This window comes from Sander vitreus, chromosome 10 (assembly GCF_031162955.1).
Source record: "Sander vitreus isolate 19-12246 chromosome 10, sanVit1, whole genome shotgun sequence".
Lineage (NCBI taxonomy): Eukaryota > Metazoa > Chordata > Actinopteri > Perciformes > Percidae > Sander > Sander vitreus.
In genome coordinates this window covers 8,386,209-8,458,297 of record NC_135864.1, presented here as the reverse complement: position 1 = coordinate 8,458,297, position 72,089 = coordinate 8,386,209, and the positions used below count along the sequence as shown (strand labels likewise).

At 38.9% G+C, this 72,089-nt stretch overlaps 2 protein-coding genes across 2 annotated transcripts; one reads left to right on the top strand and one right to left on the bottom strand.

Annotated features, from left to right (window-relative positions):
• The first annotated feature begins 33,797 nt into the window (after positions 1-33,797).
• Positions 33,798-51,271, top strand: aga (aspartylglucosaminidase). The gene is made up of 9 exons (XM_078260137.1): positions 33,798-34,121; positions 41,469-41,622; positions 42,923-43,035; positions 43,747-43,859; positions 45,587-45,695; positions 46,171-46,246; positions 47,614-47,721; positions 49,145-49,278; positions 49,906-51,271. The coding sequence occupies exons 1-9, from the start codon at positions 34,013-34,015 to the stop codon at positions 50,004-50,006; spliced, it is 1,017 nt and encodes a 338-aa protein (XP_078116263.1). The 5' UTR covers positions 33,798-34,012; the 3' UTR covers positions 50,007-51,271.
• neil3 (nei-like DNA glycosylase 3) lies at positions 50,590-59,911 on the bottom strand. Its single transcript, XM_078260136.1, has 10 exons — positions 59,668-59,911; positions 59,449-59,558; positions 58,085-58,219; positions 57,470-57,683; positions 56,408-56,482; positions 55,953-56,119; positions 54,297-54,460; positions 52,608-53,022; positions 52,116-52,296; positions 50,590-50,780 (listed from the first exon to the last, which is right to left on the bottom strand). Exons 1-10 carry the CDS (start codon positions 59,770-59,772, stop codon positions 50,598-50,600), a joined length of 1,749 nt encoding a protein of 582 aa, XP_078116262.1. The 5' UTR covers positions 59,773-59,911; the 3' UTR covers positions 50,590-50,597.
• Positions 59,912-72,089: the final 12,178 nt, after the last annotated feature.

The window sequence follows — 72,089 nt, the reverse complement described above, 5'->3', positions numbered from 1 at the left end:
TCAAGCCTTTGAAGGCAGATGAATAGAGAACATCCTGACCACACCGTTAACAGAATTTGACTGTTCAACGCCAGTGAACCATGTGATTGGCCAGCCAATGTATTTGTGCATTTCACTTGGCTACTGATAGCAATCAATTGAAAAAAAATAAATCCAAATCACACTGTATAAGCTTATCATACAGTATGTTTTGCATGCACTGCAATTTAAAAAACAGATAAATGTATTAAAAGCTCAATATTTTCCTCTCATGTGTTGTGGAGTTACAGCATGTTGTTGTAAAAAGAAATACCCAGTAGCTCAAAAAAGTACCAGCTTTATATATAAATAGTCCATTTACAGATGGACATAATAATGGCAAAAATAACAGTTGTGTTTTGATTTCATTTTCTAATGTGTTTTTTTGTGCAATCCAGGGAATATTATGATGTTGCTTTATTTATTTTAAGAATGCTTTCATCTGTTTCTGCAAAGTAACTCTTTAAATACTGTTCACTAAGGCTCACAAGGCATGTTTGGGATTTGAAAGTACACAGGCTGAAAACCACCATCTAAGTGCACTTCCTACGGCACAATCACATTAAACAGCAGAGGAGTCAAATGCTTTGTTTAGGGATACACTAATGCTCAGGAAATCTAAATTAATAAACGCTTAAAAAAAGACAAAAGTTGTACTTTGTTCGTCATGAAATGAATTGAGTAACGTAAAAGTATCATTGTTACATTTTACTGATACAGACTAGAGTCAGAATAATATAGGCACAGTTTCTTTTTATAGTCAAAGAAACGTCCTCATCAAAAGAAGTCATGACGGACTGAATCCTACTAATCCATCTTCACAAGAGATCCGAGGAGTTGTACAGCTATACGCAGGTCACTGTGTCCTCACCAGGGAATTAGAGAGCAGAGTGAATGCGTTGTGATTTGGATGTTAAGGACACCGTAGAGGTCTATCTCTATAGTTATAGGCTTTCTTCCAAGTCATTTTCAGAGTCAGCTTTGGTCTTTGAAACCAACGGTTGTTTCAGGCATAGAGTGAATAAACATAAGCTCCTCTGACATCAATTATACCAAGACGAGACTGGACCAAAAGTACGCAGTGTGGACTGCTAGCTAGAGAGGTGACAGTTCAACTCCTGGGCACTGCCAAGTGTCAAAGCACGGAAACCCCAACTACTTTGGAGCGCCGATTATGTGGCAGCCCATTTCGCTCTGAAACCTCTACGTTAATGCATGTCTATGGGTCACCTGTGTGTGCATGTGTGTGTATGTCGGGCCTCTATGTGTGATGTTACAACAACAGAGTGTAAAGAGATTAATTGAGGGATTAATAAAGTGCTTCTTTCTTTCTTTCTCCTTATCAAAGGAAGCCTTTAGGCTGAACAATGTTCATTAGTTTTAAATGATGAAAAAAAAGAATCAGAAGAAGAATTAGACATGACAAAATATCTCTAGATTAGATAACATGAGGTTTCATGTTCCATTAATCCTCCTCGGACCTCAAGAACCCAATCGCCCTCCCATCCCCTCGAGAGTCCCAACCCTAACCTTCACAACTACTTGCCTTAAATGCTAATGATGTTTGTTCAAGCAGCAATTACGACTCATATTTACATTTATAGTGTCAGCGACCCCGTAGTGGCCTCCTGTAATTATTCTCCTGCTAGAGATTCATCTTGGAGGTTGAAAAACATAATACGATCTTTTTTTTAAGGACAACGCCAGAAAAGAGTGGAAGGTAGATACTAGCTTAATAAACACGCGATTGTTCTGTAAAGTACTTGTAGAAACAATAAGTCGGGCAGAAAGACGCGCCGCTTCTGAGACGCTCCCGGTGTGTATTGGCACATGGCGGAGAATGGAACAAAACTGGAACGCAGCACAGACGTGCCCAGTGGAGAATCAGAGTAAGAGCGCCGAATTCCGTGTGAAGAGGCAGTTTGGGGAGGTGGATAAATCAAACAAACACAGGACTTTCACCCGAAAGAACGGGGTTAGTGTCCCGTTTGAAAATAAAAGTAAATGGTGAGTTGGTTCTGCGTCACATGCGTAACCAAAGCGTAGTAACGTAACAAATGATTTTAACCCAAACCACAATTGTGCTTAGTTGATAACTAAGTAATTGTTGTGCCTAAACCTAACCAAACTGCGACCATTTTGCAACATTAACGACGTGTTTAAAACCGCGACTGTTACGTTCTCTGGTTTAGATATGAGGACGGAAAACGCTCCTGTGGGTCGTATTTCCTGTCACCTCTAGGAATGTTAATTCATGAAACGCTCCTATAGGTCGTTTAAGAGGGTAGACATAAATAACTTATAACTTCGTACGATTTGGAAGACTTGTTGGCTGACAGTAGGATGCTGAAACAGATTAACCACCTGTACAATTTTTTTTGGCATTTGCAGAGAAAATACTTGACTCCCACTCAGTCTCATCCAAACAGCAGATATTTAGGTGGTTGTTAATCCAAATCCTGACATTTTATTTAGGAACAGTTTGGCCTTTTTAATATGTCAGCTCTGTTGGCACCTGCATATTTGTTTACCACCTTCGACAATGATGTAAAATGAAACAGAAAATATGCTAACACAACCATGTGTGTTAATAATAAGACATGGCAACTAGGTTAACACAGCAGCTGTGTCCCTGAAGTATCAGGATGGCTCATCTATTCGATCAATTATCTATCAAGCGAGATGATTCCCTGCTGCTGTACAGGTGAGGGGTTGTGTTGAGGTTATTAAATAGTTTTAATGAGTGAGATGAAGAGGAAAAAGAAGAGGGCAATTATGGAGACTCTCAGAACCAATGGAACTGGAATCAATATGCTGCTAGTTTTAACAGTGAACCTGCAACCAAACAGCATGTTCATTTTTGAATAAATGAATACCACCTTTTTTTCTGTGGTGCTCTAAATACATAAAAGGGAGGCTGTATTCCCAAAGCATTCAAATTCTGAGGCACACCTAACGTACCCAGAGCTCACATCCACTCTTTCAAGCCTATAATCGAGTTAGCACAGACATAATCACGTTATGATGTGTTCTCTTTACCTGGTAAGTTTACTTGCGAGGCTGTTGTTGCATAGGTATGTTCCATAAACAGTATGCCACTATTGTTTCTCATTGAACTGAAAAAAATAGATCAAACTGTTTCTAACCAGCGACTATAATACTCCTCTCATCATATGCAAAGACATTGATTATGATTATAGAGTGATTATGTACTCTGCATGCCAGCCACGCAGCTGAAGAGTGGAGGGGAGCATTAAGAGGCTTGGCGACTGTGGGACCCCCTGCTGAGATGAGAGGGGAGGTAAGAGCCAAGGAGAAAAGAGTGTGGAGAAGGCTAACCAATCGGCTGTGCGCTGGGAACGGGACCAATCATGGCTACTGCTTGGGGCTCTGTTGCTCCCTATTTCTCTGTATTTTTTTCTTACATCTGAGTCTTATTTACTTCTCTCTTCCTAATCGCTCTCTCTCCAAATCTTACCCCTCTTTTTTCACTGCTGTCTGCCTCATGCAACTTGCAATTAGGCCTCACACACACCTCCCTTAGTCTCACCACAAACTCTATACTCCTAGTACACCCCTCCAATTCCCCCTTCAACCCCACGTTGGGTTTTTTCCCTCCTCCACCAAACACTTTCCTCCCTGTATTTTTTTCTCTGACCACCCTGCTTTACACAGTCCACTCCCCTTTGTCAGATTATTATTCTGTTCTGCAGTCACTAAGGAGATGCACACACCATCCATCACAATGTAGAAATTCTCAGTGCACGGATTCGGTCGGGCCCTAATTAAACAGCCTTTCCACTCGTTTTCTTGAGCGATAATTAGACTTTCATCTCACCAGGATGCCACATCCATAGATCCATTCTCTTCTTCCAGGAAGCCTATAGAAGACAAAATAAATTCAAGGGTCTTTAACCACTCTTCTTCAGAACACTAGTCAATAATTAAAGATGTCTTTCGTTACAAAAAAGTCTGCCTCGAGTCGAAAAAAAAAAAAAAAAGAGAAAAAGACTAATATCTTCAATTCCTTGAGAAAATGAGTTAAACTGAATAGGGACGATATTAAACTTTATTTTAAATAAAAGGTTGAGGTTATGCTGTGCAGTGATGAGACTTCCTTAAGCAGACATTGATTTAAAGTAACAGCATTGGTTCAAGGGTCCACTCATAGATGGACCACTGCAGTGCCTGGGTAGAACTGTGATGTGAGCTTTGAGGCCGTGGAGCTTTGGGCCTGATAAGAGACAGCTGGAAGGGTTGAATTATTGAAGAGCACGGACCAGCTCTGAAACACGGGCCATGTCCTCCCAGCTGCTGCGAGTGCTGAAGCCGACACTTCAGCAGTCGTCAGACGTGTGCAGTTAACAGGGTCCATCTGTTATTGAGGCATAATGAACACAGTCAGAGCCACGGAGAAATGAATCACGGCCACTTTATTAACATGTGACAATAATGATGGTGCCATCAGTACAGTCACAATGGTAATAATGAGATCTCTGATTATAATGATGATTAGAATGCAGATGATGGCAGTGGATGTGATGTTAATGAAGGTGTGTCTACTATGATGATGACGGTGCACAACGGCACGGGTTGGGAAAAAAAATCTACGTGGTGACAACATTCACGTTTATGGTCATTATGCATGCATGAAACAAAAAACCTGCAGGACCGGAGAAAGATTAAAATCATCGTTGCTATAATTGTTGACAGTTTCATATAAACACCTGCCAAATTGAGAACTTATCATTCTAATGTAGAACAGGCCAGCGATGAAAAGCATGCAGTGTAACCTCCAAAATCAATAACCAGCCTGCCTTTCATTACATAAGTGAAATTTGTATTCATCTCAGAGATATATATTTATCCCACTTATACCCTTGGCTCAGGAGCAAATTCATTTAGTAATGATTACCTGACTCAGGTAAAACCAATTTCCATTCACTTGTTACCCCGAGTCGGCGACAAGGGCGCAGCCAGGGTCACTTTTCAGCAGTTTTTGGTTGCAGGCGCACCATCAGCACTTGATGTCATTGACTGTTTGTGTGTGAGGATGTGTTTGCATGTGTATGAGGGGGCATCTATTTGCCATAAGACTGTCAAAGTCTACGTGCATTGCAATGACACAAACTGAGGTAGTGCATCTTGGCTTCACAGTGCTGTTACTTAGTTTGAAGGCTGTCAGCGGGGCTGTGTGGGCGTTCAGCAGTCTCACTCCCCTCGAGAACTGCATTCAGATAAAAATACTCCACCTCTCTTAGATGCCGAAGGGGTTGTGGAATATGCACACAACTTGGGCTAACTGTAGAAAAGTATATTGAAAGGTGAAATAGTGCTTGATTTAAGGGTACACATTACTGCTCCAGTCAGGAAAAGTTATTTCTGTTAACATAAAATACTTTAGCCCAAAGGTAGACACCATCGCTTTATGTCATTTTGAAGGTACCTTCCTTTCTCCAGGATACCTGACTAAGGAACCCCCCTATGTGACCACAGGTACAAGCGAAATAAACAATTTGAGATATGCTGCCTTCCAAAGCCAAGTCATGTGATTGTAGTTTGTGCTACACTCTGCCAAAAATCAGTATGATTAACCAGTAACCAAAAAAGATATTAGAGTAGGTGATAAATGTGTTGTGTGAATTACGTAAATTCCAAAATAGGGTGAATACTGCCCAGCCAATTTTATTTTGCGCTTTTTAGACTTCAATGATTCCTAGTAAGAATGTTTACATGAGATGAACTGAAAATATTGGATTTATGTTTTGGCTTTGACATTTTTCATCAATTTGCTGTTGGATAAGTTTTATTCTTTTTTGATGACAGGTATGTCACCTTAAAAAAACCTCTTGGTGTTTGAGCGTATGTGAGAAGTAGATCACGACTCACTGGAGACATTATCCTTAGCCTCACCTCTTAACATGTAAACCCACTCCTTAGCTGACTATTTGACGGGATGGTTAACTAGTATAGTATGTTTATTATCCTTTGTCCCGTTTGTATCAGAGGTAGCGTACAAGCTGCTCTAAGGTAACAGTCGGAGATTATTGGTATTCACACCATTCTTGAGTTTTAACTTGTGAAACCTAGCCTGAAGACAAGAAAATGTTTGAACCTTGCTGCTAAATGATCTGTTAAGATCACCTACACTAGGGCTGGGTGATATGCCAAAAAATGTGATCACAATATATTTTCCCATGTTGATCGATAACAATATATATCATGATATAATGTTTTTGCTGATACTGCCTGTTCGAGGTCATCCTGACTGAAGACTGAAGAAACCAGATGTTTAATTACACTTTAGAATATAGTTTATTATTAACATATGAAATAAAATAAAAACATGCCTTTAGCACAACACTTAAAGTCATCTTACAAAAACGTTTTCCTTTTTTGTGTCTGCAAAATAAGTGCAAACTGAGTAGTCCGTTTTGGCTACATTTCTTTTGATTTTGTAGACTAAATCTACTTAAAAGCAACAAATTAAATGTAAATACAACTGTAAATACAACTCTACAAACAAATGTTTGTAGAGGTAGCACAAAAACCAAACAAAGTAAACATGTGCATGTGAAGTGTATTTTTTGCCAAACAATAAGAAATAGCACTCGTTACATTTTTGCTCTTATTTGAATGTATTTCATATGGGGCAATGGCAACACAATTGATTGTTGTTTTGGTACAGCAGGTACAGCACAGCTAATGCTAACGCTGTTAACAGCAGACAAACTGGCTTTACTACATTCAACTTTTTTTTTTTAAAGATAATTTTTTGGGGCTTTTCCACATTTATTTGATAGGACAGCTAGGTGAGAAAGGGGGAAGACATGCAGGAAATCGTCAGAAGTCGGATTTGAATCCTGGACCTCTGCGTTGAGGCATAAACCTCCAAGTATATGTGTGCCTGTTCTACCCACAGAGCCAACGCGACCACACAGGTGATAGAAAAGATTTGTTGTTTTTCCCATCCTGGTTGGCACCAACCGCCAACATATTTTTGCAGACCGTCTTAATCGGCTCCTCGTCGCTTTAGTGAAATCCGAACCATTTCCACACAATTGACGTCCTGCAACACTTTTTTATTAATAATGTCTCGAGCTTGAGAGGATAACGCCAGTTCACGTTCATGTCCTCCATAGTCTATATCCACGACGTTCCCTTCTGGGATTGCTCCGGTGCCGCAGGAAATTACACCGGATGAATGTCTTTTCGCTGATTTCCGTTTCCTTCTGCTTTCTTTGTGTTGGAATTTTAAACTAGGGTGGATTTATGAGGACAATGGTTAACTGCTCCTCAGATATCTGCAGGGTAAATCAAGACAGCTAGCTAGACCATCTGTCCAATCTCAGTATTCTCTCGCACAACTAAAACAACTTTTGAACATACGCATTCCACCAAAACAAGTTCCTTCCTGAGGCTATTTTGCAGCGGCTCCGTGCGGAGTTTGGCGCCGCCCATGACGATTGTGATTGGTGTAAAGAAATGCCAATAAACCAGAACATGCTTTTCTCCCATCCCGGAATGCTATGTGGACTAGCCAGACCCTGCTCCGCAGCGTGTGGAGGAGGGGGACTCAAGACTATGTCCACCGTGACTTTTGTTGCCCTCTGCTCCACATTCACTCATTTCTTCTCCTTTTTCCAACTTCACCTTCTTCCTGTGTGTTGTGTCTAAGACTTTTCCCCGTCGATATGCGTTTCCCCCTACCTGAAACAAACCTTAACTAACACATAACACTAATCAACATTTTAACATGAGGGAAACACAAACTTTGTCACAACACCGGCAACTCAGACAAACGCTCAATAGGAAGTGGGGGTGTCCAAGCCGAAATGACAGACTCTCTCAGTTGTGTTATCGGGTAAATATGTCCAAAGATTTCATTGCGATCCCGTTTCGAGATCTTTTTTATCACCCAGCCCTACATTACACTCAAATTATTATCTCACAAATGTGACATAGAATATAAATCTAGAATTTTCAGTGAATAATTTTGAGGACCTTAATGGCACCATTGCCAGTCATGTTCTATCAACAACCAATAGCAGTGAGTGTTCAGAATTCACCACACTCCATTAGAAATGTAATGTACAGTAACAAATGACATCATTGGATTTGCATTAGGGACCGTTCGGTATTTATGGAATGGACCACCGGAGGAAAATAGGGGAGGGTCGTGTCTTTTTATTCTTTGCTGAGGGGAGGGTCATCCAACATTTTTCATTCCAGGGGGGAGGGTCACCCAACTTTTGTATTCATGAAACAGCAAAATTTCAAAGTGGCTTGTTTGGTGCATATTTTTCCATGTAGCTCCATGTAGCTCTCTCAGTCTCTGCCCTCCTTCGCTACCAGATGGGTCTGACCCATGAGTTTTCTGTGGGGCAGGGCATAGACACATGGGGCAGGGGGAGCTGCCCCCCTGGTGGCTGAAACGGATAATTGCATTGTTTAAAAAATTTGTGGAATAATTCTGGTATGATCAGATATTTTATAAATATCTTAAATAACACAAAACAACTAAATGGTGGTAGGTAATACATCAGATTTCATGTACTGGTTTAGTAAAAAAAATAATATTGCCTGGCTGACGATGGCAGCAACAGGACACTGCGAAAATGACTGTTGTACGTCTGGACATCTTACCGTGCCAAGGTTGCAGTAAAGGTTTCCTAAATGCCACATTTGATGTCAGCTTACTAATTGATTGCGGGTTTTGTGTAGATTTGGACTTTTATACGTTTATTCCACTTTGTTTAAACGGCGAAGTGGAGAAAGCCTAGTGACGAGTCCATAGCAACCAGTTTGTGTGTTGAATATTACCCAGAGTGCCTTGCTGAATGGTCTCAATATTTTATTGTTTTATTTCATGTGAATACTAGTTTACTAGAGGAGTAACTTAGTATTTGAAGTAATGCAGTAATGCAGGAATTGTGCATTTAGTTTCCATGCTTATTTTGTTTCCACAACAATGTTAGTGAGTAAATCTACCTGAGTATGATGCGTCAGATCAGAATGCAGAGGTTTAGTCTTGTATGTCATAGCTGAAAAAAAAAACAATGGAAATCTGTATATATTTGCCATCATGCAAACTGGTACAGAATGTATTGATAAATTGTTGGGTGAGGGTCATTTCTTTTTTCCAAATTGTTTTGGAGGGTCATAGAATTTTTTTTACTGGCAAGGAGAGGGTTGTGTCTTTTTTGGCTGAAGGTCCCAAAACTCCTCTGGTGGCCCCTTAAATAAATAACGAACAGTCCCTTTATACATGTGTTTTCATTTCCCTAAAACAATATAAATCTAAACAAAGGGCACTGAGGAATGGGACTGCCAGGCACAGCGTCAACCCCAAAAAATTGGAGAAAGGTTTTTTATTGTCATTTTATCCAAACATATTCTCAAGCCATCCAAACAAAATTGAAATGGGCCAAAGGAGGAAAAAACACATTTTCATACAGATTATGGGGTGTTCAAATAAAGCACATATTTTATTTTAAGTGTGGATGAAGTAACTTTCTCCTGTATTCAGCACTTGTAGAAGTTAAAAAGGCTTAATGAAGTTTATTTAATTCCTCAGGCTCATCCAGATAAAAAACGGTTACCAGCTGCACCCCACAAGGCTACATTTGAAATTTCACAGATCATAAAGTTTGCTCGCAGTTTCATTTACACAGCTATTCAATTTGTTTCTCTCCATTACAAACCGTGGAGATAGTTGTAGTCATTTTGTCCATCGAGAGGATGCATCTCAGTATCGTGCGATAGTATAACACAAGTTTGGCCTCAAGTTCATGTAATTACAATCTGAATTAATGGTTCCTGAGCCTGCGTTCAGCCGTTGCCACCATTAATAACAGTCATTGAACTCCCTGCGGTGTCAAAATTAAACATTTTGCAGTCTAGCAGTGAGGGCAGATGTATGTATGTATAACATGATGTCTTGTTCCCATGCAATTACTGGAGATCTAGCCCCTGATCGTGCACTTGTTTAGTGTTTACATGTGTAAACCAAACTTTCATCCTCTGAGATGTTGCTCCAACGCTGGGAGTTATCATTAGCGTTGATATCAGGCAGAAGTAGCTCAGCATCACATGCTTGATCTCTATCAATTTATTTTACCTTTCCTGAGGAATTCTGTCACACGCTTTGAATCACACATCGTTTCCTTTGGTTTGTATTTGTGGAAATTCTTTGAAGTACATATTGTTTAGAACTCTACTGAAAGCGGACATGATTTTCCTCCCCATTTAACTACCTATGGCAATGGTACTGGTTCTCTCGATTCTTAGTCTGTCTCTAATTAGCTGCTGTGAGCATCTGACGAGAACAACAACATCTTTGTAGCTCTGCGGGGGGTAGCAGAGGGTCAGACAGCACCGAGCTGGAAAAAGCACAACAGGAACACATTTCAGCTTTACCGCTAAATTTAGTTTCACTGCTAAATTCATGCAAATCTGGAGGACTACCGTTGTATAGTGACATATGTGTGTGTAATAATCTAACAGTGAACATGTATCTCTCAGTAAGGAGATATACATGGAACTGCCTGTTGCCATGTCAGACATGCACCTACCCTAACAAGGATTTGTTATGAATAATGAACAGTTCGAGACAATTTTGGATATGGAACACTGTGGTGTGTAAGACGCATTAGCCTTTGCTTTTGATTCCTGTGCTGCTATGGGGAGGGCGGGGGGGTGGGGGTGTTCAAAGCTCTTCCACGCCAAAATGCCGCCCGCTTTCAAAGACCCCCTGCTGCTTGTGTCAGAGTACCAGTTCTCTCTGTACTCAATGAATTAAAGTTATCCCAAATGTCTTGTGGCATAAATGGAAGCTTCAATCCTCCACGCACATTAATTAGAACTATAACACAACCTTGTTTTATCCTCACATATCCTCACAAACAGCAAGTGGTTCAGTATTCTTTACATAAAACGTGTTAACTTTAGTTGATCCATATTATAATGTGTGAAATTAGAGCAAGTCTGCTGGTTAGGAGCCATTTGCTAAAGCTATTAGACTAAATATTGCCATCTCATATTGTTTATCTCACAATTAACAGTAATCAGGTGTAAATAAATTGTTGTGAGACGGTTATAAGAAAATTTCAGATTTGGTGATCTATACAATTGCTAAAACTTGGCCAAAGATATCTGCGATTACAAAAAAAGGCTTTGTTAAATAGAATATTGATGAAAATACTGTCCTGCGGGAATATACATTATTGCATATTCCCACTACACAAACCCCAGAGGTGAGAGGATTGATTACATTTCCCTGCCTTCTCTTGCCCTAATTAAAGATCTAAGGGATAGCCCCTCATGGGAGGACTAACTCAACTGTTTCATCTGTATGCCACACCACCCTTGTTCATGAAACAACAGCACACCTCTTCTTTCACCTTTGGAGATATATGTAAGCTTATTTGTGCAACTGAGTTCGTTGTGATTTGACTGCTTAGAGATTCTATATTTGGCAGATTTATGGGAGAGTCCTCCCGCTGTATCTAAGTGAGAATAAAGCACACGCCGATTCACACGTCAACATGATTTTATGCGCTCTTTCCAACATGACATTACGCATTGTTTCATCTGTGTGGAGAACTGGAGATGACATAGCCCTACACTGCAAAATATGCTCATTTAGGCACCTGAAACTGTCAGGAAAAAATGACAGAGGAAGGGAATTATCATAGCTTCTTCCCACTCATTCAAAAACCCATACTGTACGACAACAACACAGATGGCGAGGCATGCATAATAGCCAATTCCATTGATTTGGCGACAGGTGCCAATCAAACTGCTGTCGCTGACGACTTTGATGAGGACGCAACGTAGAGTTAACATGCTTCATTAAGCTTCCTCATAATCTGGAGTGACGCACGCTCTCGCCTTCACAACAGCTTCAACTGAATCCAAATCAATAATTCTCTCTCCTGAAAGAAAACAATTATCAAAATAGGGACTCTCAGCACTCCAGAGGACCTTTTCTTTAGCTTGGCAAGTAAGTGGCCTTAAATTGAATTTGGAAATAAGCATGGCTAAAAAAAAAATCATTACTAAGCCAATGAGTGTACATTGTCTTTTGGTATCTGAAGTCAGCAGGGAGAGGAGAGGTGTCCAACCCTGATTGGAAGCTCTATTGCCGACAAAACAATTCAATTGCAGTGCACAGATTGGTTATTTGTCTCAATCGTCCAAACAATTCCTGCTACATTCATTCTAATTAACTTCAATTAAACTGGTTGTGTTCTAGGAACCAGTTGTAACAGCGGTCAGTGCTCAAAAGATACTGAGGCTGATTTGATTACTTTGCCGTAATTTATATTCAATTTTCAGTGTTTTTAAATACTCCGTGGAGTGAAAGATGACTTTGAAAACATTGAGCCACTATGTTATCTAGGATGATCAGACAGATATTTCATAAAGGAGGCATTCAATAGGCTTAAGCAAAAATACATGACATTTTTCCTTCTCTTTCACCTCAAAAGTGTGGCATGGTCCAATCAGATTGACACCGACAAACACAAATGAAACATTCAAACATTCACAGCTCTGCCGCTGTAGACCACGGGCAGAGCTCATCCAGTTAATACAGCAATAGCTTCACTCAATTGAGCCAATTAAATATATTGTTTACTGTACATTAAGAGTTTGCTAGGGAGAACAACAGCGTAAAGGAGATGTGAGAGAGATGAAAGCATGGCTTGCTCCAAAATAAGGAAAATAGATGCAGAAAAACTGCGCTTTTAAAGATGAATGGACATATATGTGCATTCTTATGGCAGCCAGTTCTAACCCTGTCTCATACATTCCCAATGTGGGGCATTTATCAAAAGCGGCAATGTGAATGAAGCACCACTACGAGACAAAGCACATATTTTGAGCAAATGTATCCACAGAAGTATTGAAGTGAGGTTATGCAAAATAACCAAACTGACCTTTGCTGGGAGGATATTATGGAAGAGAATAGAATAGATCTTTACTTTAATTGTTTTCAACAACGAAACACAGTTAAGCAGCTCTCAGTTTTACAGTTTAAATATATATTATATGTTATAGTAACTGGACTTTTACATTTTTATGAAATTGCCCTGATGCAACAATTTCTGAAAAAAGGACCCCCCCTCAAAAAAATTCAAGTTCCCAGAGCCTAAAGTGACATCTTTAAAAGGAAACATTTTGGGAAATACACTTCTTTGCATTATTGCTGACAGTTAGATGAAAATACTGTCATATCTGTAGTCTGCTACCACGAGCAGCCAACTAACTTAACCTGACAGAAAGACTGGGACTATTTCTTTGTCGGGACCAATCATTTCCTGGAGTCACCACCACTGGTTCCCAGGCAAGAAATAAATCAGCACATAACTCACCATAAAATGGAATTTTTTACATTTTGATTTTTGTTCAGATCAAACAAAAATGTTGATATAACGTTAATTAGTGAGCTCTAGAGGTGGATTTTGTTAGCTTTGGCCAGAGCCAGGTTAGCCGTTTACAGTCTCTGTGCTTTGCCAAGTAAGCCGGCAGCATGCCATAGCTTAATATTTCATATTTACCTCACAGACAGGAGAACTGTAATATTCTTCTCATGTAACTCTTGGCAAGAAAGCCAATAAGCGTATATTTTAAAATGTCAAAATTGTCCTTTAAATCGCTGTTTTTCTCTAACAGTACAAAAAGTGAAAATATTTTATTGATGATTAACTTTTTTTGTTAAATAAAACAATATTGGTTTTAAAAAAACTGAGAAAAACAGCTAGTTTTTTGTTTTGTTTTGTTTGCCTTTTAAACAACTTAAACAAGTTAACTGAGTATAGAACCAGTTGTACTTTCAGCACTATATACGTACACATACTTTATCTATACCTGCCATCAGGCTTTTTCTCCTGAAAGAGAAATCTTAATACATGTCCATCACTCGTGTGTTTTATCCACAGGATCAGTCCTTCAGGAATGGGCCCGATATTCATTCAGTCTTTAGCACCACATCTTGACTCATTGCTGCCTGTCTACTTTACAAAGCCTGGACTGACACTTACATCACTCTATTGCAGAATGCTTAGTCTAGGTTGTCAGGATTCTTGACAAATTACCTCATAACCAGCCAGTCAAAAAGCAGCTGTTGTCATATCGGTTAGGCATCCGCATGAATAGCAGCAAAAGAGCATTTTCTAATGTCCACGGACACACTGTAGCTAGTCAACAGCCTTCCCGTTGAATTATTATCACTACCTCTACACTGTCATATGTTCACAGGGTTCAGAATACATTTCCTGTGTATATGTGTATGTATGTATAATGCTTGGTCACATCGTAACATGATACCAGGGCTCATAGAAAAAAAATAGGTTGGGCATTCTGTCAGAAATCAATAACTTTGACCTCACCCCATTCGATTTGAATTTTTTTTTCCTACATGTTAACTTATATGAGAGAGTGTTAGAACGTGATTCGCCAAAATGCAACCTAGGGTCCTTTTGTGAATGTACCCGTTTAAAAGCATAAAAGCATAATTAATTAAAAAGCGTTTAAAAGCATAATTAGGACGTAAGCGCCACTTTTAAGATTTCCCATATTTTCGTTTTCGATCAAATGGCCTTTTCAATGGGAGAGCTAGGGGCACTACTGTGATCACATCAAAATCGCTATTTATTAAACACCAAGAAGGCTCGACACAACATGAAACTATGCTCGAAGTATCACCAGGGGCTCTGCACATGAACACGAGCATTGAGAACATTGTTTGTGTACACAGAGTTTACTAAAAAGAAAGGTTTTGAACAACTCACTTTAGCAGTTTGTTTTTCTGCTCGCCGCCATCTTGTCAGTCAACAAGTGTCGATCTCCGAATGCGAATGAACGGACTCCAAAGGAGGAAATGTCATTCTTATATGAGGCTCCTTTTTCAACTACAAGGTCAATATTGTTTTTCACTAACGACAAAACAACAAATTATCCGTGCATTTATATGGAACTAAGCTTTAGGAGCTTTCCTTCTTTACTCTCCTCCCTGTTACGTTGCATTCAGAGATCGACTCTTTCACACCTGCAATTTTGGTTCGGATCAAACTGAAAAGTCAAGTACTGACCTTAATGTTGCCTATGATTTGTTTCACCTTATTGCTTCAGTTTTCCCATTTGTTTATCATTCCATGACTGAAAAACATTTTAATGAAATTACATAATAAGGAAGCCCAAGTCAGCATAAATGTGTAGTGCAAAGTAATGTGAAGATCTTTCAAGGGCTGATCATGCTTCACTCCTCTCATTTGGAGTTTGTTCAGAGTTTGTTCTGCACATTTTTGCTGAGGTGGGCTTGTGTCCTTATGTCATTTCATTTTAATTTTCTGTGTTGCAGTCATGTGATAAACAAATGGGAAAGCAACTCATGTAAAAAGGACAATGACATGACTACATATAGTAACGTGTAATAGGTGGTAATGTTTCTTCTCAGTTTTTCAGATATTTGGTCCATTTATGGAACCCAAAGACATTGTAATTAATGTTTCATACGTTTGAAACGATTCCTCAACTTGCAGGGAGCATGGTTTCCCTTCTCTCATATTTTAAACATCTGAATAACATCCTGAAGGAAAGAAGGTGAGCAGATGCACTTGCTGTAACACTTTCTGGTGATGGGGTACATAAACAGCAGCATGCCTTTCTTTCAATATTGGACACATTTATCTAAAGGGCCTTCCAGCATTAACATAGGCTTATACACTTTTTGGCATCACAGTCAGGCACAAACACCAAATAAATGATTCATTTACCCTTATAATGTTAGAAAATGGATCCTGACATACTAAAGACAAACATTAAGCTTTAGAGGACAAGGATTAGATGCTTTTACACTGCCAGTGCAAGCATTGTTCTTGCTAATTAGCAAATCTTCCAGCATAATGTCCTCTAAGTAGCTTATTTACAAACCCATTGACGGTCATTACTTTAGCAGCTAAATTAAGTGCAGATTTTATAAGGTGAGAAGGTGATTTAAACAGATTTACTAACTTTCAGGGCTTTTATACATTTTCTATTTAGAGAAAGGAGGTCATGTAATCCGAGCTGTAGAAACTTAATAAAATCAGTAAATTAGGCATGTTTTTTTTTACTTAACAAGAGCAACTTGAACTGCTGACAGTATGCATCATTACACTGTGTTACACAGTTGCCTCCAATATCTTACTGAATTGACAATAGGCTACTCTGACCAATGTAATATGAATACTGTGTGTTAAGTCTTATGTTATGCCAATAAATTGAAAAAAAAAAAATTAGGCTGATGTAAGAAACATAATTTAGCTTTCCAAAAAAAGTCCAGCTTTCCCCACTGCACCTTCCCTGTATATAGACGGACACCCAAACAGCCCCAGATTGCCAGGGTTCTTAGACTCAGTTAGCAACAAAACGAAACATTTACTTTAAAAGACAAAATTGCACATCCATTTCATGACATGATTCACTGCTGAGGAACACCATTCAACACTGACACAATGAATGGATGACATCACATCAGTGCAGTGTAACAAAGATATCAACTTCATAAAAACCCTTATTGATTTCACAAGTCGGCTATAGACCAAGAAAGACAAGTTATTGATTTGCAGTGGAAAGAGGGATGGCTATTCCTCGCTTAGCAAAGAGTCACTAAGGCCATAGAGAATTGCTCAAAGTTAAGTTAACATGTAAAATGATACGAGTTACTAGAATTACCCGTTTCTCTCTGCTGCCTCTTTGACCCTGGGGATGGTAAAGCATCTATTTATCACTGTGCATGTGACTTTGTGTACTTTGTATGGTCATTATTATTCGTACTTTGTAAAAGTAAGTTTGAAAGTGAAAACAAAGTAAGGTAAAAGGAATAACCGTGAACAACTGAAAGAGGACAACTGAAATGGAGCCAATATTATTTATTTTATATTTTTGTACAAATTGTACAAAGATATTTAAATTGGATGTACTTTTCCAATTATTTGATAACAATCCCTTGTCAAAAAGTATTTCGACAAGTCTGAAAATCCTTAAGGAATCAAATCGGAATTTATTTCATTTTGGAACCAATCCTCCAAGATTTATAGCCCAAAGAACGATCTTTGGGCCAAACTCCCCTCTGCTCCAAATTCGTTTTGACACTCCGAGGGTTCAAGAGTAATTTTGAGATAACTTCCCATATTAATAAAAGACATGATGACATAAGACCTAAGAAGCAATTATTTACTCATTAAATGGGTTAGCAGGTTGGCCTAAAGCTGCAAAGGCTAATTAATAAGGTAGTTGGCTCAATCCCTAATGGGAGGCTGTATTCCCTCTGTGAGCCAGTGACTGAGGGCTTCTAAGAGTTACTTCTTTAGTACAGAAAAACACTGATACAAAGTCATCGACAAAGGCCCTTGACCCCAAACTTATCAAGACATAATGTCTTAAAATGCAAACAGTGGATACTGTGCTCTGATTAAGTTTCCCAACCACAAAAGGATTACATTGATGACTACATTAAAGGGAATAGTTTGATGTCATAGTAACATATGAGGGTGGTGGTCATCTTCAGTTCCATCCTAATGGTATAATATTATTATAGTATTTTGGAGAGTTATGACTGTATGGCTTATTGTATTTAAAAAATAAGGCTGGGCCGGGATATTCTAGATTTTCCTTATTATCAAGAAATCCTATCAAAAGACCAAAAGCAACAATTGATTGATCTGACTAAAGATTGTCTATGTATCCAAACTCTATTTGTAGCTGTGCCATAAACCTCCAAAACCTATTACAAACACATCAATAAGCCACACTGGGCTGACAGTGACAAACTGGGTGACATGTTCCTTTAATGCAATGACCATGGCCCCTGTAGTTTATTGTGAGACAATCCCACATATGGCCTGCTGCCTTAATTACTCACTAGTGCAGTAAACATCCCCAAAATGCACCATTTACTGCTTGAGTAACATTTGCTAAAAACTCTAGTGCTTGGGGTTGAAGTCAGAGAGTATTAAGAGATGGACTAAGACATTGTTAGAATTTGTATTTTCATGGATTATGTTGGCAATAACACAAATAGAAAATATCAGCAGCCTCTTCCTTTAATTTTGATCGAAATGTCTCTCGTTTAACTATGGCTAAAACATTGCCCTTGGAAGTTAATTTACAACCTAAACTGCAACTGTTATATAACAGGTACTAATCAACTCATAATGGGAGTTTTGCATGCATCTAGAAAACACATACAGTAGAACATAGTTAATTTAGGTACATTCAAAAAACATCTATTTGATCTAATTAAAAGAACGTCTAAGGCCTCTTCTCAGGGCTTATGACAGTCCCAGTGGTACGATTAAAACTAGTTATAATGTGCTGTCTTGAGAGGGGGGGGAGTACAGTTAATGTGGTTTGATTTTTTGCTGCAATCTAGTATTCTGGATTGCATTTTTACAGGTTTAAAATGAACAAATTTGCATAGATTTTCTGCAACAGAAAACATGTTCTCAATATAACTCTATTAACTATAACTATATAGTCTATAACTCTATAACTCTATCTGCCACAGCCTTGTGAATGGCCCTACTGTAGTTGTGCTTGAGAGCAAATGATGTGTCTGCCAGTAATACAATGACAGAAATAATTTAATCCCTACCATCATTCACAGTGGCTTGGCAGAAAAACTGCAACGGCACCACCATCAGAACTTCAAAGGTACGTGTTCCACAGCAACACCAGGGAGTTAAAAAATAGAAATAAAAATAAATAAAAACCGTTAATCAGTCACTCAATCAAACAATTTGAATCCCACCTCAGCATGCTGAGGTTACTCCTCCCCAGATACTTGTGTGTCTTATCAGTACTTCTCAGGCAGCAGGTAATAGACAGCGAAAAAAGAAAAGAGACGTGCCCCTGCCAATGCTGGAAAAAGTGCCTCTTCTTGCTCTCTTATGCGTGAAGAGGAATTAAAATCTCCAGAGTAATACCTGTGGTTTTGTGATACATTTACCAAGACATTTGTTTTCCTCTAAAGACATCTCAACCCCCCTGAAACATTGTTCAAAGATGTTTAGGGATCATTTTTTTGCAGTAGTTGGGTAACACTGTATTTTCATAAGAATAGTCCAACATCCACTTCAACATCCATTTTTGTTTTGATGTGAGCTGAAATTCAATTTACAATTATGCGATTGTCATGCAAGTCCACGACTTCAGCTTTATCATTAGATATACATCTATCATAAACAGAATAGCAGAACAACACTATGTGGTTAATGCTTCAGCCCCATCCTCTGGATCAGAGGCACAATTACATTGTAATTGACTTAGCTTGATTATTAAAGCTATGATGAGCACGGTTCTGTCACTTCCCTTTGTCTAAACAGCATTTCCCCTCCCAGCAGAGTGACTTTAATAGACCTGCAACATGTGGAGGGCATTTAAATCCTTTCCTGAGGGGTTTACATGTGTTAGTTGTGACAACAAGAAGCGCAGTGAACACTGATTTCGATAAATGGAAGGAGCAGCACAGAAATGTACGTAATAGAATTAAGGAGCCTTGTCCCAAATGCTACTTTGCAAGGGATCTTTAATGTATTTTTTAAGTTAATCTGCAAGTCCAATTTTTTTTCATTGATGTGCTTGAGAGCCTTCGTTGTTCAATTTTATTCAAATTGATTCCTGAGAGATGAATCTCCCTTAAATTAAATGCAAAATAAATAAGAGTAATACTTACATTTTCTGTTCCCATCTTTCAGCAAAAAAGCTACAACCTATTGCATCATTATCACAAAACTGCAGTATACAAAAGAGAGTACACCAAACCATAGTACATTAATACTAGAGTACAGTGTAAGAAGGGTGAGATTATACATGATCTTGTATTGCCTTATGACGAATGTTGCTTACTATATATTATGGAAAATAAATTGTCAGTTGGCACTTTTTGTACAAAAATACATGTCAGAGAAAAATATGTCTGGACTGTATGCCATTAATGGAGTATTACTCAAAGGCTACCAATTACCAAGGACACGATGATAACAAAAAGAGATCTGGAAAAAATAATTCTGTATACTACAAAAAATGGAAGAGTAGAATAGAGAATATTTCATACTACAATTAAATTAAATCAAACGTAAATCAAATGTAGCAGAGTACACTGTGCCCCACCGTACACACAGAAACAGGCTCTTTATTTCTTGAGCATATCTGAGTTTCTGTAAAAGAAAACAGAATGTACACTAGGTTGTAAGTTTCTCCCAAGAATTCATCCACCAACAGACAGGATTGGATCATGACAACAAACCACACAGTGGTCCACACTGTACAGCACACTCTGCTAGACTTGCCTATTTTCCCCCTGGAGCTGCAGCACAGTGTACATGGTATCTAGCTAGGCAAAGTCTTCCAGTTAGTTTGAAATGCATGCATGGATTTACCTTTAATCCGTTATATCTGAGTCTGTTCAGCAAGCTTCCACTAAATGAAAAAGAAAACACTGGATGCCCTGAAACTCTAGTTTGCATGAGACTCAAACACATATATTCAATCACAAATAATACAGCTGTATCTAAGCTCCTGAAGCCTAGATGGCTGACTCACTATGCAGATTTCCTAACATGATCTCAAGAGCTGACATGACTGTTTAAAAAAATATTGAAATGTTCTATGCAATGGATTGGCTCAAATAAGGTTGTTATTGAATGACATTGCCATTTTTAACATATGTGCATAGTATGTAAAACTCTGTACAACAGTGTATTGACATTCAGTGAAATGCAACGTAGGAGTTTGTGTGACTTATTTCAAAGATGACTGAAAACATGAGCATTATGAAAAGCTGGCCCCCACTGCACTGAAAAGAGCCAGGGAGGTATTTTCTCTTCCTGCTAAAATGTCTGAGCAGAAGAGCTTTGCAAATCTAAATGCATTTGAGATTTAGAAAAATAAAGTGAATCACTTCCTTTTAAATTAACTTAAAGATTTATCAGTTGTATAACTTTTTCGACTTATTGTTGCAAGTATATTGTGCTCATGTTGTGCTTTTGGGCTTTTTTTCCTTTCCTTTATTGTGTTATATATCTTTTTGTGCACATTAGCTATAGGTTTACAAAGTGAAACAGCCCAAAGTCCACCCCAAAGTACGGTGGCAACACAACGCCCTGCAACTTAAGAAAACACACCCAAATAGAACAAACACAAGCAAATTAAGAAAACAACTTCATTAATTTGACAACACGTGCAGCATTCAGCAAAGCGCTGCAAATAAAAAACAATGCAAAAGGAAAAGCACGCAAACTCAGAAAAAAGAAGCGATGCAAAAAGAAAAACAACTTCATTATTTTGACAACACATGCGCAGCATTCAGCAAACGTGCTGCAAATGCACACAACACAACCTAATACATAAACGCACTGCAAATGCACACAACACAACCAAATAGATAAACGCACTGCAAATACACACAACACAACCAAATACATAAACGCACTGCAAATGCACACAACACAACCAAATAGATAAACGCACTGCAAATACACACAACACAACCAAATACATAAACGCACTGCAAATACACACAACACAACCAAATAGATAAACGCACTGCAAATACACACAACACAACCAAATAGATAAACGCACTGCAAATACACACAACACAACCAAATAGATGAACGCGCTGCAAATATGAAACGATGCAAAAAGAAAAGCACACAAACCCAGAAAACAAATGCAACAAAAAAACACAGCATCCAGATTACACAACGGAAGTTCTCCAGACCTCCAGAGGGAGCAGCTAAGTGGAACAGCTGGATTTTCGACCCCACGGGGAGAGAGCGCTCTGCCTTTTTATTAGAGTCGGGTATGGCTGCAGCCTGGAGAACTCCATAGACTGTATATTACATTCATATTATTATTATTAATAACATATTAATAATATACAGTCTACGCTCCCGTCTCATGCCCTCCCAGCTGGTGCCGTCCCCGAGCTTCGGCTTTTCAAAATAAAAGCTCACGTCTGGTCCACTATGTGTTTGTACTTTGGTGTGTTGGATGTTTGTTTGTGAACTAAACAGTACGGCAATCATGCTAATGAATACAATACCTTTTTCACCAGATGTCTTAGTTACAACACGTTGGAGTTAGCAAAGCAGTTTTGTGTTTATATGTGTAAGCGGGATTTATTCAGTTTGATAAATCCCACGGTAAATTGGCTGGTTTACTAAACAGGGAGGGACTATAAATCCTGTCTGTTTTTTAGTATTTCAAGAGCGAATTGCTCCACAATATGAATACAGATTGATCACTTATTTTGTTGGTAACCGTTGTTGTATAATCACAATATTACACTTGAGGAGGCCTATACTTCAGTAATGCGACTTTCGGATCTCAAAATTAAACCCTCTCATGTAATATGGCTTAAACAAACGTCAACGTTAAACGCTGATGCAGTTTTAAATGTTTTATTTCCACAAGTTTACAGACGTCTCTGCTGATTGAGTATCACCTGTGAGCCGAGACACACCCACCAAACGAGAGAAAACATATCTCAAACATATTAATATTTACAGTCTATGCAGTCTCTCTCTCTCTCTCTCTCTCTCCCCGTGGGGTCAAAAATCAAGCTGTTCCACTTAGCTTCTCCGTCTAGAGGTCTGGAGAACTTCCGTTGTGTAATTGCGCGTTTATGTATTTGGTTGTGTTGTGTGTATTTGCAGTGCGTTTATGTATTTGGTTGTGTTGTGTGCATTTGCAGCGCGTTTGCTGAATGCTGCGCATGTGTTGTCAAATTAATGAAGTTGTTTTCTTAATTTGCTTGTGTTTTGTCTATTTGTGTGTGTTTTCTTAAGTTGCAGGGCGTTTGCCCCTGTCGGCCACCGTACCAAAGGGGACTTACCATCTTCCAGAAAAACCACTGTTCACAAACTACTCCAAACAGCTCTATTGTAGTCCAGCATTTACTTCGTGACAAACGTGCGTTCCTTTGTAACACACATTATAATGCTCGCCTAGCTGCTAGCGTGGCACGCCCTCATACTCTGCAATGGACTAACTAGCAGTCCTTACCTAGATACTGCGCATGTGCGACTCCCAACAAAGATGGAACAGAAGTGAGATACCTCACTCTGTAGCTAAAACAGAGAGCTCAACACACAGGGAGAAAATAGGAGCTGCAGCAATGTGCAGTACAACAAAATATGGTGTTTTTTGAAAATTAAAACACATATTAACACCTATTAAACACATATTAAAACACAAAACCCTATTCTGGTACAATCTCTAAATACAATTATGAACCTGAAAATGAGCATAATAGGAGCACTTTAATATAGGAAAAGCAATAATGTAGCAATAAAGGTTTACATTTTTTATGATTGGTGTCTCAAGACTAAAATGAAAAGCATGATAAGTTCATAAAGGCATGTTTACAATGATGTATATTCTGCTGCAATACTGTATATAAATTAATTAAATGTTGATCCACTTATATAAACAAGGTTTTCTCATTGACAAAAAAAAAAAGAAAGCTTACAACCGACGTTCGCCCCAACAATTGTTTAATGAGCAGTGAGTAGCACAGTTGGCCACTAAATGTCAGACAGAGAAGGTGTGTATAAATTAGCAATTAGCTAGGTACTTGGGATTTCTTGGCTATGCTTTAAAAAGGGGAAAAAATGACAATTTCTTCAGTATTTTTGTGACTTTATAAAAAAAAAATCTGATGGGAGTACTTTATGAACTGATGTTTGATAGATTAAGGTTGTTTTCTCTGAGGTCAGATCTGTTCCACAGAATACTTCGTCCAGTGCCAGCCATCAATGGAGAATTTTTACTTGTTCTTGTGGCCGACAGCTTACCCTAGCTGGCATTTTACCCCATTTATTGCCTTTGAACGACGACTTATCGTTTAACAGACCGTCAATGCCACCATCTGAACTTCTCCGTTTGCAACTGTGTTACAAAGGCAGGTCTCTGGACAAACCTTCGTACCATCTGTTTTGGACACCACCAGGAAAGAAAAAAAACGTACAGTAAGCGCCAATTGACTTTGCTGGCATTCAAGATAATTAGAAAAACTCCGTGGATTTCTTTTTTGTTCTGATTACATTGAAAAAGGTTGACTTTCTTATTTGTGTAAAATATGGCAAAAAATAAGTCTGAGATAGTATTACCTCATTAACTGTTTATTATAGCATCTGCAACATCAACAGGTTCATGAAGAAGTTTTAACAAAAGTATGAAAAAAGTCCCCTACTCATGCCTGGATGCAACTTGTACACAATGAACAGCTTTATTTCAGAAGCAGATTTCCATCATTTATATTCAGAAATATCCAAACTTCAAAAATACCATTTCTTTTGAGAAACTAAATTGACTGATACAACAATGATTTCTATGGAAAAAAAAAGGTCTTATTGACTTTTCTCAGTGTTATGAATATTAAAAATTTAAACATTTTAAAAAAAGTTTTGCTATTGGATAATTTATTACCATACATGCATGGGACATACAGTATGACTAAGGTAAAATTAGGCAACTAGATAAGGTCACGGATAGGTTTGGTTAGCTGATCATGTTACATACCATTTACCACTACTACAATCCTAATTTTTCTTTTTTTCAACCACACTACATATTTTTAAACATGATATTAAAGGACAATTCCGGCGCAAAACAAACCTAGGGGTTAATAACAGATGTGTACCCACTCGATCTCTCTCTGGGACATGTTTTCATGCTAATCGAATGTGTTTGTAGCTTGAAACAAGCTAGCGCGGACTGCTGATTAGCTTACAACGCTAGTATATCGGGGCACAAGAAAAGTAAAAACGAATCGCTATTTATACCACTAAAAAGGCTCAAAATATCACCAAACTTCAAAGGTAGCATAATGAGGGTCCATAAATGTTAACCAAAGCATTGAGAACATTGTAAGTGTACAGACAGATTTGCAACTAAAACAACTTTTGAACGTACACATGTTCCACAAAAACAAGATCCTTTCCGAGGCTATTTTGCAGCGGCACCGCTGCTTTTCCTGGTACTTAGCAAGACGATTGTGATTGGTTCAAAGAAATGCCAATAAACCAGAGCACGTTTTTCTCCCATCCCGGAATGCTGTGTGGACTAGCCAGACCTTCCTCCGCAGCGCCACAGTGGAGGAAGGTCTGGCAAAGCGAGACTAGCAATTTCACTTGTGTGCTATGTTGCCAACTCCATGTGTTCAATATTATTTATTTTCAGTTAAGGATGACTAATAAATCGGATGGGCCAATACCTATTGGGAGGTATATTGGCTTGTTAAAGATATATCATATTGAGTGTCTGTGTAGTTAAGTTGACTGCTAGTTGACAAAATACTGCTGTACAGTAAATTCCAAGATGTTTCTGGTCATTTAGAAAGTACCTTCTTAACATAGTTTGTCCACTAGAGAGCACTGGCGAGTTTATATTTTTAAATACAAAATGTCCTGCTTAGTAGCATACATATTGTAGGTACAATTCTTTAGGAAAAACAATAAAAAAAACATTGTTTATGTTATGTAAAAAAACGTCTACATTGGTATCTGCCTCAGAAATCCAGTATCACTCGTTCTATAGTTTGTATCACCTACTGTATATTGCAATAACATTTTGTCAGCAGCTGTCGATCAGCATCAGATATTGTCCATCAGGTGTTATATACACAGCAGTGGAGTGGTTTGGATATCCACACATGCATCAAGATGCCATTGCCCTCACCCATACTACTTTGTGTATGTCCTCTGAGACTGTTATGAAGGACATTATGCAATGATTTACAAAGGACATCGGTGACTGATGAAGTTATTATTAAAAAGCTATTCTTTTAGCGGCTGTTCTTTAATTTCGATCAATAACACAGGTGAAAGTAATAATACTCTCTTTCTCTCTCATCCATTTTCTCTCCGTCAGACACCCCTGTCAAAATCACAATAGGACTTTCCATTGTTTAAGGAAAAACCAATGAATAAAATATAAGTGAAAATTGTGTTTTTCATATGAATAATGTAAAAGAGGGCACGCTGTTGGCGTCCACGTCTCAAGGTTAGACTATATTGTGGGTTTCCGCTGCCTGGCCTATGCTTTCTTCTTGTTTGGTAAGAAATGAGAGGATCCAATTCTATCATCTTTTTCTATTCTGATGGACACTTTGCCTCCTCTGCCAGGATATATTATTCCAGGAACTTGAAAAGAAAAAATTCCAGACCCAGCATGAGGTATGGAGTGTCAAGGCAGTGCCATATGGTGTAATTTGGAGAGTATGCCAAAACTTCCTTCACTCTGTCAAAATCAACTGCTTCTTATCAGGAGGTAAATTGAAGGAGATGAGGAAAGGACTGATGGCACATTGAGTTATATGCTCAAATTATTAAAGATAACTGATGACTTCATGCTTAAATTGCTCTGCAAGGGAATTTTAGTTTGTGTGACTTGTAATCAAAATCCAAACCATTAAATCTAAAGGTTTACATTCATCATTTGTTCACTCTTTGATAGGCCAATAATAACTATATTGAGCAGCAGGTATGAGTGAACTGTGTCAGGTGGTTATGTCATTTATTTTTATGAACAGAACCCAGCATAAAAAAACAAGGAGTGGAGCACAGGTTTGAACAGGACTTAAACTACACTGCCACTGTATGATACATGCACATAAATAATAATCTGTGAGCCTGTTGGACTTTTCTGGGCTTCGGTATTGATTGTCTGCTCTTTATTTATAGCATACAAACAAAGTAATCAATCATGATACATTTGGGCTACACTATATTCTTTCATTTCAAAGGGGTCATCTTCTTTTTCTGACATTCCTTTATAGGAAACAAAACCTTTGCTGCCTCTTTCTGAACTGACATTTCTATGTTTTGATGATTTATATCTGTCTGAGGCTAATCTAAAACTTTGAATGAGTTACAGTAAAGTTACTTTTTGGACTTTGACAGTGGAGTAATAGACATTCTTGTCAACTAGATATTTGTATTTTTTTTCTCATCTTTTTTGTTTAATTATTATTATTATCATTATCCCAAGTAACTACTCTGTTTGTTTGAGAGCAACTGCCTGATAATCAACTTGAACTTCTACTTTTCGAGTTGATGAGGACCGCTCCCTGAATGTCCAATTAGTTTTGGTCTTCATTAGACCATCTCATTTTGGGAAAAGGTGCAGGCTCAGTTTAGACTTCAGATCTTCTGAGGGACAAACCTTTCCTTTGGAGGAATCAGTCTCTGAATAGGGACACATCTATTTGGACTTTCAGCTCTCTTTAGTTTAGTTTTGTACTTTGTTAACATCAGATCAGTCAGACACATCAAACAAGTGTCTGATTGTCATACAGTTATGCTCTACTCTTCATAATGCAAGCAGTGAGCTGTAGCTCATTAATCGGGCTGACATACTCTCAAATGAACATGCTGCAAGATTCAAGATAATAGTATCATCATACAAGGGAAACATGCTATAATTTATACATGCAATGCATGTTGGTTTAGAGGCAATCAAGGTGCTCTCACTACCCTGAAAACTAACTAAATTAGCAAATAACTTTTTAGATCCCATAAAGAACAGCAAAGCACATACAACCAATACTTTGTGAATCTATGTAGTAATAAATTGTATGTATGAAAATAGCCATCATTTCCATACATGTCATGTACAATCATGTGAACAAATTAGGACACCCATGCTAAAGTTGACTAAAAAGAGGAATAAAAAAAATCATCTTTAGGAAATTAATCTTAATGCCTTAATTAAAAAAATTAGGAAAAATCCAATCTTTAAGGACACCAGATTTTTATTTTTAAAGGCCAGTTATTTCATGGATCCATGATACTATGCATCCTGATAAAGTTCCCTTGGCCTTTGTAATTAAAATAGCCCCACATCATCACATACCGTTCACCATACCTAGAGATTGGCATGGTTTTATTTGCATTGAGAGATGATTTTATGGAAAGTACCCCATGCCAATCTCTAGGTATGGTGAAGGGTATGTGATGATGTGGGGCTATTTTAATTCCAAAGGCCAAGGGAACTTAATCAGGATGCATAGTATCCTGGATCCATGAAATAACTGGCCTTTAAAAATAATAATCTGCCTGCCTCTATGGGAATTTAACATAGGAGTGTCTATACTTATGCCCCCTGTATTTTAAGGAAAAACATTTATTTATTTACGATACATTATTCATTCACAAAGAAAATTGGTGTCCTTAAAGATTGGATTTTCCTCATTTTTTAATTAAGGCATTAAGATCAATTTCCAAAAGATGATTTTTTATCTCTTTTTAGTCAACTTTAGCATGGGTGTCCTAATTTTTTCACATGACTCTACCAATACACAATACTGTCCTCTACCTGGTTTGCAGTGAGACCTTAGAAAAACCCCAAATAATGCTTAAAATTAACATATACTGTAAGTATAAAAATGACTTTAAATATTCTATTATGAATATTTATACTTCACTGCTGTCATCAATAGCATGAAAGAATACAGTGCCAAACGGAAAGCAAATAAATTAGCTTGTATGCTACATAATTCCCCCCATCAATACCTTTGAAAATAATCATAGGTAGATGCAGTAGCTTGATAGAGAAGCAGACAGAAGGCACTATGACATCTACTATAAGCAGATCTACAGCACAGCCATAAAGACCCTGCAACAAATGCATGCCTCCAACAAACTGACTCTTTGTAACGCACACAGCAGAAAAGCTGAAACTGGACAGAGAAACAGTAAGCAACAAGGGCAGCTTAGTCAGCTTGCTAACATTTGCCAAGCACAACAATACTGTCCTGAGCCAAGACATCTACTAAAAGCACAAGCAGTAACATCTACTAAAAGCAAAAGCAGCAAATACTTACCTTGGTTTCCCTGCATCTCTGCAGTGAATGAACCTCTTAAGAAAAGTCATCATGATCACCCAAGCTGCCAACAGTCAGGTTTCAGCTGAAGTGGTCTTAGTACTCTGGTGTGAATGAGGGCAACCAGTGAAAACTACTAGATGTTATAAGAGCGCTCTAGTCGACCCACTCATTTAAAGGGGTGATAGAATGCAAAACTGATTTTACCTTGTCATAGTTGAATAACGACAGTTTGGTGGGTAATTAGGACATACATAAAACCTCAGAATCCCATTGACATCCCTTTCCTCTGCAAATCTCACAATTTCAAACTGCCTCTGAAAACGGGCAAATCTCAATGAAGCTAATAGTTGACGTCAACTCGGTGGCTCCTCCTTATTTGGCTCTAGTCTCTATCTTTGTCACGCCCCAACATTTACATAGGCTACACCACTGATCTGAGATCAGGTAGTCTTCTGAATAGGTTGTGCAGATCTCAGAAATTGTATTTATGTTCATCTGCTATTTTATCACTAAATTCACTTCTGAGACTTTTTTATGCGAGAAATCAACTATGTAGAGGTCAAATATGGGCCGTTTTACGAAAATTGATGGCTAATTGCAAATTCTGTCCGACTGTGTGTCGGAATTTAGCGGCCGGTGCTGCCTGGGTTGCTGCCTCGCTGCCCGGCCTGTCCTCCTTCACAGACCCCGGCCCGCTGTGAGCTAGATGGATCTCCGTCACGGCCAGCAGCCCGCGGTGCTCCATACCCGCGCAAAGTCAACGTTTCTGGGTTACTGGACTACCAAACGCTGCTGCCCTGACAGAGCTCCAGGGCCTGCAGTTCCCCTCTTCCTGCTAAATGGCCAGTGTTTGTGAGTAAGAGCGCGGTCAGCGAGCTTGTTACGCCCGCAATCTCTTACCACAGGTTCCAGTTAATCTTATAATGGATATGTGTGTTGAGTTATTTAAACAAACGATCGGGGAAATAAACGCCTCTTGTCCGCGAGTGAGCTGGATGGAGCTCTATCAATGAGAGCTAGCTTGCCTCCTCCTAACGAGACCTCTGAAATTTACAAAAATGCACTAAATTGAAATCGGACAAAAGTGTTAGCTAAGCTTTGTAAGACCTTAGGGTAGCTGTCATATACATGCCATGACGAAATTCAAACTGTAAATATATGATAGTTATGCCGGCAGCTGGCAGCCGGTCAGCAGTAACATTATGACGTGCAATTTCAGTTTTGTGTAATGTGATCATCGTGGATTATTATGTGTAAAATTGCAACTATACGTACATGCTATTCTTGTCAAGGCATGGCGGAGCTGCGATGCAAATTCAACTCATGTTTAGTACATGTTAACTCAAAGATTCGTAGAAAAAAAATTAAACGTTGGAGTCCATTAGTCGGCACGCAAAGTCCTTGAAATCCATTCTGCAGTTAGCATCATATAGCCATGGCAAAAAGAAAAAAATTGCAAGTTTAATTGATTTTTGGTTTTACTAAGAAATTGTGTAGCGATGACGTAAATAGCACGACCGATTCACCTGCTGCAAGCCCTGTTGGCACACTTCCTGCCGGGGTGACAACACAAGAAGAAGCTGAAGAAATTATATCCTCTCTGACTGAAGATGGTGGTGGTAACAGCTCGTCAGAGGCCGGTCATTATCCTAACCCCTCCTGCTCCTCTCTCCCGTTAAATTGGAACAGCCAGCAGTGGAGAGACTGGAAGAGCCCATATACATGGCTGTTTGTTAACATTGAATAAATATTGATTTTCCATCTGAATCATTATTATGGTTGATATTGAAATTTCAATGCAAAAATAAATGTTGAATCACCATTACCATATCGATGAAACCTGATGTTATTAATGTTGATGGCAACAACATTGGAACAACATTGATCTATAGTTATCTTCATGATTGATTAAGCATTGATATTTGGTTTACCGGGCGATATTGCCAATGTGTTGAAAAAGTCATTGATTTAGAGTTGACCGGGAAATTACCTGTTGTTGAAAAGCCATCGACATACTGTATAGTTGACCAGGAAAAATACATCGATTTTTGGTTGAAAGGGAGATTATAGGGTGGTAGACCAACGTACTGCACCGACACATCTCATTTCTGACCTTTGGGACCCATACGATCAGGTAAGCTTGCTTATGTAATGTTCAATATGATTGAATTGTACCAAATCTGTACTGTTACTCGTTAATATGATGGTTAGTGTAGTAACCCATGCAGTGCTACAGTCACTGAAATAGATTTTGTTAAACCACTGTAAAAATCTGCCAAAGTTAATGTAACTTCGTCCTCCTTGCCCAGGCTGTGCAAAAGTGGCTGCGCTATGTGCCAGACCGGGCAGGAGGGACTGGACGACAAACCAGTCAGACGGAAGAAGACCATGAACTGTAAATTGGCTAAAGAGGACAAATAATGAAATAGAGGCTAATAAAATGAATTTGTTTTTACCTTAAAGGGATACTTCACCGATTTAGCATTAAGCTTTGTATCAGTAGAAATCCGGTAGTATTTTTGAATGACCGTGCTTCCCTTCCTCATGTCCCCCTGAGACGAGAGATCTCTGTATTGTGGGTCTGGAAAAAAGCCTCTTATGACGCAAAAATCATCATTTTGCGTCATAAGAGGCATTTTTGCCCCGAGGCTATGGACTACAGCCAGTAGTAGTAGCTACTTCCGCATGTTTCTAACCCGCCCATAGGGGGTTGGACTGTTGGCTTTCCCCGAGTATTCCCGAGGCAAAACGAAGGTCAGCCATCTTGAAGCATCGCTAACAGGGAGCTCCATTTAAACCACCATTTAAACTACCGCACATGTGTACCAGCGGGATATATTGGTACAGATCGGAGAATATGCAGGACACTTTATTACAGACGGACTACTCGACACACTACGCGAGCTTCGCCTGCTACGGAGACCAGCACCTCAGCCTGCGGTGTTGCCCGATGCTGCTAGCCGGGGAAAGGGACCTTGACAGCGGTGTGCAGGAGTGGAAAGCAGCTAGGTTCGAAAGCTAACGCTAGCCGGCCACCTGTTCCATCAATCCTGCTTGCAAGTGTCCGCTCATTAGACAACAAACTGGACTACATCCAACTTCAACGAAACTCCCAACGCGAGTTCAGAGACTGCTGTGTTTTTGTTGATGTGGAAACATGGCTGAACAACAGTGTACCGGACAATCAGACAGACGGAATCTGCGGTGGAGTGGGATAAAAAATCTACCGGGAAATTTCGTAGACCACCAGCCCTCGGGGGGCGGGGGAGAGATGAATGTTCAGAAATAAGAGGTTGCTGCGGCCCGCCTTACAAGTTAGTTTGACCAGCGGGCAGCAGCGGTGGCCGGAGCGGGCAGCAGCGGTGGCCGGAGCGGGCCGGAGCGGGCAGCAGCGGCGGCCGGAGCGAGCAGCAGCGGTGGCCGGAGCGAGCAGCTGCAGCGGCTGTAGCGGGCAGCGGCCGGAGCGGGCGATCACGGGGGGACATCCTCAGCGGTGAAACGCGAACGGGGACTGGAGTATAACCTAGCTAGGTGGAAAGCTAACGCTAGCCGGCCACCTGTTCCATCAATCCTGCTTGCAAGTGTCCGCTTATTAGACAACAAACTGGACTACATCCAACTTCAACGAAACTCCCAATGCGAGTTCAGAGACTGCTGTGTTTTTGTTGTTGTGGAAACAACAGTGTACCGGACTATCCAGCCTGTTTCTCTGTTGCCGGGTATGAGTGGAGGTGTGCTGTGTTAACACGGACTTGTGCAGAAATTAGCTGCTTATATCCAACTAAATGCTAACTGCTGGTGGAGTTTGTGACTATTAAATGCCGACCATTCTACATTCCACGCAAATTTACGACTGTGTTTATAATCGTGTTTACAGTCCACCAAGCGCTAATGCTAGTATAGCTCATTACAGTAGTCTTCGGTAGCCTGAGTAACTTAACTGTTGTTTATGTGAAATCTCAAAGACGTGTGGGTGGCTGTTTGTGGTTTGACCTATCAATTCCTGTCGATAGTATAATAGGGTAAATCCTGTATAGTGCTGTAATCCACTTGTAGCTCAGTCCCTCCAGAAAAATGTGATTATGCGATCGCATAATTCAATGCATAATCAGCCAAAGTCTGCATATTTATGCGGGGATATTTTTTCAAATACACCGCACTTTCACCGCATAAATTGACGATTTCCGCACAAAATATGCGGGGCTTGCATGATTTCATAATCCCCACATTTTCGTTGCAAAAAAGTCACATATATCTTAGCAGAAAGTTGAAAAATGTTGCGTTTACTTCACACAAGAGCAGCCATTTTCCCCTGTTGCCATGGGAATGTTATGAAGTGACGTAATTACGCAACGTGAACATCATCGAAAAGCTGCAGACCCCGCAATGAAGCCATGATGAAACCCACAATTTTTGCAAGTATCCCGCATTTTCCATTTTTTAAGAAAACGTGCCGCATAATCAAGGATTTTTGCCCGCAACAATCACAAAAAAACTCTGCATTTTTCTGGAAGGACTGGTAGCTGTTATGTAGGGTAGCTGGTAGCTCTTTGTAAGTCATTGTAAGTCGCAAGCGCACGACTCAAAACTGTGTATCATACAGAATAATTGACTACCTACAAAATAATTCAGAATTAATTCACTAGGCCTATACAGTTATTTCCCCACAATTATTTTGAAGTGTTTAGAAGTGTTCTGATTTTAAACAAAAGTCTGGTATAGGCAACTGCTGCATTAGCTATATAGGGCTGCTTTATGCATCTGATTGTTTTGTTATCCTAGCCAACTCATTTGTATCACAAAGCCGCTGGTGCATGACAGATTCCCAACCGAGTAGACAGTCCATCTCCCAATATTGTATTTGTACTGCCCCTTTAAAAAAGAACCCGCCCACTAAGCATGTGACACAACAAGGAAGTTTAATTGTAAAGTTACATTAAACCGAAGTGTAGCGAATTCTCTTTTTAAACATACTAGATGTTACACTTTCCTATGTTGCGCATTCTGCTGTGACAATACATACTACGGTGGCGTGAACAATAGCAATGAATAGGAAACAACGTTAGCAGTCTTCTGTGTCGTTGTAATGTTCATGCAGCGTTTTGTAAGGACAACATGTTTGTATCGCTCCTGATTCCTACTTTAACGGTACTGTTTCCACTTGGGCATACATCACTACCTCTCGTTATCAATACGTGGCCATTCAAGAATGCAACGGCTGCAGGTAGGCCACACGTTAGCCTACTACGTGTTTACACGGAATTGTTTAAAAGTTTAATTCACCCCAGCCTAGAGTTCAGTTGTGACATTGTGCCCAAAATCTGCCCACAAACAAATACATTACGCACCCAAAATTAATATAATATATATAGTGTACGTTGGTTATTTGCTTTCATCGCTTTGAACACCAGCACATTGTTTATGTGCCTGGGCGTTAAATAATTAATTGGACAGATCGGTTGAATTGCTGCAATATACTCTACTTTATACGGTAGATTAGTATTATATTAGTATACAGAAGGCTATTCTAAACTTTTTACTGTACTTTCACTTTCAATTTGAAGATGAAAAAAGTAGTTTGGTCACCAGGTTAATTGCTAAGTAGGCTATTATATTTGATAATATTGATCTTAAATGGTCTCAAATGTATTCTGTAAATAAGTGTTTTTATGCAGGGAGAATCCTCACAGAGCTGTTATTCTAGGATATCATCTGCTGTTGTTGTGGAATGAATCTACTTTAAATTCTTAGCTAGGCTACATGTCTAAAAGTGTTAGTTGCAAAAAAGTAACTTGCACACTGTGTCATCATGCCCCAAAAAACTACATGTAGTTGTATTTAATTCAATAGGCTTAAATGGCAGTGATGTTTTTATTTTTTCCTTCTTGATTATTTTGTTTAATATTGTGTTTAATTTCATTCCTGATTAGAATTAGTAGAAAATGTTTAGAGCTGAAACAATTAGTCGATTGACAGGAAATTAATCAGTAACTATTTTGATCTACCTATTAATTGTTTCTGTAAATTATTAATACATATATCAGCCATTCTCTGGTTCCAGATTCTCAAATGTGAAAGTAATTAAAATCTCTTCAGGTTTTGGATTGTTGGTTAAACAAAAAAAAATAGTTTAAGACATCTCCTTGGGATTTAGGAAATTGTAAAGGGCATGTTTTCCTATTTTTTTTTTTTTTGTCAACTGATTAATCAATAATAAATAAAATGATCTGCAGATTAATTAATAATGAAAATAATATTCTGGCTTGCTGCACTAACTAGGTTAGTGTCACTATTGTTTGTTTATAGCAGGTAATTTTTCCCTCAATCTTACTGGATACTGTTAACTAGGCTATACCATATTTTGTATTTTTGTACTTCAGATCTGATCAGCACTCCTTCATGTTATGCTCTCTGCATCTATTTGTACAGGACTGAGGGCCTACTACTACTGTCAATTTGTATTTTCACGTGCTTTACTGTATTCATGTGTTAAATAGTGTTGAGATCGGCGGGAGTTTTTTCCTCTCTTTTTCTCTCCTACTTTTGTTTGTTCTGCATGGTCTCCGGGTTGTTCAACGCTATTGTGGACAACTTTTGGTTATTGTGGGAAACACTGCTGTCTCCTTTGTTCTGTGGTTATATGGGGACTTTGGGTGTATTTGTGTTTAGGAGTATGTTGTGGGGAGGGTGTCCCACCTCAGCTCTTTATGACCATTTTCATTTTTGTTGTTTTCTTTATTTAAATGGTAAATGGCAATATAGATCCCAGCATTGCTGGGTCAGGCACACCTCTCAGATTTATCAGTTGGAATATCAGAGGTATGGGTAATCATGTTAAGAATTCTAAGGTTTTTGCGCACTTGAAATGTTTAAACTCTGATGTAGTATTTTTGCAGGAGACTCACCTTCGTGTTAAAGATCACAGTAGGTTACATTTCCCTTGGGTAGGTCAAGTCTTCCACTCAAACTTTAATTCAAAAGCTAGAGGAGTCGCCATTTTAATTAACAAAAAAGTTCAGTTCTCATCTACTGATGTTATTGCTGATAGGAATGGTAGATACCTCATGGTTGCTGGTACCCTGATCCAAAGAAAGGTTTTGTTGGTAAATGTATATGCCCCGAACTTCGACGATGTTGAATTCACTAACAGATTGCTGAGTAACATCCCCTTCTTGGATACACACCTGCTGATCCTCGGTGGGAATCTAAATTGTGTTTTTGACCCAATCTTGGATGGGTCTAATCCTCGAAATCTGACTCAATCCGCTATGTCTAAAACATTCTCTGATTTTATGAAACAGAATGGTCTTATTGATCCATGGAGATCTCGTAACCCTTCTATTAAAAAATTCTCTTTCTTTTCCCAGGTGCACCATTCATAATCTAGGATTGATTACTTTTTTATTGACAGTACGCTTAAATCATGTGTAAATTCTTCTGACTATTTAGGTATTGTAATATCTGACCATTCACCTTTATTATTAGATATTCAACTTTCTACCTATAAACGTAGCCCACCACTTTGGAGATTTAACTCTCTTCTTTTGGCAGACGAGAATTTTTTCTATTGATGAGTTCTTGTCTTTCAATCAAAATGACTCCTCTTCATATTCATTGCTGTGGGAGATGATTAAATGTTACCTGAGAGGTCAAATCATTTCTTACTCTGCTCTTTCTAATAAAAAGATTAATGCTAGGCTTAATGCACTTACATCTGTGATTAGTAACCTTGATCTACAAGGATGATACAAAGATATGCACTGAACCCTTCTCCAGAACTACTTCAGCAGCGTCTTGATTTGCAAGCAGAATTTGATCTCATTTCAACTAAAGAGGCAGAGCGTTTGTTACTACGCAGCCGTGGCTCATATTATGAACATGGCGACAAGGCAAGTCGGTTACTGGCACATCAGTTACGACGACAGGCCACTTCCCGTTTGATACCTAGTATTAAAAACACTTATGACACTATTACTACAGATCCCTTGGAAATGAATGCTACTTTTAAATAATTTTACTCTTTATTATGTAAATCTGAATTTCCTACAGACAACACTAAAATGAATGCATTTCTTCAGAACCTTTCGAATCCTGTCATTGATACTAATACTGCCAGGCAAATGGACTCTCCACTCTCCCTTGAAGAAGTATTACATGCAATTAATGCTATGCAATCTAACAAAGCCCCAGGCCCAGACGGGTTTCCGATTGAATTTTTTTTTAAATTTAATGGCAAATTGGCTCCGCTACTTTTATCCGTATTCAATGAATCCTTGGAAAGTGGTTCATTACCACCAACCTTGACACAAGCCACATTATTGGTCTGTTCCTACAGACCATTGTCTCTGCTTAATGCTGACGTAAAGGTGTTGGCTAAATTAATTGCTTCCCGCTTAGAGAATGTGCTTCCTCATATTATATCTGAAGAGCAAAATGGTTTTATAATGGGACGTCAATTGTTTTTTAATACCCGTACACTTTTCAATATAATTTACTCAAAACATTCGGCTGAACTTCCTGAGCTTGTGATTTCTTTAGATGCCGAAAAGGCATTCGATAGGGTAGAGTGGGAGTACTTGTTTGCAGTTTTAAAGAAATTTGGATTTGGTGATAAATTTATTTCTTGGATTCGCCTCCTTGATTCGTCACCTAAGGCCAGTGTCCATACTAATGATGTTTATTCTGATTATTTGCCCTTGGACGTGGAACTCGCCATGGTTGTCCTTTATCGCCTTTGCTCTTTGCTATTGCTATCGAGCCTCTATCTATTACATTAAGATCTTCCCCTTTTATTCAAAGGAATTACCCGTAATGGAATTGAACATAACTTATTGCTGTATGCGGATGATTTGTTATTGTATATAACTGATCCTATACTTTCTATCCCTGCTGTTTTAAGTGTTCTGGAGAATTTCTGCTCCTTTTCAGGTTATAAATTAAATTTGGGGAAAAGTGAGTGTTTTCCCTTTAATACTGCAGCATGTCATATGCAACAATCAGATTTGCCTTTTCGATTTAGTCTATCAGGGTTTAAATACCTAGGTATTAACGTGACTCATTCTTTATCTAGCCTTGCATCTGCTAACTTCACTCCCCTTATCGCAAAGATTACATCCAATATTCAAAGATGGGGTAACCTCCCCCTTTCATTAATCGGCAAGATCAATGTTGTTAAAATGAAGATTTTACCAAAATTTCTATTTTTATTCCAGTCAATTCCTCTTTTTTTGCCAAATTTTTTTTTGACTCACTTGATAAGATGATTTGTTCTTTTATTTGGGGTGGGAAATCACCTAGGATTCATACAACTTTACTGCAGAGATGCAGACTTATTGGAGGACTTGCATTACCTATTTTTTTTACTTACTATTGGGCAGCTCACATCCATAAACTATGCTACTGGTTAAAATCCCCTGGATCCTCTTGGTGTAAATTGGAACTATCATCCTGTAGGCGATCTTCTATACCTGCTCTACTTTCTTCTTCTACTCCTTTATTCCTCTTTACCTACAAAACCTTCTCTATATACTGATAATCAAGTGGTTCTTAACACACTCAAAATCTGGTATCAATTTAGACGACACTTTAAACTTGTAGCTGCATCTTCCTTGGGTCCTATGAATAACAACCATTTATTTCCTCCATCACTTTCGGACTCAACATTTTCATTGTGGTAAGACAAGGGTATTACACAATTCAGAGATTTATATGTAGATGGTGTCTTTGATAGTTTTGCCAATTTGTCATCTCGTTATGAACTCCCTGTCACTCATCTGTTTCGCTATTTTCAAACTCGTAATTTTGTGGCTAAGTGTTTCCCTAATTTCCCCTCTTTACCTCCAGAGCAGCGGTGGGAAACCTTGCTTTCATTTGTCCTCTCATCACAGAGGTATCATGTCAAAGCTGTATGATATTATCTTAGCTTTTAGCGACCACTGAAATGCTAAACTTAAGTGTACATGGGAAAGGGAACTGGGAATACAAATACACGAGGAGTCCTGGGAACAGGCCATAGAGAGGATATGATCTACCACCCCTTGTGCTAGTCTTGGACTTATTCAATTTAAGGTCTTATACAGGGTACATTTCTCTAAGTTTAGACTATCTGAACTGTATCCGGAAGTGGAAGACAAATGTGATAAATGCCATGGCTCTCCTTGTCACCTTAGCCACATATTTTGTCTTTGTCCAGATTTGAAAGGTTTCTGGGTGGGTTATTTTACTATCATGTACTCGGTTGTTGGGGTAAATCTCCAACCTTGCTCTCTGATTGCTATATTTGGGATTCCTGACCCCTCACTTGCACTTAACCCTACACAAAAGGACATTATAGCTTTCACATCCTTACTAGCAAGACGCTCCTTATTGTTACATTGGAAGTCTGCTAAATATCCTTCTATCTCCCGGTGGCTCAAAGACGTCATGTATTTTTTTTAAACTTGAGAAAATTAAATACACGATGAGAGGATGTACAGTTAAATTTTTCCATAAATGGCAACCCTTTCTTTCCTATTTCACTAATTTAGAGGTACTACCCAATTGAATGTGTGCCTGTTATTGTCGTACCTTTTGTTTTACATAAATAACCAGTAATATGTGTGTTGTGCGTGGTGAGCTGAGGGTGAGCGGTTGTTCATTGTTTATCACATGGGACTCTGTGATTTAATTAAATTATTTTCTTCTACTTTCTTAGTGTTCGTTTTTATGTGTGTGTGTATATGTGTCCATGTACATATGCATATATGTTTGAAAAAAAAAAAAGGTAAATTGTATCTGTGATTGGAAGTATTGTATTTTTCCAATAAAAAAAAAATAATGAAAATAATAGAAATGTTTACTTATGACTGCAAGATTGCACCCTGTGAGCGAATTTTCAATCACGAAAGGAGACAGAGAATGTAAGTGTGTTATAGGCCTATGTGTGGTGCAGTGCAATGCCTGGCAGGCTCCATAACCAGTATGTTCAGGATTTTCCCCCTCACACTATTATAAAGTGCTTTTTTGCAATAGACTTGTGTTTCCACTACAGCTTAACTGTACAAGGGTGTAAGACCATCCGAGTTAAAGGTGGCGATAGGAAATGGGCAGAACCAACTACCATTGCCAGGTCTGCCAGGTCAATTTGATTTCCTTCAGGATGATACATTGGACATGTTCAAATTGAAACTGAAAATATTTCGGCATTGCTTGTGACTTATCTGTCAAGTGGATTTTAGTGATAGACCGATTTTATTGGCCGACCGATATATCGGGCTGATATCGGCCGATACGCGGCTGCTGCTTTCGCCGATAGTTTTTTCCTGGCATTATTTACAGACAGGCAGCTCTGTGTTGCTAGAGACGCTGCAGTTCACGTGCAGACCATGCACTGCCCCTCCCCCACTAGCAGAGTGCTGGTAGCCTGGCAGGCTAAAAGATAGATAGAGATAGAAAGATAGAAATGGTGTTCAAAACATCTCCAGCAACACATAAAAACCTGCAAATCTCCCCATCTGACAGATGGATACCCTTTAATTTATCAGATGTACATCAACTCTTTTCCCTGAGTGGGGTATGGGAATGAAAAACTGACCCATCTATCTGTTCTGTGGGTAGATATTTAAAAGTATAGTCTGTGAGCCCATACTATTGATCCTCTCATGCAGATCTCTTTTCCCTAGGGGGCTTACAGAAGCAGCTGACAATAGCTGCCTAATCTCTTCTTCCATTCTGCTGCATTTTCTAAGTGAAAAGGATTGTAATGCTGAGTTTGATATAAAAAAGAATTATATGCTGAGACAAGAGCACTTACCAAATATGGTAGACAGACAGAATTTATAGATGTTTAAATCATAAATAATAAAAGGAGGATTTTGTGGTAGTATTCTGCTAAACACAGTGTGATGGTCTGATAATTTATTGGCAAGCTGGTGACAGTGCTACCAGTTGGTATTTTGATCCCCCATGGGCCCTTGGGGGATCAGTGACCAAATGCTTGTCAGCTCACATTCCTTGTTAATTAGAATACGTACTGGTCATCTCATGCATCATTTGAACCTTCAACTCGTCTGCCCAGAAATGTAAACGGGACTAATAGGTTCTATTTATTTCATTACTTAACCTACATGTTTAACACAATTAAAAAATCGCAATCTCAAGGAAAGCAAGGCCGAGTTGGGAGATTGTTGTGTGGTATTTCTAGGATAAGAGATTACTTTTTAAAACCCAGATTCAATACAGATGTATTTTGTAACAACACACAACAACACAACATATTACACTCAACCAAAGCAATATCTAGTTTGCAAAATGGCTATTAGCTGTCAAAATTGCTATAAACCAATATGTAAATTGTGTCTCAGTAAAGTTTCCTTGGAACAGGACACAAACTCTTTCTCAGCATGGTTGTTTCTAAGTGACCCTAACCTTTCCCAAGATTAAGTTAAAGAATCCAAAATGTTTGGCGGATGACAACAGCATGGCCAAAATTCACTGTGATATCATGAGGCTGGTGGAGGGGGTTTACTTCTTATATGGCTGTTTTGTAGCATATAGTATAATGAATGTCCCACTGTGTTGTTTTATACTGTAGCATGGAGTGCCCTGCAGTCCGGTGGCTCGGTGTTGGATGCAGTGGAGAAGGGCTGTGCCCGCTGTGAAATGGAGCAGTGTGATGGCAGTGTAGGCTATGGCGGGAGCCCAGATGAGTCTGGAGAGACCACGCTGGATGCCATGATCATGAACGGGTAAACCATGGACATAAACAACACTTTAATTGAAAGTACAAATAGGAAATGACATGGTAAAGAATATTTGTAATGGAGCATAATGAAGCAGTTTGATTAAGCAGAAGATTTGTAAACATGGAATATGTGCGTAAGGATTAGGAATTTAAACAGCTGTTTTTTTTCCCTTTCTATCCAGCTGCCATATGTGCATCCTAAAAGCAGCTGTGTAAGACAGAACAAGCCCAGTTTTATCCTTGCCAATCTTATGTTTAAGGACTTTTGATGAAAGCGGCTATCATTCTGAATTCCCTAAAACATAGAAAAGATAAGCAAGAAAGAGCTGTGAATGAAAAGAAATAATCTGTATTGATTTTATGATGGCCACTCTAATTAGGCACCTGCAGCTGTCAGTATATGTATTACTGTTACAATTTGTGCTGGTGTTGTCTATGCCTATAACTGGTTGACCTTTCTCTAACAAAGCACTAATTCAGATGCTCATTAGGATCTGAAAGCTTGCCAGTTATCAAGTACTACCTAACTACAAACATTTACACACTAAGTCGTTATCATGGCAGGCAAATGTCAGCTCACGATGACAAACAACAGACAAGCATTATTACTCTAACCATTTTGCGGGAAAAATTACTTTATTTTGGGTTACATAGTCATTAATACATTGTGGGAAAGGGAGAGTATCCCACACACTATCCAATATAGCTGCATAAGAAATACAGTGGCTATCACCGGCAGACATATTGAAACTGAGCACAATAATCGACACCTGTACAGTTTAATACAATCCAATAGAACACCCCTGCAATCAAATACTAGCTATGTAAAATACTTAAAGCACAATGTTGCATTTTTGATATTGCGTCTGGGAGAATTTGACTCAACTCTTTGGCAACATGGAGACGTTAGTTTGTTGTGGTGGATAAATATTTGAAACACCTCTCTATGATGCAATCCATTACATCACCACAACAAACAACAGCCTCAAAAAGTAGAATTCAACTTTTGTCTGTCTCAAACGAAACTGGACACTATGCTATAGGTTTAACAGATGCAGTATTTATTGCAGGGCATTTCAAGTAAATTGCATCACACTGTAAAGGGGGTTTCTATTTTTCTGTATAATTACCTAATTTAACAATATCAGACATTGGGTACTGATGTTAGCCTGAGTAGCATTTTATGGACTTGACTCATTAGTCAATCTCAACCATAATGTGTAAGTTACTTGAGGTCAAAAACGCCAACTTGTGTCCACTAAACTAGTAGTAATGTTTGTTTCCTGTGTATTCTCGGTTACCAGGGATACAATTGAGGTGGGTGCAGTTGCAGACCTGAGAAGAATCAAGAATGCCATTGGAGTAGCAAGAGCTGTGATGGAGCACACTGACCACACACTGCTAGTGGGAGAGTCAGGTATGTGTGGATTAATGCCCACAAGTATAAGTCAAATATAATCATGGTTAATGTTGGAGGGGATAATCTTAACATAACACAATCCTAAATCCACTTATTTACTGATTATTTTACAAAAGAGATTCAACATATGTCGAAAGGAGACCCTTTTTTGGTATTTGAATTTGCATTAGTTATCTTCATTTGGCATTTCATGTATTTTTGCAAACACAGAAAAAGCTTTGATCCCTATATCACTAACATCAGCAGTTAGCGATGAATGCATGACAGATATATATATATAGATTGTATAAGAGACAAGTGAGTAGAGAAGCGGGAGGAGCAGATCTATCTGCAGGTAATTTAAAGAAAGCTGAAGGCCAATATAGAAACGTTTTATTCCACTGTGGTAAGTGACTTATAGACCAAATAATATGGCTCATTTGTCAAGAAATCCTCAGCAAAAGCCGTTTTCATGTTTTCCCATTGAGATTCAATTTGTTGATTCAAATTCAGAGATCATCTTAATTAAAATACCATTCGGTAAGGTCACTGCTGTTCAAAACAGTAGCGATGTAGGTCCTCCCTCACAAGCCAAAGCTACAAGCCTTAATGAAATGAGATTGCCTCTATACCCTCCTTTGTCTGTGACCCTTTGTTTTCCTATAACCCAAGGTCAGTGTGGACCAGAATGTGTAACTTGACCTGAAAGTATTACTTCTCTGTTTATAGCTTCCGTGTTTGCTGAAAACATGGGCTTCATCGCCGAAGACCTGACTACCAACAAATCTGTGAATATTTTCTCACAGTGGCTGAAGGGCAACTGCCAACCTAATTATCGAAAGGTGTGTGTGCGTATATTAGAGAGTGTGTTTTTCCTCACTTGTGTTGGCTACAGGCGTGCTGCTTCTAAAAGATTGATAATAAGTAGAAAAACTGACAAGCATACTTAAAAAGACCATGAAAAAAAGAAAAGTCTGCTTTTGTCCTAGAGCGCTGGGTTGCTGCTATTCTTTAAAACAAATGTGTTCACTTCAACTTAGGAGTTACTAGGTGCCTTGTTCAAGGTTATCTCAACAGCGGTTGAGGAAGAGACATGTCTTATTACTTCTACCACCCACTTCCTGCAAAGCAGTCAATTAGAAGTTCAGTAATAAGAAAAAGGAAAGACCGGGGACAGCACTCCAATTTGACTTTTTAATATTGCCCCTCGGACGTTTCATGCAAGATGCCAGATTCTTCAGTGTGTATTCTGGCAATTTCACAATCAATATACACAGGTGGGGTTCATTATAGGTGGCCACAACCAGCACAACAAATACATCACAACAGGGGTTAGGGTTATGGGCCACAACCTTTCCAGGCAGAGAGTCTCTCATGACGTAGGATACTAAAACATGAAAAACCAAGAAAAAACATATATTCACTTCCTAAGAAACAAGCAAATGAAATCTCCTCATTCATTCCATTGGAAATCCTGGTATCATAAGTGTATCCAATGTACAGTACATGTACGCCTCCCTTTGGGGAAGGATACTGTCCCTGTTACCGCCTGTGGCATCTTCACGGTCGTCTCTTCATTTAGCAAGTACATACCAAAATGTCAAGAGACGTAGAAAGCATTCAGCAGTAAATGCTGGCAAATGGTACAAGACACAAAACGGATGCCACAGTATAAAGTGTTATACGTGCATTTGATACTTCAACACATTGTGTAATCCAGCTGGCACTTTTTTGTGAGTGTAAAATTTCAGATTGTTGCTCAGGTCACAGGACAACAACTGTACCTAATGTCATTAAAGAGAATGTTTTCAAGGGTTTAACAATTACCTTCATGAAATTACATATAACAGACTTTTATTTATGAACAACGCACAGGCATTTCCATAATCGGACTAGTTGATCCCAGCTTTTGTTTATCATTGGCATGATGGAAGCCCTGTACAAAGGTAATGCGGATTAAAAAAAAACACATTATATATGAAATTACCTTTTAGCATTGAAGTTTACCTTTTTTTGGCCCACATTTTGTGAATGTCCACTTTAACTCAACATTTGACATTTTCTAGCAGAATTCCACTTAGATGTAACATCAAAGGAGCAGAATGAACTTTTTAAAACCTCCCTGCAGGTCAAGCTGTTGCATTCAGTCACTCATAAGAGCAGAGAAGACACCTTGAGGTAGAGAGACAGGGAAAGCTTTTCTCAGACTACACTACCCTCAGGTACACTACGTGTAGGTTGTCTGTCTCAATAAAACATGGGATTTGATTGCGGAAGGACACATTTTGGCTGCAGCAGGAATTTAAACGGGGATGTTTTGCTCATTTAATGGTTTAGTCACTGTAAATAAGATACTTAAAAATAGTCCAATCATAACAAGACTCCGTACCGTTTATTATTAGGTGCCAAACCACTTGGTGACAATAGTGCTGGTAGTTGTCTTTGATTACACGACAGCAAATCAAAGCAAATGCCTGAAATTTCCCACGCGTCTTGTGTGCTTTTACAAGGATAAACTCCAAGGATTATCAAATTGTGCCGAAGGTGATGTTTTCTGTCCTGTCAAAAGAATGTGTTTCCAGATCCTTCCAAGTCCTGTGGACCCTACAAGCCCAGGGCAACAGTGAAACAGAACATCAGGGCGCAGCATGCTAATATGCGCTCCCATGACACCATAGGTAGGTTTTTTTTCTGTTAACACAGAATGTTAAGTTAGCTTTCCTCAGGCATTTTATACAGTTTAGTATTTAAGTATTTGATGGATGAGAGAGTTTAGCAGCATGATGTGCCAAAAAGGACCATAGACAGACCTACTGAAGTACAGGTAAGCAGGGAACAATTCAGTTTGGAGGGCTTGAATTTGTGTTTCTGTCCAAAAAATCAAATCTAAAAAATAAAGTGATTCATTATTGCTTCTACAAAACTTTTATTTTTACCTGCCCCAATTTTAATATGGTCTGAACTAGACTTAAGTACTGATCAGGGCACCTGGAGTCGCTAGAAATTTAATACGCTCCCAAAAACCTTCAGCAGTATAAGCACTATCTCACACAAGGGCTTTAAACGACTTTGTTGAGCTTTCTTTAGCTACTAGGATACCCTGGTGATGGCTGACATTTCAATTCCACTCTTCCTTTTTTTTCTTTGCACTAGGAATGGTTGCTCTTGATCAAGATGGTCACGTGGCTGCTGGTACGTCAACCAATGGACTAACTCACAAAGTTCCAGGGTATGTGGATTAATGTCATAATCTATATCATGTTTTAGCATGCTTTTTCAGTTGTATTACTATTAATAATTAAATATATGGGAGCTTTTGATAGAGAACTCTTAATAGAACAATAATTGTGTTATAAGTGCTCAACATTTAGGTTTAGGAATTGTTTTCCTTTCCTGTTTGACACGTTTCAGTTCAGTTGAAAAGGTTCCATAATGAATTGCAATACTAAACGAGATGTTGCTGCAAATCTGAGTCGCAGTTATATGGTGGCCATTCATTAAGTCTTCAAGAGATACAAACGATAGAAGATAATAATAATAATAAAAAAAAAAGATTTAAAGCTGTCGTGTGTAACGTTTTGATATTAATGAACGTCCGTTACATTCAAGCCATTGCCAAATGAGTTGCTACAAAGCTAATTAAGACTATCAGTTCCACACTACTCTCTGTATTTCTCAGTATGGCCGTGTTCAGAAGATTGTGTCGTCCGACAACTTTCCCGCGCAGAAGCTCGAGGGAAGATAATGACCTCTTCTGAAGAGTCCATCATGTTTTTTTAACCCTCCGTGTCCTCCTTGGCTACTAGCCACTGCGTGGAGGAGGGGTGGGGGGCACGTGCGCGATCACTGAAGGCTCATGTGTATCATGTGGACGCGCCGACAGTGTTGTTGTCATTACTTAAAATTCCTCATGGGGGCGAAAGGAACTACGCACTATGGGCCCTATCTTACACCCGGCGCAGCACAAACCCCGACGCAAGTGTCTTTGCTAGTTTTAGACCGACGCAGTTGTCAATTTCCCATCCAACGCCCGTGTCGTTTAAATAGCAAATGCACCTGCGCCCATCTTTGCACCCATGGGCGTGCTGGTCTTACAGGGAGGCGTGTTCAGGTGAATCCTTGGCGTATTGCTAGCTTAAGGCAGCGGGAAGTGATCACGCCATTGACCAACAAAAACCTGGTCTAAAGTCAATAGCGCAGCATTTTATTGTTAATTTAACAGCAAATTAGTAAAATGCTCCTAGGCTTATGCACAGCGCGCGCACACTATGCTTGGAACATACACACACAGTGAAGAGCAGCAGCAGCACACAAACATGCAAAAGATTATAAATAAAAAGATTACGGTGCAAATCCGCCATCATAATACCAATGCGCCAAGGTACAAACGTGCCAGGCTTTTAAAGGGAATGGGAGATGACACTCTGATTGGTTTATTGCATGTTATGCCCAAAACACACCTATGTGCTACCTACCCGGCGCACAAACCCTTTTTTTCCGCCGTCAAACTAGCAAAAGTGGATTTGGACACTCCCCAAAAGCACCTGTGCCTTGTTTAGCCAATGTTTAAACCCTTGTCTTATTCCTGTCCTGCAGTCGTGTTGGGGACTCTCCTATCGTTGGAGCAGGGGCCTATGCAGATAGCTCAGCTGGTGGTGCTGCTGCTACCGGAGATGGAGACATCATGATGCGCTTTCTGCCGAGGTACCTATTGTTTTCTGGTTTTATGGTTTCTTCCTCAGTTCGAAACGTATATGCAAGCATTTTCCTATTATTGATAGTCATCTGTCAGAATGTTTCTAACAGTGTTGGATTTCATTCCATGAGACATGTTGACTGGATCACAACTCCTTTGTGCACCATAACCAGGGTTTATTGGTGGTACTTTGAATAGTAGGACTGTTACATGGCTTTTTCCTTGACAGAAGAATTATGTTTCAGAGAATATTGACATCTGCGACACATTTTTTAACAGCCAATTTCTGGTGTGAACCTTTTGCTGCAAGTGCAACAATAGAGAGCGCAGGCATGACTACATTGCCCCAAAACTGTCATTTTTACATTGCACAGAAGAGGCAAGATTTTTTTAGAGACTAAAGCTGCTGTTTGTTTCCAGGCCGTGAGAATACGGCAGTCTCAGAAGGGTTATGTTTGTAAGATTTATTTATCCAGAATAGTTTGTGGAGTACACAAACTGTTTTTTTAGTTTTTTTTTTAAGTTGCACTCAGCTTTACATTCCTAGTCACACACACAACCACACCTAAGGGGCTGCCTATTTCAATCATAGTTTTTTGAGTCACTTCCTGTAATGATTTGGGGTTGGTTGTTTTTCAAGAAAAACCTTGCTACTAGTGAACTGAAGTGTGTTTATCATTAATTCTCCATGCCAGACACATTTGTATGTTTACAAGCCTTCCTAGGGACTTCACTGTCAAAATGAAGCAGCAACACATCATCACCAGCCAATAGGCCATTTTAAAAAGTCATCACTCGTGTATTATGGTCCTATATCTGCTGTCCCAAAAATCCAGATTTTTCCCTTTAACAACTGTAGTACCTCTCTCCAAAAAGGGGAATTTTACTTAAACTAATTAGCTTGCTATCTTTGGTGGAAAATAACACCTAACATGGTACCATGGTACAGTATCTCCTGTCAGAAGTATTCACTGGGGAATAAGGTTACTATAACTTTTCCACTTTAAAATCCCAAACTTTTGTAAAGTCAATTATAGGAAATTGCAATATGTTACTCATTGTTTTATAAATCTGACCCTAGGCTAATGGAGTCAATGGCACTCATAGTGTCTGTGTAGAGCAAGCAATTTGCATTGCGGTGATGGTAAATTACTACAATTTCTCCCCATTTGCTGATTTTACACACTTGGGAACACCTAAAAAGTAGTGTGACGAGTCGACTCTCCGGAGTAAGGCTCCAAGTATTACTTAAAAAAAAAAAAATAAAATCATATTTAATCACTGTTTCTTGACATCAGATTTGTTTTCATCAGATTTATCCCACGCCATATCCACGAGGCGCAAGCACATACCCATCATCATCCTAGTTTGTGGCCCTGACAGCACTTGTTAGTTTTCCCTCATGTGAACTGCATGTTATTCTGCCAACAGTTATTTGGCCGTGGAGCTGATGAGGGCCGGGGCAGATCCCTCGGCAGCCTGCAAGACGGCCATTTCCAGAATCAAGAGGCATTACTCAGAGTTCTTCGGAGCCATCATCTGTGCTAACACAAGTGGCCATTATGGTGAGTGTTAAGGTTGACAAATACAGACTGTTCAGCTACTGCCAAATGTACTAAGACACAAACACCTGATATACACACACACACACACACATCTACAGAGATGGAGACAAGCAGATGTATGTGCATATCACATTGATAAGGGCAGTCTTTTTTAATTGCATTTGCTTTTCATTTTTATAAATAATTCAGATAGCATGTTAAACTTCCTAATAAATGTTCTGAAAAAAGTATTATTCAAAACAATTACAAGACAATCCAGTATAAATTTGGCCTGAACAGATAAAATATCTGTATGACAAATAAAACCGTTCGCTGTAATCTCAACAGCTTCTTTTTAAATGGTTATTTTAACCAAAATGCTTAACCAGAACAAATCATGTATATACAAATAATGAATGTATCTAGCCTTGCTACAGTAATAAACAAAAAAAAATGTAACATTGAAATTAGGCCATTTGACATTGACTGATCAATGGCACTTGGACAGTGAGCATGAAAGCCTGTTTGGCGTTGTTTGGTGTTATTTTGTGATATTTGAATGTTGATTTTTAATAGCAGTATTACATTTGGCCTTAAGAAAGGAGTAAAACATGTTGTTTAATTATTTTCCTCTTTTGATCTCCTAAGGTGCGGCCTGTAATAAAGCCCCTGGCTTCTCCCAGTTCCACTACATGGTGTCAGACTCGGAGTCAGACACGCCACTCCTGAAATCTGTGGACTGCTTTTAAATGGTGTATGATTTTGTGCATCTCTTATATGATGAAATGAATTAACACTCTCCATCCTGCATTTTTATGCTGATGATTTTGGTTTTAATTCATGAATAAAATGTACAAACAAATGTGAAAATTGAATTAAGATGAGATAAACTTGTCATTTACAAGGAAATTGTTCTTGCAACACATGCTCCAACAATTGACAAAACATAAAAACAACAAAAACCATCTGTAAGGTCACCCTCCAGCAATCACTAAAAAAAAAAAACATACAATACAAACATCTGACCTGTCCCTCATTAAGCACACGTGGAACATACATCTTTAAAGATGGACATTGATAGGACATGATACAAACAAAATGGGATTACACACTTGATTAAGTACATTAGGTAAAATGTTAGTACAAACGTGGTTGAGCATGCTCTGAAGGTCATAGAATTGATTTTGTTATTCTCCAATAAATGTTTAGTACAAATCTACAAATTTCACGATGTTTTAGATTGATGAGTTATCGGTTCCCTTTCCATGTCCATTAATGTATATGAACATACAGTATAGGCATCTGGGTTTCATGTAGAAGTAATGCATTGCTAAAACACACTAACAACCAGGGAGGATGGATACCCCTGGTCCATTCTCTGCCCACTGGAAAAAGTCACACTGTTTACCCTTTTGAAAGCTGCAGGTGTAGAAATTCCGGCCATTGTTGGGTCCCAGTTTCAGAACTGTCCTCATTAAACAGCGTTTCCCATGGTGACAAGAAGGGAAATGCAAGTCAGCCCACTGCAACAGAGAAAGTAAGGCTTTATAAACTTTGTTGTTAACTTTTATTTCAAGCATTCAAATGTGATGCCAACATATTACAATGTGGGTGGATGGGCTAAAACTAGAGATACGTTAAAGTGGTGTGGTATCTGACGATTTGCACTTTGACTTGGGATTTGGTGTGAGGAGATGCGTGAACTTTGCCCCACTTGTGTTGACGGCATCTGGAGGCTGTTAACATGAACAGATGGCCGCCAAGACAGAAGAGTCCGGTTTTTGGGGTTGGGCCAGATAGGGGGCATCGATTGGTCAGTTCCCTACTTCAAACATATACTTACACATATCACGCCGTATGTTATTACAATGTAAAGGATATATACTGAATTCACATGAAGAAAAGGCAGAGCAACAAATTTTGAAGATTGGGTCGGTCGTCTCTCCAGATGTCAATGGAGTCTGTAAATTGATGCTGGAATCTTTGATGTAATAAACCTTTTTATAATCAAGAACAGTGTCAAAGAAGTTCCTTCTCCACACATCGCCAACGCAGTGCTGCAACTAAATATACAACAGTGGCCATATTATGCTCATTTTTAGGTTCATAATTGTAATTTGAGATTGTATCACAATAGGTTTACATGGTTTAATTTTCAAAAAAAAACACCATATTTTTGTTGTACTGCACATTGCTGCAGTACAACAACATTGCTGCAGAACACAGGCCTCTTCGGCCTGTGTTCAGGTCTCTGTTTTAGCTACCAAGTGAGACCTCGCAACTTCTGTAACATCTTTGTTGTCAGTCGCACATGCGCAGTAGCTAGGTAAGGATTACATGAGCTAGCTAGGCGTTTCTGCAACTTCGGCCTGTACAAGGCAGGATTAGCTGGGAGACTCATTCTAAACGAGGGCGCACTTCCAACTTTGTGTGGAATACCTGCAGAACAGGGACATGTAAGTAGTTCTATACAATTTATTTTGTAGATTAGGGTGAATTCGTTAGTGTTGTAGCAGTGTTTTGCCATTGAGAACGAGCTAGCATGCTAGCGCTAGCATGCTAACGGTTAGGCCCCTCGTCTCGGCTAGTTACGTAGAAAGCCGTGCAGATTTTGAACAGCTCACCCGGAGACTGAAGGCAGGACACATTCAGAAACCCGTATCTCACTCAAAGCAGCATGGATGGATTTTTTTTCAAAGTTTGTATGCGTGTGGAAGCACCAGAGACACAAAATAACACCCCAAATCCCAGAAAAAGTGATTTTTTTCATAATATGGGCACTTTAAAACAAATAAATTAGAGTTGTTTATTTTCCAGGCCACACAATGCCGTAGAGATGAGTTGCTTTCCATTTTCACCTCAAAGAAGTTACACTTGGTCTCTCTGGGAAGCGAGCAGGCGTAGAACTGTCGTCCCTTATTCTCCCCCTCCTTGTGGACGGCTCTGAGGACAGCTGGACGACGATGGGAAGCACAACAAGGGACACTGGGACTGGAAGAAATGGAGGAGCTGTGGCTTGTTGCTTCTAGATGGCGCATACTGACAGAAGTGGGAAAAAAAAAAAAGTCTTATTATTTTTGAAATAAACTGAAAACAAAACACAAGTATACCTGTCACGTCAAACCTCATTAGCGAGCAAACAACATCTCTTCAGCTGTGTGTGGTGATGTGTTGGTAAATAAAGGTTTGCAATATCCTACTATGGCTAGTCATCAATCCAAACTTATTTTTTAACCATGTTGCATAAAAAATGTTTTTTTTTTTTTTATCCCTCTTATCTCCCTGAGGTTGCAAAAAACTTATTATATTATAAACTTATTCATGAATAGCCAAGCGAGAGATTCACTCACCCTGAGTTGGGAGCTCCATTTTGAGCATTGTTACCGGGAAAGGGACTGTGATCAATTCTCATTTTCTTGGACGGGTGACTGTAGGAGGCCAGTGATTCCCCATTGGAGAGCTCGGCACTTTGCCTCTGCCAGCCACCAGAGGCGTAATTGGGGCTTGTTGTCCCTTGGCAGACACTGTATTTATATAAACCTCGCTCTGCCGCCAAGGAATTCAAATGACTGCCGGCTGAGGAGAGTGGGGAGTTTACAGGCTTTGGCTTCTTGCTCAAGTCAGAGAAAACAAGGGTGGAAGTGCCGAATGCACTCCTCCAGTTGACTTTGAGCTCCTCTTGTGGCTTCTTGAAGGCAGTGCAGGGGTATTTAATCAAATCAGTGTTGAAGGGTGATGCCTCAGTGTTATCGTCATCTTTGTGGACTGTGGAGATGGAGCCAGAGTATAAAACTCATTTTATGTTCGGCAGCTGGAGCTTATTCTGATGAACTGGCTGTTCTTATTAAATGCAGGTTGTTGTTGGCTTTAAGTGGTTATCTTGCCATAGCATTTACCATTAAGCAGCAGACTGCCACGCTGTGTCCTCAAATAAAATACTGCACAATATGTTGTGCTGAAGATGCCCTCATGCAAAACTCTGTGAAATAAGCCCCCGCATGAAAAAACTCTGAAAATAAGTTTATGTTTTCAGTAATGGTGAACTACGATGCCTGACATCAGAGTCATTAACACAGAGCTGTAAATAACTATTACTCTCGCCTCCCTCAACAACCATTAATGTGCCATTGAGCAAGGCACTTAAACCCCAACTGTTTTAGTGAAGCAGCTTAGTGGTCAATAGTAGAAGGTGGAAATGTACAAATGCAAATCAGGGAACTTTGTACATGTATGCACATTTAGATCTAGTAGACTCATATTACTGGACAACTCCATTAAAACTCAAAGTATTTATACCCCTAAAAAGTTGTCATGTTTTATTGTTTTAAAACACCAAATCAGAGGGGATTGAAAATACCCTTTTAGTAGGTCTCTACACAGTAATCTCAATTAATTTCTAATATAATGTACGCAATGTAATTTGTTTAGATTGACAACATTATCTGAACCAACTGCAGGAGTCAACGCCTGACAAATCATAGTCCGCTATTTAGCCTCGCTTAGATGAACCTTGGGCAAAGTGTAGTCTTGAGTGATTCTCAGACAGCTGTACAATCAGCTGTGATTAAAAAACAAAAAACTGATTAGAAATTTGGCAGTATGCTAATCCTAAAAAAAGGAGAAAAACTCTAAAATATAACAAAATAAACCATTCAACTGTGGTTTGGTGGTTACAACAGAGACCCGGGGACATTTCTTTCAAACACTAGTTTACTGCTGCCATATTGTATTTCAAGATAAGTCAAAGAAAAATGGGACACACACACACACACACACACACACACACACACACACACACACACACACACACACACACACACACACACACACACACACACACACACACCCCTTGTCTGCAGTTTTACTTCGACAGCTTGGTGTCTGGTGCCTTACTCAGAGGTACTTAGGGGTCAATTGCAAACAGTATCATTCAGGGAGCATTCAGCTGAACAACTAAACTACAGCTACTATTATTTTAACTCTTGCTAACAAGGACCTTCTATCACCCCATTAAACCCTAAACAGAACATGTCACTCACCCTCAGGTCTTGGAGTGAGGCAGGCATCACAGGCTTTTGCTGCTGGCTGGTTGATGAGCGTGCAGAGTTGACAGGCCCAGTCCTCTTCCTCCTTCTTAGCCACGTTGTCATTGGTTCTCTCATTGTAGGCCCAGCCAATCAAACTGTTTCTGACTGGGAGCTTACTAGATAAAGGAAACGCAAGAGTGACTATGGTGATCCTTACAAACCTTTGTTGCTTAAACAGGCATACTAATGAGTAAAATGTGTGCACTGACGCAGAAATAAGGTTACTTCTTTGAGTTTACACAGACACACACACTTTTAGAACACTATTAAAATACGTGACACATCAATGAGGGCAGACAAAATGTTTGGATCATTTCTACATTTTCTAATATTTTGTCCACCCCATTTATATCAATGATGGTAGACTACATATTACAAACTACAGTCTCCAAAATGACCATACAGTTGAAACAACTTTCTAAAACGTTTAAACAAAAACTGAACAGTATAACCTTCATGATGGAAGGATTTCTGGAGGGCTTTTGTATTACAGTGCATTAGCTTTAACGAGGTGTACCTAATAAACTGCCAACTGAGTATATTTTGATTTTTGGGAAATTACTCTTCCATACAGGGAAATGTGACATAAATTACTATTTCATTGTATTACCTTACAGTTTACCAGAATGGTTTGTAATGTGTGCATATGTAAACATACAGTCCCCTTGATTACTTAGTCCTTAGGAACTGCAAATGCAAAATGAGCAACAAATATAAAATATTCAACCGCTATTATTGGAACCTAATTATGTAAAAATACAGGCAAAGAGAAGAGGCAACTTTAAGTAGACAAACATTTGCAGCTCAAGCTGAGAATGAAGAAATGCGACACGGCGACGTGTTTCGTATAATTGCTCCAAGCATACATGTTAGTGCTCTGACATGAAGCTCGTCTATGTTTGACAAGAAGGCAAATCTGCAATGCCAACAGCCATGGAGGAGGAAAGTAGCAGCAGCTTTCGGGAAACTTTCCTCACAGATTGCTTTATCAGCTATGTAATGTGTTGTAAGGGCTTTAGGCTCTAACCCCTCGCAAAGCTTTGCTCAAATACAACCCAGGAGGTGTTGAGCCTGTGCCCTGTCTGGCAAACACAGCCTTATATGCGCACTCATTTCCCCCCACCCCATAACACTTCCCACTCCCTGCCAAGCCCATCTGCCTGCAAAGATGGCCTCTCTAAATTTGAACATATTATCTAAAAGGCTTTAGAACTTTCTGCAAAGACTAGGTTTGGAAAAATGACACCTAGCTTACAGTGTTGCCCTTTGGTATTCAATTAAAATCATCCAAGTGTATTAAGAAGAATCAAAAGCCTACAAAAAAGGTTTTATCCTATATTGGAACATTTTATTGGCAAGAATTTACTAAGCATCATCTAGTTAATTTTTAAAAAGTAAATACACTAAATGTAACGTAAGCCAAACAATTATTATTATTCATATAGAATTATAATATATAGTATGCTTTCCCTTGAAACTACTGAAAAAGGGGCATGGTGTCTTACTTCAGGTACTGGAAACATTATTGGTATCATATATTTTCGAGCAACAAGAATGCAAGACAATGCATTTTCTTTCAAAGTGCCAAAGGTCTATGAGGATTTCTACCTGATGTCAACCCCGCTGGGATCTCCCTTCTGACAGCTCTGGCAGAAGTAAGTCACCCGGCCGTTGTCTCCAAGACGACAAGCTGTGATGACATGAAAGCACTGGCCACACTGGGGACGCTTGTAGACTTTGTAATGTTTGTAGAGAGGAGAGCCAGATTTGCGACACTGAGGAGGGTAGACCAGTGAATAAAAAGATGAGCATAAAGAGAAATTTGTCTGTTATGCATGGACAGGAACATTTGTTTCATCTATTCTCCTGGCAGTAGGGCTTTGGGCTTTTCTCTCCTTCCTCAGCAATACAGGATTTTAAGTTAATCCATTATTTCAAGTCAGTCTAAATGAGGTATCAACTAAATACCTAAAGTGAATGTGTCTGCACATACAGAGCTACGATTGCCACCAAAACTATTTTAAATCCATATGTTTTTGCGATGTACGTACAAAACGTCTAACCTTGTAAAACAGAAGAGTGAAATCACGCGTCATCTTCACCAAGTGGTGGATCTGCTCGTCTGTCAGCTGTTGAACCTAAATAAAGAAGAATGAAGCTGCACAGTTAGTTACAGCTCACAGGCAGTGAGTGAATAAACCTTATTTGTATAGCTCTTCATTTCAAAACAGAGACGAAAGGCACTTCACAGTCAGCAAATCAATGATACAAGCATATAAAACAATAAAAACACCAGACATGAATGAAAAACTGGATTTAAAATGATGCAACAAAGAAAAACAACATACAATATATTTTCAAGAGTTGAAGCCCGGGCAGCAAAGAGCTGACTCTGGCTCACACAGTGTAAAAAAGGATAAAATAAAGAAGATCTGAAGCACTCAAACACAGACCACTTGCAGCTCTTTCAGGACACCTAGGGGCTTGATAATGGAGGGTAAGCTCATAAAGATCCAGTGGTCCCAAAAGAAGAAGGGGCCAAAAGTCCAAAAGAGTGTGTTATATTCTTAAACCCCAACTATACTTTCTAAAAAGGGGAGCAGAGCAAAGCCCCTGGTAATAGTTGTAGTAATAGTAATAGCAGCATTCATGGCGCAGAGTATCTCAAACTGGCAACGGGTAGGCCAATCAATAAAATCAAAAAACCCTTCTTTTTTGTATAATGAAAATATTCCCTAAGAGCAATGTGAAGCATTGTCTCTTTCCCATTTCACAGGATATGATTTCCAGATCAGAAATAATACATATTTGATTTTTTTTTTTTTTTTTAAATAAACATGTTCTAAATCAAAAGGTGTAACCCCTATTTGAGTCTCAATGAAGACTATACATTCATAGAAATAAATGAAAAACATTTCCAATTCCAAACTGCACACAGTGGAAGGCACGTCTGTGTGCATCTGTCGCAATGCGCTTCTTTGTCATTTCCCTGTTTCACCCTTCTCATTTCAATGCATCACTCAATAATACAAGGGCTTACACTTTTTTTTCTGAGAGTTCTCTCGCATTTTTATTGTCTTCTTTTTTGTTCCTCTGCTGTACACAATCCATCATCTTGTCCATACCTTCACGGCTGGGTGGAGGCCCGAGTCAAACAGGGCTTCGTTTTTAATAATGTTGCCGACTCCTGGCATAACGGCCTGGTCTAGGAGAACGTCACAGAGCATCCTGCTACTTTGGCTCCTCACTGCCTCCTCAGAGCGGGAGAAGCCGAACTTGGAGGAGCACACATCCAGACTCTCCATGGCCCTCACCCTTTGCTCACAGTCCTCTGTCAACCTGCAAGCACATTGCTTTAGAGTACTGGAGGAATTTAGAAAACATATGGCTGCTGTTCCTGAAAGTGTGCCACGAGGTCAACTGGTGCATTTTTTGAGGTTATACAACTCAAAACTGGTTTTTCATATATTCTGTTTCAGTGTGTTTGTTATGAGATTGGACAGCATAGGTTAAATTTTCAGACGGCAAAAATAAATTGTCTGTCTGTCTGGCTAGTGAATAGTACCCCAGGACCTTACAGTCAATGAACAGGACAAATGCCGAGGCTGTGTTTTTCATGCAATAATAGCCACTGTCTTCAGACAGCCTAATGTAGGACATACTCACTGAATGAGACTCATACCTCCAAGGTGAACTTCTGTCACCTCAATCTATCTAGGCTATGCTGGTGTGCCTATTACCTTATTTCCACAGTGCTGTCAAAGAAGCACACAATGTCGTTAGTCAGGTGTATTTCCAGCACTGGTACGGAGCCAGTCCTCTCCTTCCTCTCAGCAGGGTTTATACGCATTGATCCATTCATACCAAAGTGGACTCTAAAAAACGTGAGCATGCAAGAAAGAAGCAAAGAAAAGACAAATTTCACTGACAGACGGCAATGTCTCAATTTATATAAGACTTGGCGATAAAAGGACATGAAGGTGACCCGGTGGTTGTAGCCTCCATTGTGCGATAGAAATGTCACATGGCCCCAACCTACCTGTCGCTTGTGTGTGTGTGTGTCTATTAACAGCCACACAAACTGGTGAAGTGCTCTCACGCAAGGCACTAATCTACCAGTGCTTACTCACACCAATACAGCTATATATCCTATAAAGAGGACTGATTGATTTTATGTGATGATTAAAATAACTATGACTTACAGTTACAATTAGGGTTGGGTTATATGAAGATATACATATATATTGTGAGACAATATAAACGGTGTCAACTGTTAGAAATTAAACAATATTGTTGATACAGTAACGTTATGCCTTTAATATCTCTGGCTGTATTAGACTATTGTGTCCAAAGCAAATCAATTATAGAAGTATCTATATTTGTTGGATATCTGATTCACTGGATTAGCCAAAAAAAAGACAAATCATGTTCAGTTATTTTCTTCATAAACAGTTTCTCAATTGACCTGATAGAAAATGTAATTGTATCTATATATTGATATTGCAATCTAAGATGACATCGAGAATTATATCAATATTGGCCACCCCATCTTAGAATAATCAGGGATGTAAAATCCTTGATTAGTCAATAGTCAACATACAACAAACAACACAAAGGCAAACAAACACACAAACAAATTTGGCATTAAGGTAACATTTTTTATGTTACTACCTAATACATCCTCTATGGCACTATATTAATAACATCAATAATACAACTGTATTTATACAGCAGTTTTTAAAACTAAGTAAGTGCTTTACATGGTTGAACTAGGATTAAAACATTTTAGAACTGCAATGAGCCAAATAAAATAAATAATACAAAATTAACACTAATGTCACACAGATCTTGGTTAACGTTAACGTTACACCGAAATCACAGCTATCAAAATGTGTGACCATATGTAGCTTAACGTTAGTCCTAAAAATGATGGAGGCACCACGTTTAGTAACAGTTATCAAAATAACTAAGTATGATTAGTAGCAATGTGAAATTCCCAATTAGGTCACATAATCTGAAACCGGATTTGGCGTAACGTTAACCCCAAAACCCGGGAGCATTGACTGAGCTAGCTAAAAGTCACATTAGCTATACTTAACGTTACCTCAACGCTCTTGGACCGAAGTACATGAAGAGCTCCTTGCCCAGAGTTTCAACTCCAGTGTACGGACAACCATTAAACCTGTGGAAGGCATTTCCCTCGGAGTTGTTTCTCTGTAAAGAGTCCCAAGATGATTAACAGCATGCAGCAGCAGGGACCATCTAAATAACCAGCTTTAACAAACCCCAGCGCAAATTGTGACATAACGTAACGTTAACTCACGGTGGATGTTGTCAAACTGCCTTTGATCTCCTTCAGTTTTTGTCCTTTTTGGACTTTAGAACGGATTTTCTCTCCGTTTAATGTACAGCCCGGACCTTCAACCATCTTCGACTTCAGATATTAAAAATAATGTAAGTAACTAAAAGCTGTCCTCTGCTGCGTTTGAATGTCATCGATATCATACACGTTTGTTGTTGTCCTGATTCCCCGCCACGGGATTCAATTTCGCTCATGCGTAGTACGGTTTGTATCCGGAACTAGGCGTTGCATATTGTACGTACCAAAGAATTTCTAATAAGTAGACCGGCTTTGTATGTACCCTCAAGGAGGTAAGCTTCTCCTCGGACCGCGAACCTCCTATGGCGCCATTTCAATGCTAATAAGCCATCACCTTCCGTTAGCATTCCATTGACTGCCATTCATTTTGGCGCCACTTTGACAGCGAATAACTTTACATCTGAAGCGTTTAAAGACTCTATTTGTCCATTTTTTATTTCTAAAGAAACACGACAATGTATGAAAGGCTCCATTACCTTGTAGCTCACGTTATGGCTCCGTAGCAGACGTTTTTGTAAAAATAGGGTAACGATTGTGTCATAACCACGCGACTTACCGTATAGTACAGGAGAAGCGCGCAGGCAGTTTCGTCTCACATAAGCTGTTTAAGTGTAATTACTAATGTTAACTAGCATTTTAGTTAGCAGTAATTAGCCTGTGCCTATGTTATCTCCTTACATATACCTACGCTCTCTGTCTCTGCAAGATTCGGAATGATTGAGATTTCTCTTAGCACAGCTACCAGAAGACTTACAACTTTCAGACGTGTTGCTCACGTCACATTTACGTCGTCTCTCTCAGTTGGAGGCTGCGCAGTAACGCTCAGCCATCACTGGAAAAGTGCTTCTAATATCCTTCACTGGTCTCCGTCCAGAGCAACGGGATCTGTTGGTCCATTCGTATATACTGTCTATGTATGTACCGGGCGCAAAAAATCACAACTCACACACACAACATTAATCAACTTTTGCATTTTTTAAAACTAGTATTATTGGAAATTGTATGTTGCACAACGTATGCAGACAGCCTACAAATGATTGTATAAGCCTATTTCTATTAACATAGCCTATGTCGATTCCCTTCAGTTATTTACTCATTCATTTATACTTCACCGATCATGGGAGATTGAATACAAGCAATGGAGATCTCTAATTTGTTGGACACCCATGGGAAAGACTTTCCCTAATCTCCAGATAATGTAATAATAACTTATTTATTTCCTTTGTTATACAGCTCAACCTACAAACTAAAATAACATGTTAAACTAATTTGTGTAATCTTTTTGAGTACTAAGCTGTGATGTCTTCTAAAGATCCAGACTCATTTTGATTTTTCAACTTATTTGGCACCTTGTTGTAAAGCTTATATTCTTGCATGAAGTTCCATCAACTTGAAGCGTTGGCCTAAATATATATTTAGATAGTCAAACAGAAATGGACCTCTTTATAAGTGATCAATTGGACTTTACATTTGAATATGAACCATTATATTGCATTTTTTAAGATATTATCTTTATCCCCTACAACATGTTTTTGCATGTAGGGTCACAAATAATATACCCCATATGTAGTGTCACCTCACCTCATTGTTGTTTATTTTACTATTTAAATTTTGCTATTTTATTTTATTCTTGGAGCTGCTGAACTGTTTCGTTGTTGAAAACAATGACTATAAAGATCTAATCTATTCTATTCTATTCTAAAGATCAACATTATCAATATGCAAACCTTTGATAAAGTGTAACATATTTACTGTAGTCTTAAAATATAAGGATTTACTTTAGTCCAACATATTGTGTTAAAGTATTTTGTCCTGTTATGACATTCATTTTTGGAGATAACATACAGGTGCCAAGTATATGTAAGGAGGGAGTTGTTTTATTGACTGTCCACTTGAGGGCACTGGTGTATCATTCTTGTGCCCGCTGTCCACACAAAGACATGTCTGTGATGTAACCAGTAATATAATATGTTTCATGAGATGGATAGATAGATAGATAGATAGATAGACAGATAGATAGATAGATAGATAGACAGATAGATAGATTGATGGATATGTGATGTGACATGAATGAAGGTGTACATACTTATATACGGGAATGACAATAAGTATTCAAAATGTTGACTTTTTCTCCATGTTTGGGTATTCAGTCTGAATTACAAATAGGCTTATTTAGTGTGACTGATCCACACACATGGTCACAGTCCTGTCAATGTAAAATATAAAGAGCAAGTAGTACACTGTTGGACCTTTATTTTACACTACATGGTAGTCCATTCAAATTTCGGAAAATGTCCTTGATGTGTCACCCCAACTCCATCTATTATCTTCCAGGTTGAATTTAACTGCCAGATGTGAGCCTTATGGCCTTATTATACTACCTTCCATACCTCTTCCATGTTCATTTAAGGTGTCCCATCTGGCTGAAAGAAATTCAAAGGAGTTATAATTTGCATTATTGTCAAAAGATTTTCTGCATGGTTTGCTGTCGTAATTGCAACAACTTGTTTGCTCTGCAGTTTCACCATCCAGAAGCCCTTCTGTGGGCCCAGATAAAAATAGACCGACTCCATGTTTTCCAGCCAAGTGTACAGCCATGCCCTCCTTCAAAAAAGGCAACACTCAGCAAAAATGTGTGTTAACATCCAAAGCTGCTCTCTCGCATTGGTTCCAAGGGACATGGTGCACTTGAAGCTGGGTCATACCCAATCAATTATAATGTAATTCAATCCAAGTTGCGAACAAAATAACGACTTGTGCCCTCTTGCAGTCCTCTCTCCTGCCCCAGGACCTACAGTATCCCAGGATAAAAGCTAACATGTTCCCCTGAGTATCTGCAGAGTTATTCTCCCTACACAGAATGAGACATATTAGAGCAAGTTCCCTGCCATGTCGTCTGATGAAAATGACCACAATGACCGAAAAGATGAACGACAAATCTATTAATACATATATTCCATATTAATGTAACTTTTCACATTAGCAGTCTGTTAAGTTCACCTTAGTGCTTGCATCCAAGGGTTGAACAATAGGTGGTCAAAGGTTGGGATACATTTGAAGAGTACATGTCAATTCTGAGAAAACAACAAAGCACAAACACATGCATAAATTAAGTAACTATATCTATCCACTCATTTTGCAATAGTGGACTAAATACTGGTTTCTTTGTATTAAAGTTGTATCTGCAGCTAAGGACAGACAGATGTTCATATTGCTTCAAATTTATTTTATCCAACTGATTCTAGTCTATTGAGTTTACCTGATCTACACAACACAATGTTTGGCATGTCTTCTGAGAGTAAACAGTGCTTGATAGATAATTTATACTTTGACATTTTTACTAGGGCTGTCAATCGATTAAAACATTTAATCTAATTAATTACATACTCTGTGATTAATTAATCGAAATTAATTGCATACATAATTAACGGTGCCTGAACCGATACTTTTTAAGAAAGTAAAAAAAGAAAAGAAAAAAAAGGGTACTAAACAACAGTCGGTGACATTAAAGAACGGCTTGTTTATTGCTAAGGCCATATGGTCAAAATTAAGTGATTTAATAATAATGTATAACAATAACTTATTTCACTAGTAAATTGCTGTTGAACGACAAAAACAACAACCAGATAGGAAAAGGACATTTACAATAACTTCAAATGCACCACGAGGCTGTAGTTTACCAGTTTCATTGAACGCACCGTCTGTGTCGTTTCTCCGACGGCAGCTGCAGATTGTTACATCCCGGTGTTGAATCCTCTACAGTAAAACACAGTCAAACTTTACACCGTTTAGCGTTAGCTGTCAGCATTTTAACCGTGTTTAATCCAGCTACTAGCTAGCGGTAGGCTAACGTTAGCTGCTGTCGAGTATAGTGTTAACTAGCGTCACATGCAGCGGGGTTTGTGTTTCCTGTAACGTCTGTTTCAGAGCATCAGAGAGAAGCGCAGACATATCAGTGGCACCAGATTTTCGTCTGTATGCAAACGTCAATACGGAATGGATTAATCTGCGTTAATTTTTTTAACACGTTATTTATTCTCAGATTAATTAATCGAAATTAACGCGTTATTTTGACAGCCCTAATTTTTACCCTAACGTCTATTGTACGTCCTATACACTCTCCCCTTGCCATGACAGTGCGTTGCTGTTTGCCCTGCTTTCCTTTGTGCACCAGTTTGGACTGTGAAACTTTTAGTTGCTCATGTGCCCCCACACCAACCCTCACCAAGAAATCTCACTGTTCATTTTGTTTTGCTGGAAGATCAAGGCAGTGGCATCTTCTTTGATTAAGTACAAGAAAGGGCATACTGTAGGCTCTTAAACATCTTTAAAGGTTGTGTTTTTTCCCACAGTGAAACCTCTAAGACTACACTCGAACATAGACTCAATGGAGCGAGCAACACAGGGCCTTGCAGTTTGTCAGCTTAAATGTAAAAAGTGCAGCTACAGAAGTACAGTTTTCCAGGATCTAGATGATCATCCAGGCGTCACCAGAAAACTGATGAGCACTGGGGGGGAAAGTGTCAAGGTGTGTCAAGATAAATGCACCGTGCTCGCAGGTGTTACACACAGGAGGAAGACAAAGGGGATCCTCAGAATGTGTTTGGACAACTCTACCTAGTGCATGTACAAACAGAGGTGTGTCTGCATTTTGTCTGTCTGTGCATGTATGCTGATTGCTGAGTGCAGTATTGTACACGTGGAATCATACTTTCATTCTTCTGCAACAACTCTTCAACTTTTTTAGCCACAACTACAAGATACTATGGTCATATGAATATAATATATACTGACCTAAATGTACCTCAATAATCATGTACAGCTACTGACATGTTGTTTTGTGCAATTGGATTATTTTACCCTCAGTCAATATTGCGTAGAATCATTACTGAAATAATAATGTAATTAATCGTACCTGTTGCAAAGCTAATACTGTATATCTAGCCATTTTAGGGGCACAGTGTTGAAGGAAATCTGTTAATAAAAACTATTGCACTCTTGAATCAGCAGCTGTCTATCTCAGAATACTTTAAATTCACCATAATTTGCATGTTATTGCAGCACATTTTATATCCCTCACAGAATTGTATCGGCCAGCTTGAGTTAAATTGTTTTGTTTTCATTTGGATGAAATAAATTGCTAACGACTACTTCTGGCATTGTTGTGCACATGACAAAGAGCCTTGAAATTGTCTTTGGTCATGTTTTGGTTATATCATTCAGTGTGCCCATTGCAAACACTTGCCTTGCTTCTGGATGCTTGGACAAACCGGTGATTTTCCTGTAACAAATAACTTAACTTTGGACTTCTGACAACAATAATATTTTGATACGGCTGTCGATCAACAGCTCAAAAACTCAGTGCTTCTTTACTCTGTGTTATGTGTGTGTCACGTAGAGGAGATACACACAGATGTACTTTAAATGAAGGTACAAGCTTGCACAGCAACGCCAATCCACAAATGTCATTGTCAATTGAACCATTATGAGATGCCTAATGGATGATGCAAACTGTCTTGAGACTTGCCAAAACCTTTTGAAATTTGGGGGATTGCAGTTGGCGTGCAGCTGTTACTGTCTTTATATGGTGTATAAAAATGTATGCATATGTCTTTTTGTGCACCATCTGTGGTCACATTCTTGTACGTATGAACTTGTACTTTCTCACAAACATGCATGACACAATTCATTAGAGCATGTACCTGTTGTATTCATGAGCTGTTTGTGTGTGTATGTGTAGAATGCTGTTGATATTAAAACACACATAGATAATAAACTGCAATTCTGCCTGCCTAGGTGGCTGTTTCATGAATATTTCACGAGGTCTGAAGTTAAACAAGAATCAAGAGCCTATTCAACTGCTGGGAAGTGGAGCATAAAGCAATGAGCTGGCTATCGACTTGCAGTGCATAATTAATTACTTTTACACTATAAGGAATGTTAAGTCAACTATGTGATTTTAAATGTCTTTTTCTCCCATTTCTGTCTCATAGCGAGGTATTTTCTGTAAAAAATAATCACTTTCCATTTGGGATATTTGGATAGTTTGTAAGTTACAGTGTCTTATTTTGAAAGTACAGATTTGCCATGGACTGCATAGAATCTGCGGTGGTAATTACTTATAATATGTGTTTTTTAAACTGACTAAAGATGTGTGAAAATGGCACAATCTTTTTAACAGTGTAGAAAAATAGGCTCACACTCCTCAAAAAGAATGGTGCTTATGTTTTTCTCTGGAAAAGTTGTATTGTATAAAACTGTCTGTAAAGCACAAATGGCAGTTGTTTCTTTGGTGGAGAGAAGCTTAACTGCAGATGGAGATGCGTTGCTATGCAACTGGGATTTCAAAAGTACATGCAGCACCAGGGTCACATTTCAATGTGTCTCCAGCAGCTTGGCAGGAACTGATGACTGCTAATAATGCTATTTTTAAAGGCATCTCATTTGCAACCCTCCAAATGTGAACATGCTATATAATGTGGTAAAATGATTTAGGTAACTATATATATGGAAACTTCTGCCTTTTCTCTCTGGTTCATATCTTGCACTTCTCAATCATACTTTATTATTCCAGGGACACAATGCAGTGGCACTGTACGTATTCATATTGCCATTTTTGAATGCTTCCAATAATGTTGTCATTCTCGGAATTTAAGGTTAATCAAATGTTTATCTTGTCAGAAAGCAGAGGCTAATAGTTAAAATAAACACCGAAATGAAAATTGTAGAATGTGTTGCATAAAAAAAGCTTAAAAATCCTGTAACACCTTTCTGTTTCTAAACGTCATACTTTTGATTTATCCTGTTATCTTTAAAAATATTTTCTATATTTTCCTAGCTCCTACTCCCTAATCTACATGGTCTATTAAATGCCCAGCATATGTAATATGTTCATTGTGTCTTCTTGGATTTCTATTATTGTTCCATCAGTATTTTCACTGGTCAAGGGTTGTGAATAGTATCACACATAAAAAGGAAAAAAAACAAACAGCTAGTGAGTCTCTACTCCACCACTTCATCCTGAACATATGAACATACACACAGTCCCTTAATACCTTCATAAGAAAGTCCCCCTTGTTTGGCCCTCTCAGCTGGAAACATCCTGAAGAGTGCTATTCCATCTACAGTATGTAAATGACAGGTATGCTGCTCACGCTACTCAAAAAAAAAAATTAAGATGTACATTTTTTTGCAGTGAGCTGCCTCCTCAGGCTTCCACAGCCCAGTTCACCACATCTAACCACATCCCAGCACTCAACTCACACACAGCACCTTTCACATGTGGAGGCCCACTGGGAGATAAAGAGGTCAGCTGAGCAGGGCGGGTGAAGCCTGTTAAGCCATGTACAGAGTCCACCATGGAATGACCTGGAACACAGGAAACACCTAACCCCGTTTCTTTTAATGGGAAGTCAATCGCTGCAACAAAACAACACACACATCACAGAAACACTCATACACACATGTCAGAGGCAATCAAAGGGGGAACATATTCTGTGTAAAACAGCAGACACCCTACAGCTCTGTCAACAGCACGACACAAAAGCCAAGTTAGTGGCTTTTGACATGATAGTGATGGATTTATTCGGAACAAAATGGCTGCAAGAAAAGTACTAACTAAGTATTAACTTATTTCTCCTCTAGGTGGCAGTGTTCCCTTCTTCATCAGTAATGCTCTCTTCTTAAAGGAATTGGACCAAACCTCTAATTTCTTTCCCGTCGCTCACACCAGTTGTACTTGTCATTGGGAGAATTGGTGCGACACCAAGAATCAAAATAACTGCATTAGTTTAAATCCAGACATCCAGCTTTTTGAGCTCATCCAAAAGTCAAAGTGCTGTCAGGAAGAAAAGTGAATTGTCAGTTTACATCATTATTGTTTGTTTGTTTATTTAGGATCCTCATTAGCTCCTGCAGTGCATTCTTCCTGAGGTCCTTACAACTCTCTTTAAAATGTGGCAATGCAATAATAAATACATATAACAACATCAGAAACGATATGTATGAGGCTAATCTCTATTAGCCCTATACAGTGCATAGCCTACTGTTAGACTAATTTGATAATGGTGCATTTAATTAGATGTAAATGATGGCACTTGCAGTAATGGACATGAAGCTATAGCTCAGGGAGGAAATCTCAGTATAATGTTGTCAGACCAGAACAGGGTTCAAACCCAGAGTTACCCTGCTAAAGTGTCCTGAAAGAGCAGTTTGATATCAGGCTGAGAAGCAGTGTTTCGCTGCCCTCTCTGGTTAAAGGTTTCATGCCTGTTTCACCTCTGACCACACCCTGGATCACTGATAGGTGTGATTGTTTAGAAAGGTGCTCTCTTTCACCTGTAACCACACCCAACAGTGATGTCACTGGGACCAGGAGTCCACATCTTCGTAACTGCAGCACCGTGAAACATTATCCCCTTGGAGGTCAGCAAAGACAAGCTTTTCAGGGGGTTAATCTTTTTTTTTAAAATTATTTTTAGGGTGTTTTCTTCAATCGAGTGACAGGAAATGGGGGAGGGAGAGAGTGCACGCAGCAAAGGGCCCGCTGGTCAGATTCGAACCCGGGCTGCTGCCAAAGACTGAGCCTACATGGGATGCTACACGCTCTACCGGGTGAGTTAGAGGTCATCAGGGTGTTACTCTTTAAATAAGACATGAGTTTGTCATGTTCTGTAGCTGACCTAGACCTCGGACCTGTCCTGTCTAAATTCAACAAGTGAAGTTGGCTCAAGTAACATCATTTGGCCTACGTATGAAACTTGTCCTGTGATAACAAGTGGCTATATATGGGGGATAGATTGCAATCAGTCTCTGTTCAATGATGGTTTGTCGCATTGGAGTCGCCTTCATCATCATTTGTCCACAACATCTCAAGTCCATAGGCAGAGATTTCCAAAGTTAAGGAGCCAAAACTTCAAAAGCACTGCCTCATGTCTTCAGTCTGGAGTGATTAACAACCAACAAACCCTAAATAGAAGACCTTTGAGACACAGGGGGCTAAGATCTCTTATCTCTAATGTAGACAGGGGCCTGACCCTGCAGAGCTCTATAAGTGATCACAAGAACCTTGAATGCTATCTTGAATTTGAGGAGCCCGTAGCTGTCTGCTTCCAGAGTTCTTCAGTCTTAAAGGACAATTCCGGCGCAAAATGAACCTAGGGGTTAATAACATATTTGTACCGAGTCGAACGTTCTCTGGGACGTGTTTTCATGCTAATCGAATGCATCTCTAGCTTCGTCGAACCACAAACGCCGTGCAACCAGTAACCAGTAACATAGCTCAAACACAGCGTTCGTGATTCGACTGCTCATGACTGTTTTCTAAGATGGCACCCGAATATAAACACGAACGCAACTGTCTTTATAGTTTATCTTTTTAATAAACTGTCTGTACACTTACAAAGTTCTCAATGCTTCGATTTGCATGTAGACACCCTCATTACGCTACCGTAAGTGTGGTACTATTTTGAGCCTTGTTAGTGGTATAAAATAGTGATTTATCAAGTGCCCCAAAGGCTAGCGTTAGCAGCTAATCACCGGTTTGCGGTAGCTTGTTTAAAGCTAGAGATGCATTCGATTAGCATGAAAACATGTTCCAGAGAACGTTTGACTCGGTACAAATATGTTATTAACCCCTAGGTTCATTTTGTGCCGGAATTGTCCTTTAAGCCCAGGGTCTTTGCCGTTTCACTTATGTAATGTTCCCTATTGCAACTAGTGCTGCCACGATTAGTCGACTTAGTCGACGTAATTGACCATTAAAATAAGTCAACGGCAATTTTTTTAGTCAACGTCGTTGTTTTACTATTGACTGCCTATTTATTTTTGGTCTCCTGTCTCAAACGGCTGCTGGTTAATCTGCTCTCCTCTTCCTTCCCCCTCCACCCCACCTTCACTGCTTTGATTTGAAAAATGGTGTTGAGCAGAGGCTGCACAGTTTGACCAGCGGGCAGCAACATGGCCGCAGCACACCAGGCCGCCGGATGGTGTTGCTAAGAACTTGCAACGTATAACTATTATCAGACCGGCCCTCGCAGCCTTGAAACACTACCGGCCCACCGGGAAAAGTCCTGACTCCGCCTCTGAACGGTATAGTATATATATATAGTATATGATTATTAATGAAACGGCGAGCAAGTCTGTACTGTTTATTAACTCTTGACAAGTACAATGACTGTATTTGGATATTAAACAGGCTACTTAAACTTTGGCAGTAATATTTTAAACCCCGCCATGCATGCAAGTGAGCGTGGTGTTTCTGTTGTGTGTCAGCTGCGCGGCTGCTGCGTGGCGTTTTCTATGTCTTTACACACCAGAAACGTGTCTGATGCGGCGCTGCTGCTGCTAGCCTTGTCTGTACACATGTATGTTTCTTGATTTACTACACTCAAGCAGTAGTATACTTCATGTTAAACATAAATATATACTGATTTGATTACAGCAAAGACAACGTTGGCAGTATTGACGGCAAAATAGGCTACAGAATATTTCGCTCTGTATTGACAGGTGCAATATTTGAAAATCGATAATTATTTATAATTTTTTTTAAATTACTTTTTTTTATACATTATCATTTATTATTATTTAGTCATTTTTTTATTTGGTAACATTTACATTATTTATATTGTTTATGGCACAAGTGACATTTTATGTTTTGGCCCTTCAGTTGAGTTCAAAATAAAATGGACGAAATAACAAACACTTGATTTTTAAGATTAGTCAACTAATCAAAAAATGAGTTGAAAGATTAATCGTTAGAAACTTAGTCGTTAGTGGCAGCACTAATTGCAACACTACATCCTTGAATTTATTTTGTTCCAACAGGTCAAGAATAAACTTCCATGCTCAAATATTACTGTTCATTTTCATGTATGCACCCCACCAAACAAAGTGGTCCCATTTCCATTTATTTTTTTATTTTTCTACTGACCATTTGGGACACTGAGTAAAAGTAAGGTTATGTTTATAGCCTAAATTTGTTTTAGCACTATATGCTGCCAAGTTAAATTCCTGTATATTTATTACACTTGGAGATTACAATAATTGTAGACTGCAAAGAGTAAATGCAGCCAAAAGATTGCCTTTGAATCTATAAATTTGACTTTTTTCTCAATCAATCAGCTGACAAAGAAACCTATTGGAATTGTTTTGTAATTGGTCACAAAGATAATTTTGCAGAGCTCCTTGTTTATTATTCCAAACAAGTCAACCCCTGCCAAATGACACTGAATGATTAACTGAAAACAAGATGATTTGGAGATGTTAAGACTATAGTCGTGACAGTTTTAAGTGATTTTTTTCTATTTACAATGTAGAAGGCGAATGAATAAAAAAAATATTGGGTATAGCCTTACATGGGGCTCATCAGCTGGTAGCATGTAATGAAACCAACACAACATCACACATATTTCACAATAATACTTACTAATTCTAAATACATAAAGCAGTCTAGAAGCCAAATTTCAATTTTTAAAAACCTGCAAATACCTTCAGACCCATCCCGCTCCATGTGTTTGTCTCATGTAACAGCTAATTATACTGCATTGTGATTTTACTAAAATATATATTGCACCGCAACACAGTATCATTCCAGTCAGTCTAACAACTATCTTTAGTATATTTTAGTAAACTGTCCAGGCAGGGCATTGCTGTTGCAAAATCCAGTGCCTACAACTTGATATTACCTTTGAACAACTTGTTAGTGAATAAATCTACATCTCTTTGACAAATTATGTTTACTGTACTCCTCGCGATTTCAATGAATGTATTCGCAGAGCTCAGCCATGCACGTAAATATTGTCTTGATAATAATAGAGCAGAAACCTATTCACATCTTTATAAATGAAAGTGCTGACATGCAGCAACAACAGAACTGAAGCTTTGGTCTCAATCACCTCTCTGAGATTTCTTAACTGTTTCATAATTTTGATTTGATTTGAACAAAACTCATATTTTGCACTTTCAGGAGCTTAGGTCAGTGGTTTAGAGCAATTTGTACTGCACTGGAGACTGCATTTGAAGACATGAAGCGTCCTGATCGACATTCAATCTAACCAGTTCTTGAAAGAGGGACTGATGTTGCATTTGATATCAGCGATGCACGCTGCTCTGAATCATCATTTCATGGAGTTTGTGACACCCACCTATTCTTTGAAAAATTTCTTTTGAAGCAGATACTACAAAAGGAATGTTCCAGAGGAATTTAGTGCATTATTCCAGGCACAATCCACAAGTGCCTCTACAGAAAAAAAAAAATCTTGTTTTTTTGATTCTATAGTAGACTAGTTCCAGGCTCAAGTTAATGATCATGTATTATCTCTGCCAAGGGGGTTAGGGTTTAAGTTCTGTTTGTTTGTCTGTTTGAC

Coding starts and splice junctions, on each gene's coding strand:
- aga (XM_078260137.1), top strand. CDS start 34,013: ATGTTTGTATCGCTCCTGATTCCTACTTTAACGGTACTGTTTCCACTT. Junction 41,623..42,922: donor GATGCCATGATCATGAACGG/GTAAACCATGGA, acceptor CTCGGTTACCAG/GGATACAATTGAGGTGGGTG. Junction 46,247..47,613: donor CTAACTCACAAAGTTCCAGG/GTATGTGGATTA, acceptor CCTGTCCTGCAG/TCGTGTTGGGGACTCTCCTA.
- neil3 (XM_078260136.1), bottom strand. CDS start 59,772: ATGGTTGAAGGTCCGGGCTGTACATTAAACGGAGAGAAAATCCGTTCT. Junction 56,120..56,407: donor TCACTCTTCTGTTTTACAAG/GTTAGACGTTTT, acceptor TACCCTCCTCAG/TGTCGCAAATCTGGCTCTCC. Junction 53,023..54,296: donor CCTCACTCCAAGACCTGAGG/GTGAGTGACATG, acceptor CCATCTCCACAG/TCCACAAAGATGACGATAAC.